Source organism: Lolium rigidum, chromosome 7 (genome assembly GCF_022539505.1).
Source record: "Lolium rigidum isolate FL_2022 chromosome 7, APGP_CSIRO_Lrig_0.1, whole genome shotgun sequence".
Lineage (NCBI taxonomy): Eukaryota > Viridiplantae > Streptophyta > Magnoliopsida > Poales > Poaceae > Lolium > Lolium rigidum.
The window spans coordinates 81,797,492-81,861,491 of NC_061514.1; the positions used below are offsets into that span (position 1 = coordinate 81,797,492).

The following is a 64,000-nucleotide window of genomic DNA, read 5'->3' on the forward strand; positions in this document are numbered from 1 at the left end:
TGGATGCGATACCTTTCCAATTATTGAGTACCCCCACAATACCTGATTATGGGTAAGGGCTTAACTAGAAGTTTATGTATCTTAGTATGAGTTCCTCCGAACACGCATCATAGGGGTTATGCCGAGGCTGCCTCCGTTGTTGAGAAATGATGTGAAGTGAATTGTACGGCCAAGCCCTGTGCAGTTCCCAGGTTGACAGTTGGTTTTCACTGGGAAGCCAAGCTCATGGGGAGAGGTGCTCATACTAGGATTAGTAAATGAAAGGTTATGGTTGATGATCCGCGTACTGTGTTACGATGATTCGGGGAAATCCCGACGGATGAAATCAAATGTTGTGGCACAAGTGTGCAACCTCTGCAGAGTGTAAACCTATTCGAATAGCCGTGTCCACGGTTACGGACGGTTGGAAAGGCCATACAGTTTCCGGTGTCAGAATTTGATCATGTTGATGATATGAATGGTGAATGGTGACTTGAGTAGGTTGAAAACACAACAGAGTTGTGGGAATGACACTAATGTTCCCACTTGAGTTAGTTAGCACATGAATAAGTCTTTAGTAAGTACTTGCAAAATAAAATTGGCTTTATGCAAATAAACTAGAACTTAGCACCCCTCTACTAGAAATGTTAGCACTTACACTAGTATTAGTTTGCGAGTACATAAAGTACTCACGGCTGTGTCCCTGGCTATTCAAATGGCCAGACTATGAAGAGGAGCAGCAGTACGAGGAGGACGGTCAGCAGGAAGTCTACAACAACTAGGAGTCTGCTAACGTCAAGCGTTGGCCTGTGGACTTTAGAGTCCTTGTATCTTACGCTTCCGCTATGAACTTGTGTTTGTCGTTGATCAGTTCGTTGATCGTTAGATCAACTATTTGTGTAATATGGATCATGTGATTCCAATTTGTAAGACTTTATGAGTTGTAATGAATGATGACTGTGATTCTTAACTATTATGCCTCGCAACAACAATATTTCTGGGATTGCGATGTATGACATAATAGGCATCCGGACTTAAAAATCCGGGTGTTGACACATAGAGCATCTCAAATTTTTTGTTGTGCGTCTCCCCGGCGGTGCGATCTTCAGTGCGAAGATTGGGAACGTCCCCGGCGGCTGTAGGTGGGCATCCCACGTGGGCACCAGGGATGGCACGTGGAGGCATGGGATGTCGCCCGACAGCGCAGGAGTGGCATCGCCGGAGGTCCTTGCCTCGCCATGGTTTCCAGTGTTTCGCCAAAATTCGCTTGGATGACGAGGGGTCGAGGCAAAGGCGTAGGTGCGGGCGCCACAATGACATGCGTCACATGCAATCAGAGGAGACGACACACAGAGTCGTGGGATGCCGCGCAGCAGCGTGGGAAAGGCACCGTGGGAGCTCCCGCCCTCGCCAGGGTTCCCCAAGAGCCCCAGGATAGCGCGGGGCCAAGCGAGTGACAGTGCGCACTACAAGAAAAGTTCTGATCTACAACGTTAAATTTTCGTCACGTAATGGCCTTTTTTTGTCGTCTATGAGTCTAACCCGACGATATGAGTTCTGTGGTGCATACTGCGTCAGGTAAGGGATTACCAAGGATTTTTCGGTGCGTCGCGTTTGGGCGCCTTTGGCCGGGAAAAATCGTACTGTTGCACAAGAGTTTTTGGAAGGCCGTCAACTGCTGACGTCATGCAAACTGACACGTGGCAGACAACGTTGACTTTCCATTAACGTCGTTAACCGGCTGAAAACCCGTGATAGATGGTAGACCCACACAAGGCCTGCCACGACTTAAGCAGGCCGGCTCATTTAGTTTGCGGGCCAGGCCAGCTGACTTGATTTGACAAATCAACTATATAACTGGGCTGATCAATTAGGTACGTGAGCCGAACCTAATTTCTCAGTTTGACACGTTAGAACTTAAATGGGCCAGCCCATTCAGCTAGTGGGCCAGACCGAATGTCTTGGTTTGACCGGTCAATCATGTATATGGGCCGGCCCACTAGGCAGTGGGCCGACCGAATGCCTTTGTTTGACCGGTCAACATGACAACTGGGCTGGCCCAATAAACATGTGAGCTTCCTTTTGAAGTGTATGGTTTATAGCAACATAAAGAATGTAATGTTCTAATCATTAAGCAGCTGAGATAGTGCAATATAAACAAGCAATCGAATTATTTTATGGTTTATATAACCAAGCATGTCAGAATAAAATACAGACTTACTATTGTCAAGTTCCATGCAGCTCACCATATTGCTACACTCATTGAAGATGTCCGGTGTTGCCCTTATTTATAAAGGTAGTTTTTTGTTGCTCTGCATCAAGACACTATCAGTCATACACATACGAGTTCCATCATGATAAACAGTATGTATGCACTCCCTCCATCCCAGTGGTATTCATGCATTAAACACCGAAATAGTGAGTGATGAGCTACATAATTACACTATATATGTTGCTGAAATCTCTCTAGAATGTGTGTTCCTGCATATACACACACAGGCCTATAGAAATACGAAAGGTACACATACTTGAACCAGAGCAACAGTTACTGGCCTAGCTTATGACAAATCAGATAGATATAATAGTTGTATCATTTGCAGTGTAGCAAAAACATACCAACATATTCAGTTACTTCCAAATTGACATGAAATAGTACATAATATAAAAGTCACTTACTTTTGTAACAAAGACCAAACCAGATAGTAGTTATAATGTCAACAACTATAGAACAGGTAATGCAAACCAACATGCTCAATTACTTAAATTGGCCATGAACCAAATAATATCAGCATTTTACTTTCATAGCTAGTAATGAACCATATAGGAATTATAATCTGAACTTCGTTATGCAGGGAATGCTAATCAATGTGTTCAGGGACTTAAAATTCATAACATGCAACACATAGAGGTGAATGAAATGATAGTAGTAGCTCACGACGAACCACATATAAATAATAATGATATTACTTGTGCATGGAATGCAGAGTAACATGTTCAATTAGTTCAATTTGGCATGAACTACATAATAGGAGGTTGTTACTTTTGTAACAAACAATGAGCCAAATTGAAGTTAAAATGGCGAAAGCTATAGAGCAGGAAATGTGAACCAACATGTGCAATTACTTAAAACTGGTCATGAACTAAATAATTGCAGGATGTTACTTTAATAGATAGGAATGAACCAGATAAAAATTATAACAGCATCACTCCTGAACTTGTAGTGAAGGGAATGCAAATCAATATGTTTCGGGATATAAATTCAAACCAATATGTTCAGCATTCCATGTGTGAGTGCCATGCAAAGTAAGAGAAGGAAGTCAATGCTGCATTTTTTGAAGAATCATATGGCACACAAAATTATTATCTAGTTGTATGATAAGTTTATTTATACTACCGGCCAGATAGCATAGTGATAGCATGCCAGACTAATAGGAGACTCTTACTTTCTTAGCTTACGACGAACTAAATAGAAATAACAATGGCATCACCTGTAGTACAGAGAATGCAAACCAACATGTTCAGTGACTACAAAATTGGCATGAACATAGTAGCAGGCTATAATTTTTGTAGCAACGACTGAGCAAGATAGAAGTTATGATGGAAACATCTACAGAGCGGAGAATATAAACCAAAATTGTTCAATCACTTAAATTAGCAACGAACTAAAAAATATCAGGGTGTCATAGCTAGGAATAAACTTCAAGAGCTTCAGATAAACAAGCATCTGAACCCAGAACATGGCGCCAAAACAAGGGACTTACATTAGGAGAAGCACTTTGTGGGAGTCACTGCAGCTCTTCCTGGGGTTGGTAGATTCGGTGATGAAGTAAACTACATCTGGTACATGGGGTTGGAGAGACGGCCATTACACTTCATGGTTACTCATCTCATCTGCAAAATGTAACGACGCCTCGTTAGCACAAACAGGTTCCTCCAAGATTAAAAAAAAAAACTTGCAGGTAGCAATAGAAAAGCAACAATATAAGAGTTTAGATAGGTGTGGATCATGCATAACGCCGGTGAAGCAGATCCGGTTCATGCACAGCGGTGTTGGTGAAGCCGATCACCTGTGGTGGAGGAGGGAGTCGGTGAGCTAGATTCGATGCGGTGGACGACGGATCCAATGAAGCAGCTCCGGTGGGGTGGGCGATACCGCAGCTGAAGTGACTGCGGTAGACTGCTGGATGAGTATATGGTTTCGAGGTTCGGCGTGGATGATCCGGTCCGGTTGATGACAGCGTCGATGAAGCGGCTCCGACAGACAGCCGGATGAGGAGGATGCGGTGTCGCGGGGCCTCATGTAGGCCAGAGAAGTGCAGCGGTAATGTTCCGGTGCGGTGGTCATGGAGGTGGGAGAGAGAGAAACTTGGGAAGTTCCGGTGGGTGGTCTTAGAGGAGAGAATGAGGGAAATGAAGTTTTTTCGAAGGGTTTCCGAGGCTGGGGAGGTGGTGAATGAAAAAAATGACGGGCAGACCCCCCCCCCCCCCCACGAACCGACTTTGCTGTCATCTCCACAAGGCTAGAATGTGAATTTGGAAGCGTGTGAAATATTTGTATTTTGTGAGCGCGAAGTTTTTCCGCTGGGATGAGACTTTGAATTTGCCTACGGTCCAAGTATAATAATAAAAAATTGTGAGACCGTACTAGTCCTTCCGTTCAAGGCCGAGTGCAACATCATATCATCATCACGTTGAAAATTTATTACCATGATCATGATCTATCTCTGAAATTGGAGCATCCGCTAAATCTTGCAAAGTATAAGGATAAAAAATTGTGAGACCGTACTAGTACTTCTATTCAAGGCCGAGTGCAACATCAAATCATCATCACGCCGAAAATTTGTTACCATGATCATGATCTATCTCTGAAATTCGCGCATCCGCTAAATCTTGCAAATTAGAATGATAAAAAATTGCGAGACCGTACTAGTACTTCTACTCAAGGCCGAGTGCAACATCAAATCATCATCATGTTGAAAATTTGTTACCATGATCATGACTGTACTAGTACATGAAATCATCATCACGTTGATTTTTTTTACCATGATCATGATCTATCTCTGAAATTGGCGCATCCGCTAAATCTTGCAAAGTATAATGATAAAAAATTGTGCGACATTTCTAATACTTCTGTTCAAGGCCGAGTGCAACATCAAATAATCATCACGTTGAAAATTTGTTACCATGATCATGATTTATCAATGAAATTCTCGCATCCGCTAAATCTTGCAAAGTATAATGAAAAAAAATTGTGAGACCGTACTAGTACTTTTTTTTAAGGCCGAGTGCAACATCAAATCATCATCACGTTAAAAATTTGTTACAATGATCATGGTCTATCTCTAAAATTGACGCATTCGCTAAATCTTGCAAAGTATAATGACAAAAAATTGTGAGACTGTACTAGTACTTCTATTCAAGGCCGAGTGCAACATCAAATCATTATCACGTTGAAAATTTGTTACCATAATCATGATCTATCTCTGAAACTCGCGCATCCGCTAAATCTAGCAAAGTATAATGATAAAAAAATTGTGAGATCGTACTAGTACTTCTGTTCAAGGCCGAGTGAACATCAAATCATCATCACGTTGAAAATTTATTACCATGATCATGATCTATCTCTAAAATTAGCGCATCCGCTAAATCTTGCAAAGTATAATGATAAAAAATGGTGAGACCGTACTAGTACTTCTATTCAAGGCCAAGTGCAACATCAAATCATCATCACGTTGAAAACTTGTTACCATGATCATGATCTATCTCTGAAATTCGTGCATCTGCTTAATCTTGCAAAGTATAATGATAAAAAATTGTGAGACCGTACTAGTACTTCTATTCAAGGCCAAGTGCAACATCAAATCATCATCACGTTGAAAACTTGTTACCATGATCATGATCTATCTCCGAAATTCGTGCATCTGCTTAATCTTGCAAAGTATAATGATAAAAAACTGTGAGACCGTACTAGTACTTCTATTCAAGACCAAGTGCAACATCAAATCATCATCACGTTGAATTTTTTTTATCATAATCATGCCCTATTTCTGAAATTGGCGCATCTACTAAATCTTGCAAAGTATAATGAAAAAAAAATGTGAGACCGTACTAGTACTTTTGTTCAAGGCCGAGTGCAACATCAAATCATCATCACGTTGATTTTTTTTACCATGATCATGATCTATCTCTAAAATTGGTGCATCCGCTAAATCTTGCAAAGTATAATGGTAAAAAAAGTGAGACTGTACTAGTACTTCTGTTCAAGGCCGAGTCCAACATCAAATCATCATCACGTTGAAAATTTGTTACACCATGATCATGATCTATCTCTGAAATTCGCGCATCCGCTAAATCTTGCAAAGTATAATGATAAAAAATTGTGAGACCGTACTAGTACTTTTGTTCAAGGCCGAGTGCAACATCCAATCATCATCACGTTGAAAATTTGTTACCGTGATCATGACCTATCTCTGAAATTGGCGCATCCGCTAAATCTTGCAAAGTATAATGATAAAAAATTATGACACCATACTAGTACTTCTATTCAAGGTCGAGTGCAACATCAAATCATCATCATGTTGAAAATTTGTTACCATGATCATAAACTATCTCTGAAATTGGCGCATCAACTAAATGTTGCAAAGTATAATTATAAAAAATTGTCAGACCGTACTAGTACTTATGTTCAAGCTCGAGTGCAACATAAAATTATCATCACTTTGAAAATTTGTTACCATGATCATGATATATGTAACATCCCAAATTTTCAAACAAAGAAAAAGAATGAGTTTCCCTTTTTCCAAAAATGAGAACCAACAAAAAACTTTTCCTGAATAAGGTGCTATGCATAATACTTGTGCTTGATAATTGTGTTATTACAATCATGCTTATGTGAACTACCTTGAAATATTCCAAAACCCTAAACCTCACCCCTCTTGTCACCTTTCAATATAAGATAAATAAAAATGAAATAAGAAAAGGGCCTATGTGCCTATGGCTATTTTTGGTAAAACTTTTACCTAGGCTTTTCTACCTTGTTTAGAGGTTTTGAAAACATCAACAAACCTAACCTAGTACTTAACAAATCAAATCTAAGGTGAAACCAAAAAGAAATAAAAATAAAATAAACATATGCATAGAAGCATATGTGGCACACAGCCATATTACCCAATTTTGACCTATGCCCTCCTACCTTACCCTAATGGTTTGAAACCTTTACCAAACTCAATCTAATACTAAATAAACCCTAAACCATGCCTAAGTGAAGCAAAGAAAAAGAAAATAAGAAAAATGCACTTCATCACATATGTGGCTATGGCCAATTTTGCAAATCTTTAATATAGACCCTTTGGGCTGCCCCATTGGTTGGAAATGGTTACTAACCACTTATTAACACATTTGGAATCAAAGAAACTCAAATCAAATCAAATATGAAACAAAAATGAGCTTACATACACTAATGGTCAAAATTGACAATTTTAATATCATACCCACTTTGAGCCCTTTTATTAAGAGATTCTCAAACCAAACTCTCTCAACTCTTTGCCCCTCATCCAGGACCTCATCAAGATGAACATTTTTCGTGTTGACCACATTGACCAAATCATTGACCATTGCTCACAATAGTCAAGCCAAAATGCCACTTTAACACAAATTCTAGATTCCCTCCACTTTTTGAATTTTCACAAACCACCTCCAAATTTCAAACCAAGACTACCAATGAGTGCCAAACATTATTTAGAACTCATCCATGAAGAAACCTAGAAAAATTTACCTACACATGAGGTTTTTACATGAGAATCCAATTTCTACATAAAGGTACACCTACTCTCAACCACTATTCACACCTCACTCCCTCTCTCTCTTTGAGCTCATCCATAGTACCATTTGTACCACTAAAGCTCCCACCATGACCTCACTTAGTAGAGCCATGCTCACCCTAGAACAAGTACACACTTGTCATGGCTTATGTCACATAAACTTTGGCAATAATCAAGTGTACAAGCTCTAGCTCTCTCTAGCCTTGCTCACCTTGTCTAGTACCATGTCATCACCTCACTCAACCCAGCCAAGCACCAGAGACAAGAAGAAAGGCACCAAACACACCAATGCCACACCATGCCACTCCAAATGATCACCACCATGTCACTACCTACCCCTGGCCCTTTTCCCTCTCTCTCACCATGTCATCTACACTTCCCTCGACCCTAGACAACTACTAGACATGACCATGAGACAAGGAAAGCAAGTGGTGGGCTAAAACACATCATTTCATTGTCCATGGTCACCAACTCGTGGACACCACCACCTCCTCGCGTGAACACTGCAAACCATCGTGTCTCCCTACGCCACCACACTCCTCTCACCTCAGAACACCTCCTAGACACGGCCGTTGACCCTCTCCCGCGCCAGGACGACGCAGTGACGCGAGGACGCCAACGTCGGTCACGTCCTCGTGCGCACTGCACACGACGCCTACGGGCCAGCCACTGTGCACGCGTTCATCCCTCCCCAGTACCTCCCTGGCTGATGCCACGGCCGTGCCAGAAACCCCTGCACACGACGCGCCCCGTGACGTCGCCACCATGCCGGCCATGTTGCGCCCCAGCTCTCTGGCGCCTATATAAACCCCGCCCCTCGCCTTGGACAGCCTCACAACACCCAGCAGCATCCCTCTCTTCCCCCTAGCACCTCCCTCTCGCCCTCCTCGCAGCTCACCGGTGCCAAAAGCTCGCCGGCGGCCACACCAAAAGCCGCCATTTTTTTGCCACCATAGCCCCCGAGCCCTACATCAAAGTTGTAGCCCTTGAAAATCCCCGTCCAACGAGCCCAACCTCACCTTCATCCGAGCTCCGGGGTGAAAGTTATGGCCCCCGCAAGCTAGCTGCGTCGGGAGGAAGACGACGGCCCAGCGCCGTCGGATCGTCATCCGACGATCTGCGCGTCCCGCGCGTTCCCGACGTGCATGCGCCATGCATGCATGGCCCAGGCCGCAGCTGGGCCGGCCCAATCTCCTTCCCGCCCCCGTTTTAAATTCAAATTTGCTCATTTCTTTTTCTGTGTAATTTCTCTCAGATGCTTTGCTAAATATTTAATAACTACAAATCTACGCGGTCAATTTTGATAAATTTTATATATTTAGAAAGCTCATGAAAGGCTCAATCCAACCACACTTGATTCAAATCAAAATCTTTTGTAGAATTTTAATAGTAAAAATAACAAGGCAGTAACTTTTCAAACTTCAAAAAATTATTAAAAATCAATCTTAAATGCTTTTTAGTTGATTCCAACTCTTGTAATTCACTTTTCAAATACTCTAATTGTTTATGTAAAAATATGATAGGGGTACCGTATATGATCATGGGATAGATTCAAATAGTGGCTATGTGGCCATTTCTAGCTCATTTAAATTATTTCAAAAATAGTATTTAAATTATATGAGGTGTAGCATCTCATTTAAATCATTTTTCCAAGTGACTCAATGTGAGGTGATGACACATGTCTTCATGACCCCATATGATTCTTCTTGAGAATATTAAATCACCTCAATAGTAGTATTTAAATTAGTCACAACTATGTATTAAATCATATGAGAGGTATTCTTCTCATTTAAATCTTGGTCTCAAGTAGTTCAACATGAGGTAGTGACCATGGTCTACATAATCTCATATTTAGTTATTTGGTGACATTAAATCACTACCATGTTAGTATTAAATTGCATGAGGTGTAGCACCTCATTTAAATCAAACTTCCCAAATAATAAGGATGAAGTGTTGACCTTGGTCAACATGAGTTCCTATATTATCATGTGAGGAAATTAAATCTTAAGAAGATTCAATGAGAGGAAATTATTTCTCCCCAAACTAAAGAGAAACCCTAATCCACATCTCAATGAGAGGAAATTATTTTCCTAACACTAAGTAAGAAAACCCTAGCATAATCTTGGGTAGCAATGTTAAGTGATGATGCTAGATCATTTGTGTGAGCCCTTAAGGCTAATTAAGTCTACTTAAGTATTGTTTGGTGATTGTATCCTCGTATTCGTTTATAGATGCTAGTACCGGAGACTATCAAGAGGAGGAGGTTTTCTACCAAGAGGAAGAAGAAGAGAACTTTGATCACAACACCAACCAAGGCAAGCTAATATTCTTGCAAAGTGCAAAGCTCTACAAGAGCAAGGCACCATCACCATTTACTTTATGTTTAATGATCCCATCCCAAGTTTTTTACTTTACAAGCTTTATTGATTTTGATTTATCAAAGTTAATTTTTGATTCATGATTCACTTGGTCTAGATATAGAATAGAACAAGAGCATCAAACTTAGCCTAGAAAGCTATAAGCTAGTTAGCACCCCTCATGACTAGTTGCTAGTGCTAACAAATAAAATTGACTACTCTAGACGGGAACATGTGAAATGAAATGACTTTGAAAATCTTGGAATGATGAGTCATTTTATTGAAAGATTTTGAAGGTGAATGTGACTTGTGAATGACATGGTGAACTTTACAAAAAACTGATGGTTGGGTTCGGATGCGATACCATTCCAATTTTACAAGTACCCCCACAATACCTGATATGGGTAGGGCTTAACTGGAAGTTTATGTGTCTTAGTATGGGTTCCCTCTAAACAAGCGTCATCGGGGTTATGCCGAAAGCTGCCTCTACAACAAAAGAAATGATGAGAAATGAGGTGAATGTCCGACCCAAGCCCTGTGCAGTTCCCAGGCTGACTGTCTGTCTTCACTGGGAGCCCAAGCTCATGGGGAGAGGTGCCTATACTAGGATATGTAAGTGAAGGGTTATGGTTGGTAGTCCGCACACGGAGTGTGATAAATCAGGGCCAGTTAACCCTGACGGATTATTGCAAATGTTGTGGCACAAGTGTACGACCTCTGCAGAGTGTAGAACTATTCGAATAGCCGCGTCCACGGTTATGGACGGTTGGAAAGGCCATACTGTTTCCTTCATCAGATCCTTTTCAAAAATATGATATGTGACTGGTGACTTGAATTTGAAAGATGAATGGTGACTTTGACTTGAATCACAACAGAGTTGTGGGAATGACACTAATGTTCCCACTTGAGATAGTTAGCAAATGAAGAGGCTTTTACTAAATGTTTGTGAACTAAAATTGGCTTTATGCAAATAAACTTAAAGCTTAGCACCCCCTTACTATAGTTGATAGTACTTACACTAGTATTAGTTTGCGAGTACTTTAAAGTACTCATGGCTTTGTCCTTGGCTATTCAAATGGCTAGACTATGAAGGAGAACAACAGTACGAGGAAGATGGACAGCAGGACGTCTACGACAACTAGGACTACTCCTGACGTCAACAGTTGCATGTGGAACAGATGGACCGCGACCGTTACTTTGCTTCCGCTATGTGTTTTGTAATATGATCTCTAGATCCACTATGTTGTGTTATGACTGGATCATATGATCCCTCTATGTAAGACGATTATGTGTTGTAATGAATGATGTTCTGTGATATCAATATGTTATGTCTCGCAAAAATAATATTCCTGGGATTGCGATGTACGGCATAATAGGCATCTGGACTTAAAAATCCGGGTGTTGACAATATATCTCTTAAAATGGCGCACCCGCTAAATCTTGTAAACTATAATGATAAAAAAATTGTGAGACCATACTAGTATTTATGTTCAAGGCTGAGTGGAACATCAAATCATCATTACGTTGAAAATTTGTGAACATGATCATGATTTATCTCTAAAATTGGCGCATCCGCTAAATCTTACAAAGTATAATGATAAAAAAATGTGAGACCGTACTAGACTTCCGTTCAAGGCTGAGTGCAACATCAAATCATAATCACGTTGAAAATTTGTTACCATGATCATGATCTATCTCTGAAATTGACGCATCCGCTAAATCTCGATTTCATAGCCTTCTTAGAGGGCCCTTGCTTGTGAATTCTTTCACTCCACCAATCTTTGACGTTACGCATAGTGTGCCAACTAGTTGGATCAACATCATGGAGAGCTAACCAACCCTTCACCTTTGACCATATCCTAGTTGAGAAAGAACACTTGAAGAGAAGGTGAGAGGCGGTCTCATTAGCACGATTACAAAGCTTGCATGTACCGCAATTTTGCCATCCTCTTCTTTCGAGTCTATCCGTCGTTCATACTCTATTTTGAATAATCAACCATGCGAAGATCTTGCATTTAGGAGGGGCCCAAGGCTTCCAAACTAGAGAAGGCATGGATGATTTGGGATGTCCCAAAAATTGCATGGAGTAGGCCGACTTTGAAGAGTAGCATCCATCATTTGTGAGTTTCCAAAGAATTGAATCCGGCGTGTTGGGTTCTAAATGGATGGGTTGGAGCATTTTCCAAAGGTTGGCAAATTGCACAATATGATCCATGGAGAGACCATCTTGAGTGTTAACTTGTGTTACCCAAAAACCATGGTTCAAGGCTTTGCAAAGTGTACCTACATGATATTCTATTCGTGATAATTTTATTAAGTTAGAACACACGTGTGCTTTTGTTGTTCCAGAAGTTTGGTTTGAGTGGCATGACGCTTACAACTTCCTGCTCCTGTACAGATTACGGTTTGAGTGTTCAAGGCCTTGACCATTTTCTCACTACAGGAAAATTCATCACTGCCGTGCGTTGCACCTTTGCCGTGCGCTGCTTCACGGCAAAGAATCTTTTGCCGTGCAAGGTTGCACGGCAAAGAAGGCAAGCACGGCAAAACAAATTAGAGCACACGGCAAAGAAGCACTGCACGGCAAAAGCCCAGAGACAACGCACGGCAAAGAAAGATGGCACGGCAAAGACTATACAAAACGCACGGCAAAGAAATACTCACGGCAAAGCCCAGAAAAGGCCCACGGCAAAGAAAATACACGGCATACCGCCAGGCAGGGCCCACCTCTACCGCCCAGTTGACGGAGCCGTGGTGACGGCAGGGCTTTGCCGTGTGCCTTACTGTCAAGCACAGCAAAGATTTGAACCCCCAAATTCTATTTCACCGCGAAAATTTCACGCCATTATATTTTATAACCCGCGAAAATGGCCTGCCCTACGAGTCAATGCGGGAAGCTTCTTTGCCGTGTAATCATGCACGGCAAAGGCACGGCAAAGGCTTCTTTGCCGTGTAACCATGCACGGCAAAGAGCTTTTTTCACCCCTTCTTTCCCTCCGTTTCCTTTTAGCACATTTTATATGTTTAGGTTATAGGTAAATTACACCTTCCACAACACTTACTAGGCGGACGCACCCGGGGGTTCAACATTGGATACAACACCACACTAGTATACACACCATGTGGGCATTCCCACCCTCCGAAGGTAGATTTTCGGACAAACCCTAATTCGGCTGACCACGGTGTGTACATTATTGACTGGGCACCGGCGTCGCCTCCCTGGTGGACTTATGCCTCCATTTGAGCTTGGCTAGGTCATAGGAGCATGTGGTGACAAGGACCACCCCATATGCTCTCGGGATTAGCCCCTCTCTGGAGTTCCTCACATACGTCCCAAACATGGCTAAGTGTCGTCAGCGCATGTGCGTGTAGCCGGACGCACCCAGGAGTTCAACACTGGATACAAGAACACTCCACCACACTAGTGTACACACACCATGTGGACACACACAAGTTTAGGGTTACGGTTACGGTTTAGGGTTAGGCTTACGGTTAGGGTTAGGGTCACACCGAGTTGACATGTGTTGCGCAATTTGGTGAAGTATACCTTCAACGACACTTACTAGGCCCACATGCAAGATTTGTTGAGATTTCGGTGCTCCGGCGGTCATTCTCCAGCTAAAACACCCCATAGGCCCTTAGGGTTAGCGCCTCCCGTGAGTTCCTCTCATACGTCCAGAACATGGCTAAGTGTCGTCAGCGCATGTGCGTGTAGCCGGACGCACCCGGGGGTTCAACATTGGATACAACAACACTTCAGCACACTAGTGTACACACCATGTGGGTATCCCACCCTCCAAAGGTAGATTTTCAGAAAAACCCTGATTCTGTTGATCACGCGATCTACATCATTGTCTGGGCACCGGCGTCGCCTCCCTGGTGGAGTTCCTCACATACGAACATGGCTAAGTGTCGTCAGCGCATGTGCGTGTAACCGGACGCACCCGGGGGTTCAACATTGGATACAACAACACTCCACCACACTAGTGTACACACACCATGTGGACACACACAAGTTTTGGGTTAGGGTTTAGGGTTAGGGTTACGGTTTAGGGTTAGGCTTACGGTTAGGGTTAGGCCTAGGCTTAGGGTCACACCGGGGGAGACATGTCTTGCACCATCTGGTGAATTATACCTTCCACGGCACTTACTAGGCCCACATGCAAGATTTTTTAGGATTCCAGTGCTCCGGCGGTCATTCTCCAGCTAAAACACCCCATACGCTCTCAGGGTTAGCGTCTCCCAGAAGTTCCTCTCATACGTCTAGAACATGGCTAAGTGCCGTCGGCGCATGTGCATGTAGCTAGACGCAACCGGGGGTTCAACATTGGATACAATAACACTCCACCATACTATTGTACACATGGTGTGGGTATTCCCACCCTTCGAAGGTAGATTTTTGGAGAAACCCTGATTATGTTGATCGCGCGGTCTACATCATTGACTGAGCACCGACGTCGCCTCCCCGGTGGACTTATGCTTCCATTTGAGCTTGGTTAGCTCACAGGGGCATGTGGTGACAAGGACCACCCCATATGCTCTCAGGGTTAGCCCCTCCCGGGAGTTCCACATACGTCCAGAACATGGCTAAGTACCGTCAGCGCATGTGCGTGTAGCCGGACGCATCCGGGGTTCAACATTGGATACAACAACACCCCACCACACTAGTGTACACACACCATGTGGACACACACAAGTATTGGGTTAGGGTTACGATTTATGGTTAGGGTCACACCGGGGAGACATGTGTTGCATCATTTGGTGTATTATACCTTCCACGACACTTCCACACATATGATAGGCTCACATGCAAGATGTATATCTACATTTTTTATTTGACAGAACAAGTGTATTTGACCACCTTAACCACCATTCCAACGTTTGCGACAACATTGACCACCTTAACCACCGTTTCACCTTTTCATTTATTAGTAATGTTTTAAAAGTAGAAGAAAATAAGATATAAAGAAATTGTGGCTTTGCCGTGCGCCTTTACACGGCGAAGGTTGCGTTGCCGTGACATCATACACGGCAAAGAGTACTTTGCCGTGCGCCTTCGCACGGCAGAGAAAGACGTAGAAAATTAATATAAAGGATTAATCTTTGCTGTGTGGGTGTGCACGGCAAAGTTCGATCTAGGTTTTGCAACAAATGGGTTCGGCCGGCCTCTCCAACTACGCCCCCATCCACTCACACACAGCACGTACGCCCCCATCTCCACTTTGCAAAAAATAGCCTCAGCACAGCCGCCGTCGGCCCCGTTGCGCCGCCCGCAGCCGCCGCTCCCGTCATAGGCCCGCGCCGCCGCCCCCGTCAAGCCCGCCGCCCCACCCCGTCCGACCTCCCCTCCCGAGCCCCCGTCGAGCCTGCAGCGGCCGCCCCGGTCGCAGGCCCGCGCCGCCGCCCCCGTCGAGCCTGCAGCAGCCGCCCCGGCGCAGGCCCGCGCCGCCGCCCCCGTCGAGCCTGCAGCAGCCGCCCCGGCGCAGGCCCGCGCCGCCGCCCCCGTCGAGCCTGCTGCAGCCGCCACCGTCGCAGGCCCGCGCCGCCGCCCCCATCGCGCCCGCAGCCCCACCTCGTCCCGCGAGTTCTCCGGCCGGCACCCTCGAAGGCTGGTGCGTTGATCTCTGCCTTTTTCCTGTGCCACTTTTTCTCCCGTTTCAAGCCCGGAAACCATGTCAATGTTTGGCTCTTTTTGTGCCGGACGGCATCAGGGAAAAGCGCAGGGTGTTCTCATCTGGTGTTGTTGCATTTGAGGGTTAAATTGGTGTGAAAGTACCGGTGCCACTTGCATTTGTGTGGGCGAGGCCTTGTTTTAGATCTTGCTGATTGCTTCTTTTTTGGCCTTGAAAGTGCTTTGTTTTTCCATGGCATCTTTCAGAGAAATGTCAGTGAAATTCTAGACATCTGAAACTACAACTAGTTTCCAATCAATTATACTAGTGTACTGTATATATTGCAAATTTATCGCCTACTGAATTAAGTGGAGGTTTTACTTTTACCATAGCATATGTAGTACCGGCAGGAGCAACATATTTTTTTTACCATATATAAGAAGTGTCCAATATTACTAGCTAGCTGGTAGCTATGAGCAAAACGGAAGACAGTAATCAGATTGTTCGATGCTTTACCGTACTGTATGCTGTGTTGTGCTAGCAAGTTTCGTGCATGTTGACTTCAGTTAGATTGGTATAGTGGAAATTATGTTAAGCTGTCAATGACAGCGATTACAACACTATGTTGACAGATTAGTCATTTTCGTGTTTCTAAAACAAAATTTGTATAATAATTTGTATCATTTGCATGGGCAGGCTATGCTTCGAGGTGGACACCGGGGCCGGCGTCGTAGAGCTGGTTGAAGGAGTGTCCCAGATCTTCTTCGACGATTCGCTCACGTTTCTAGGGTATAAATCTCGCACCTATCATTACATGTACCTAGGTTTTATTTTTGTGTCTAGATCACCAAGTCAGTCGCGTTACCTAGGCGTCTCCCGTTCGGAAGGGTTACGCGAATATATATATATGCATTAAATTGCATATATATATGGCCGTAACTGTTTCGGATTGTCCACGTATTTTGGACAGCCGGAGGATGTGCAGATTGGGTACATTCTCCATGCTCTACCTCGCCACGAGACAGAATTTCGGCGGCACCTCCCCGTTGTTCTCCGGATGCACACCCTCTCGGCTTTTGGCTGAGACGTGTATCGGGAGAACAGCGGGGAGGTGCTGCCGAAATTCTGTCTCGCGGCGGGGTAGAGCATGGAGAATGTACCCAATCTGCACATCCTCGGGTGGGATTAGGACATATCTTTACCTATTAGAGAGATAGGTGTGGGTGCAACGCGTAAAACCTGTATTTCTTGAAATTAATCGAACTAATACTGGATTTATCAACATGTTAAGTTGAAAAACATTCTATGTCTGTTTCTGTACTAGTCAAGAGGATGGATCCAGAACGTTTGTGGATGTACGAGGGCTGGACCGGTCATGGGAAGTTTACTGATGAGTGGCAAGAGAAGGCCGAGCAGTTTGTGGACAGTGTGTTTGCCGACCCTATAAGACCCGCAAAAGTGTTGTGCCCTCGCGCGCAATGTTGTAATGTTAAACGGAAGTCGAAGGATGAAATGACTATACACCTGATAAAATTCGGGTTCACACCGGGATACAGTCGGTGGATTTGCCATGGCGAGACACCTGCAAAAGCACCAAAACGTGCTAGAAAGCAGTCGCAGCCGAGTCAGCTAGCGGGAGGATTTGATGCTCGGGTTTGACAAGTGCTTAGATGACTTCCTTGATGCAAATGTGCTCGAAAACCGTAATGCGAGAGGAGGCGGAGACACCACAGGTGACGGAGACAAACGAGGAGCCCGAGGAGAGCACAAAGAAGTTCTACGAGGCTATGTTTGCCGCGCGAAACCCCTTCATCCACATACGAGAGGTTACCCGGTTGGATGCTCGTGGCTCGCCTAATGTCCTTCAAGTGCCGGAGTAACTTATCTAGAGATCGGTTCGATGATCTTCTGGTAATCATTGGCAGCATCCTGCCGACAGGGCACCTCTTGACAAAGAGCTTTTATGAGTCGACGAAAATCCTCCGTTCACTAAAGATGACATATAAGAAGTTAGACGCTTGTCCAAAGGGATGCATGCTATTTAGAAATGAACATGCTGAAGGAAACTATTGCATCCATTGCAAGTCCTCTAGGTACTTCGAGGTTGAGACCGGTGATGGACAGAAGAGGCAGACAGGGATTCCCCAAAAGATTCTCCGTTATCTTCCGTTCTTGCCGAGGCTCCAACGGCTTTTCATGACGGAGGAATCTGCCCAACAGATGCGGTGGCCCGTTGAGGGGAACCGGTACACAGACAAGATGATACATCCGTCGGATGGTCAAGCATGGCAGAACTTCGCGAAGAAATATCCAAAAAAAGCGGGCGACTCAAGGAGCGTAGCAGTTGCGATATCAACCGATGGGTTCAATCCATATGGTATGTCAGCTGCAACGTACAGTTGTTGGCTTCGTGTTTGTTATTCCCCTCAACCTCCCTCCCGGCGTCGTCATGAGATCCGAGAACATGTTTGTGTCGATGATAATACCAGGGCCGAAATACCCAGGGAAGAACATGAATGTGTACCTGGAGCCGCTAGTGGATGACTTGCTTGTCGGGTGGAACGACCGTGGGGTGCGAACTTACGACGCCACAACAAAGCAACACTTCGATATGTATGTCTGGTACCACACATCACTGCATGACCTACCAGCACGTGCGTTGTTCTGCGGCTGGTGTACACATGGGAAGTGGCCGTGCCCGCTGTGTAGGCAGGCTATGACTTTCTTCTGGCTGAAGAATGGAGGCAAGTATTCCTGCTTTGATGAACACCGAAAGTACCTTGAAGCGAAGCATAAATATAGGAGTGACAAAAAGAACTTCAAGAAAGGCGTTGTTGTCCATACTCCACGTCCACATCTGCCAACCGGCAAGGATACTAAGGCTGAGTTAGAGGCTCTCGTGCCGAACCCCGATGGTAATGGTTTCGTGGGATACGGGGAGACACACCAGTGGACCCACATTCCATGCTTATGGAAGCTGTGTGGTGCCATATTTTTTTCATACCCGATAGCAATTGGCATGAGGGCTTCGTTTGGTTGCTGGGGCTAAAACAACCAGGGAATCACTTCCTCTAGGGGTTGTTTATGCAAGACACCCGTGTTGATTAATGGATGCAGTCAAAGTTTTATGGGCTGGAACCAGGGTCCCTACAAGGATTACAGAGTACTGTCCAAGTAGCCCCTCTTGTACTCGCCATGGCATCATGGGCTATCTGGGCAAATCTTCTTATGGCAGCGGCTCTTGTAAGAAATGTTAACCAACACATTCAGAAAAAAAACCATACTCACTGGAGTGCCTCTGAATCCTGGAATTTTCTGATTATAATTTGCATAAATTTGCTAAAAGTACCATAGAACACATTTTTTTAAAGGAAAATTAATGTCATAAGAGCATCATGCATGTGATATATCTACCTACAGAAGACTTAAGGCAACATTCTCAGATCTTGTCAATTCAATTATTTGAGTAACATTATTGTTTTTTAGCAATTAAAATCAACTCTGTGAGGTGTCAACAGAGCTATAATGTTGAATTCCTCGTAATTTTCTTTGTCTAAAATTCAAACAGCCTTCAAGCAGGTTGAGCAGTTGTCAGATTCTTTTGTTTAAATTTCAAAACAGCTTTGAAACAATTCAAGATTTGACAGACTGGCTTCTTACAGTAGTATATAGCTCTCCCGCTATCATATATTCCTTTCTCTTAAATGCCTCAGCAGCTTTTAATTTCAGTTCAGCTCTTTTCCTCTGGCCTATCGGGAGACTAATAACAATATATAATGCACCTTGTGTTTTGCTATAACTGCCACGGGCTCAGAAATCTCTGCTTCAAATATATGTCCACTGAAAATATCAAGTTTATACTAGATGCAATTCCCACTGTCTACCCCTAATTTAATGCTTTCAAAGAAGTTAAGTGATTGCATACTTACAATTCCCACTGTCCGCCCACTTTTTTGCTAGATATACATACATATATATTGGTACATGAATCTCATGTCTTTGAGTTCTATTTTGTAGGACGTGCATGAAGGAAGGAGCTATTCGACATTTTGGTTACATGTGATGAGCTCTATGCACGGTTGTACTCTATTTGTGGTTTGGACTCTATGTGTGAACTTGTATTTTATTTGTGATTTGGACTATGTGTGAACTTGTATGATCTTATTATGGACATATGCACTCTATTTGTGGCTTTGGTTCTTGTATGCACTTATTATGGACATATGTTGTGGTGTTTGATCTTGTATGTGATCTATTTGTGGCAATAGATCATTATGTTGTGCATTACATGTTATATGAATTGAATTATGTCGATTTTGTGCCACAGATGTTGGTCTTTATATATATTTGTGTATATTTGAATTCGAATTGCTGTTAAAAATGGAAAAAGGGTGGAAAAAAAATACACATAGGAGTCTTTGCTGTGTTGAGACGCACGGCAAAGAAACCAAAGTCTCTTTGCCGTGTGAGGGCACACGGCAAATATGACATGCGGCGCCATACTGCGCTCCAGGGATATCGCACGGCAGAGAGGGGCTCACGGCAAAGGGAAGAGTCTTTGCCGTGTGAGGGTTCACGGCAAAGGGAAGAGTCTTTGCCGTGTGAGGATGCACGGCAAAGGGAGGAGTCTTTGCCGTGTGTGGGTGCACGGCAAAGGGCAGAGTCTTTGCCGTGTGCTGGTGCACGGCAAAGTGTCCTACTGGGACCCACCAACGGCGCCGTCTCGACCGGGACGGCGTCAAGTGCTTTTCTGTGCCGTGAAAGGTAGCAAGGCGCACGGCAAAGTCTTTGCCGTGCATTTTCGTCCATGCGCACGGCAAAGATACGTTTGCCGTCCTGATTGTTGCCGTGCGATCTTTGCCGTGTATTGTTACATGGCAAAGGCTTTGCCGTGCACTTTTAAGGCTTTGCCGTGCACTTATAGCTACACGGCAAAGAATCAATTTCCTGTAGTGTCTTGAGTCATGGGTCGATGCAGAATTATCTCCGCACCTTGAATTTCTTCCAGCCAGGCCATGTTGTACATCGGCTGCTCCTAAGTTCAAATTATAGCCACCCCAATTCGCACACAGAGTATTGAATCCTGTGGAGCATCTGATGCCACAAGTGTATCAAATCTTGGATTACTCAAGGAGCGTACCATTACTTTTGCAGTGATATATGACTGCTCTTCTATTTGATATAGTCTCAGGTGAAAAGGCTATAGAAACAAGACGTTGTTGTAGATGATGTATGATTGATTTGCTTACCACTTTTGTTTATCGGTGACCTCAGAGACGCCGGAGAACTGTGTGCTTGATGTTACGTGCTGTTATTAACACCCGCAACAGTGTTGGAGAGCTGAGCTCGAAGAGTGCCGGAGACCTATGGTAGCGGAAACGCCGGCGACAACGTCAGAAAACTTTGCTCGAAGAGTGCCGGACAAATATGCTCCAAGATTGATGGAGAACCAGGAGGGGAGAGGTGATGCAACTGGTGTGTTGTTGCGAAGAGCAGCACCACGATGGGCAGCTCTATAGGAGCAGTGGCTAGGAGGAGCGGCCGGAATTTTTGTTAAGCCGAGATAAGATTTGTTATTTGTTAGACAGATAGTGTGACATTGCATGTTTCACTTTAATAGAAAGATAGATAGTATTTTGTCTTATACCTGTATTTTTATTAGGTTTTGACCCAACAGGTACGTGTGTCATGGGTATGCATTGTCATCTCTAAACCTGACTGGTTTTAGGTTGCGCAAAGCGGCAGTTCAACGTTCCAGGTGCATACTTTGTTTTTTTGCATTATATAATCTCTACTACTTAAAAAAACTAAAGAGGTTCCTTATTCTGCCATCACAATACGTTTCGTAGTCGTCGTCGCCGCTCCGTCCCGCGAATGGACGCACATATATGGGCCAAGCCCAGCAAGGAAACGCTGGACGTCAACTCACGATATGTTCCTCTTCCCTCACCTCAATCGAACAGAATCTAAACCTAGGGTTCCTCGTCCCCGCTACCGAACCGCCGCAGGCCCGCAGGTTGATCTCCCGTGGCGCCGCCTCCCTCCTCCGGTATGAGGAACGAAACCCCCGGCTACCGAATCCCCACCCTCGAATTGCAGCCCTACTGTGCGTCACCTCCTGCTACATGTAGACCTGCTTTGCCCCTGACTTCAATGCCTCTGGACGTGACTGTTTGTCGGAGCCGTCTCACCGTCGTGGACGGCCACGACAGTGTCCTTAGCCCGCACAAGGAGGACCACAGCGAGCGCCGCATCCTTGAGCAGCGTGGAGATGAGGAGGAGGTGGCGTGCGACTGCGTGGCCGCCACCCTGGAGGACAATCTGGAGCGCTGAGTGCGGCGTACCACGGGGCGGAAGACAAGATTGGTCTCGAGCCGGTGGTTGACCCATATTCATAACGGATCAACTGATATTTTCTCTTATGCCTCTTCTTGTGCTGGAATCTGGATCCAAAGGTATTCATGCTACAGATTTGATCAAGAATATTAGGTTATGTGTGTCGGGCTGTAGCTTTGTTTTTCTTCTACCTAGATCTGAAATGACTCGATTTGACAACTGTGAAATCTGTATCAAACATATGCTCATTGTAATGTTTTTTGGTGTTGTCTAGTTGATGCGAATTTGATGATTTTGCTTATTGATAGACAGTGATTGGCAAGAGGATGGGGATACCCTCGCTACCTTCTCATATCAACTTTCCCAAGTCGACGCTCAGTGATATCATTATCTAGAAGATTAGTGAGATCAAAGCCAAGGGCGCCACCATCTCAATAGGTGAGCATCCATGTTCATATACTCAGTTGAATTCAATGCGAAAATATATGTTCATATATTTTGTTCAATTGTTACTTACAAATTTAGAATTTTTTGATTTGATCACTTGTTGAGAAAGAGAACAATAAAATAAGTTTATGTTGTTATATATATTGTCGTATGGTACAACATTTATATTCTATCTGTTCAAGAATCATCTGTACCTTCACTGTAGCACACATATTAGCAAATGTCAACCAGGAGGGTTATCTATATGGGATCACTGTCTCAGGTGTTAGGCAGAAACTAATTTTCGTTATGCAGCACATACACTATTCAATAGGGAAATAGCAGGCTCGCTTCATTCTAGAATCTTGTGAAATTCAGATTTCCCTGAAGTTGCGCCAGAGGTTATTCATTTCCCCACACCACCTTAGGCTCGAAGGTGGAGAACATAGCAGATATGTAGTTTACCCTTTGTTAGAGATTCGGAAACTTACCGGAACATTGTTAGCAAGATCAATATGGGAATGTAAATACCACTTCAGGCACTGATTGTCTTTCATTGTATAATCGAGGTTACGGCTTGCCCTTTTGGTACTTCATTCATGAAATTTTGCGAAAAGGTACATGGACCACCTGGTGCGGGAGAAGTGGATCCAGATCGAGACGGCCTAGATCGTCCGTGAACGCCTCTGCGTGCTACCGCGCCGAGGGCATCAGACAACCACCATCAGAAGCTGGGGCAAGGACCGCCGCCCGACCGACATGCATGGTACTATTTTCTTCCGAATCCTCTAGGCTATACTCTATAGTTCCATCTATCACTGTTTCTACCAACTGTGGACCATCCGACCGGTCTATGAACAGGAGATGTTGCACTATTGCTGCAAAGTAGTCAAAGGACCCAGACAAAAAGTATACATTTGAAAGGAGATTAAACCTGAATTTACTAGATTTATTTTCAGAGTTCTGATTTCCAACTCTGACATTAGCCCCATTTTCATCTTTGTGTAATGGTTTGCTTCCTGCAACCATTTCTTTGCCTTTATCTGCATCTTCCAAGGTTTTGCCTTTCTCCGAATTTATCATTTCGGTATTTTCTTTGTCTGCCATTAAGTATTAACAAAGATAATTATTAGTTCAAAATTGTACTACAAAACCAGCATGGCCATCTCAGTAATCAGTGCATTCCAAAAACACAAAATATCAAGGTCACATAAATAGTATCTTATGTCATACATTGCAGGTTGTTGAAAATTATAAAGAAAGAATAAAGACAAAAACAGCAACAGATATTATCGAACTTGAAGCGTTATGCTACAATCTTTCTACTTATGATTCTCATATATGCAATAGCATGCAAAGGCCTCTCAAATAAATTTTTAAATCAAGAGATATCCCGTGAATAGTGATGAAAGACACAAACACAAAAATGTTGGCCAATAAAACATATTTTCCATTCCATTGATGCTTATCTTTAATTATTACTACAAGTATGTTGAACCAAATAAAACGCAAGAAGGTCATGCCCAGGAATTTGCAAGCGAAAGTACAAATACGGATTGCCTTTGGGATCACAGAAAAGTAACTCAAAATAGTTAACAGAACAGAAAAAAAACAGCTAAATTTAAGCAGCACCCGGCATACCAGGGCATGTTGATAGAAAATGGTGAACACAAATAGAAAACTGAATGAGATTTCTCCTACCTTTCTTCAATGAGTGCTTGGTATGGCGGCTTGCACTTTCATTGTCAGAACTACTGCTTGAGCTTTTTGAATCATCACTTGAGCTCCCATAGCTCCTAAAAACAGCACCAAAAGGCAATCATTCAGTTAGTATTAATTCTGAGCAAACATAATTGTACAGGTTATATAGGTCAAGATTTACCTCTTGGATTTTCTTTTTGTTCCTCTACTCTTGCTCTTACTCTTCTTATGGCTGCTCTTCCTCTTTGTAGACTTTCGTTTAACCTTCTTAGAACCTTTTCTTCTCTTGTGCCTATGATCACTAGATGAGCTGGTATCCAATGATGCTGACGAGTACGATTCTGACTCCGGACTATCTGAGGAATAGGACCCTGAGTCAGAAGTTTCTGAGCTATATGAGTCAGAGGAGTAGTGCTTTCTCTTTTTTCTTTCATTTATCCTCGCTGGGTTTTTTTTTTTTGGTTCTGGCCTTCCCTTCAGAATTAGAGCTATCTTCTACTGCCTTTTTAAGCTTCTTTTCTCCAAAAAGAAGTGCTGAGAAAGCTTAGCAAAAGATAACTCATGAACTGTTTGGAGATCTCCATAGGCCATATTAACCGCTACTTGCCTTTCTCTCCATGTAACTGATTCTGAGTATCTATGTTAGAGGCTTCACCACAATCAACGATTTTAACTGGGCTTGTAGGCTTTCCGGAACCAGAACCCATCGCTTCAAGCTTCTTAAGCAAAGCTTTTCCATCGAGCACCTTCCCAAAGACCACATGTTTGCTACAAAAAGTTATAATGTAGGCTCATTAAATGTTGATAGACCATGGGGGTCAGTGAAAAAATATCTTCTTCTCCACAGAGGGGCATGAAATAGACATTAATTTGCTGTGGATAATATACCACCAGTGATGGGTCTTTCACAAACTCTCAATCATTACTTGTCACAATTTCATCACGATTTTAATTATGGAAAGGAACAAAAAGTACAGCTCCAAAATTATAAGTGCAAAATGACTAAAGGAAAGAAGTAATACCCATCAAGATGTGGTGTAGCCTTCAATGTTATAAAAAGTTGGGACCCTTGCTGTTTTCTCCAGAGTTTGCCATAGACAGAATACAGGCTGATATGCTTTCGCTTGAAGTTTTCATCTATAGAACACAAGACAGTAGTACATTTTTTAACAGAAGTTATAATATGATAGTAGCACACTCATCATGGGACTTTAACCTTAAGTGGCTAACAGAAAAATTCTATAATTTCCAGAAAAAATGATATAGCCATACCTGGAAATTTTCCACCATATATGCTCTCCCCACCACGTCCTGGAAATAGCATGCAATGTTGAGCTTATATAGTCTACATCAATAAGTCAGTTGAAAGAAGAAGCCTGGGCTAATGAAGCAATACCATCTCCTGTGGAAAAATCACCACCCTGCAGTTAAGAAATCTGATCAGACGACTTTAATTTGAAAAAAAAGGTGGTAAAATAAAATAGAGAGCACAATTCCAGTCATATTTATAATCTATGAAGCTCATTTTTGCAATCCACATGAACAACAACCATACCGTCACTAGCTACAATAAAAATATGCAGCAATCACATATTTTGGTACCTGAGCCATAAATCCTGGGATAATGTGATGGATGTGTGTTCCCTTAAAATAAAGTGGCTTCTTTGTAGATTCTCCGAGGCCTCTCTCACCTACATGTTGACCAGAAGTAAGGCCTTAGACAATAAATGGTAATACATAAAGCCAACAAGTACATGCTAACATATCATTTATATTGCAACTTTCATATGAAGAACCCTAGAGTCTTACAATAAACTTGAGAAAATGAAACACCAACTCCTTTTTATAGTGAAAATGAAACACCAATTAGTTGTGAAGAAGGAAAAGTGAGATATCTTATATTTATACTAGGACGTATCATGTAAAAGCAATGCTTCCACTATTCTACTGTTACATATATAATAATCTACCATGACAAGAAAGGTGCGGACAGAACAGAAAAACAGATTTACGAAAATCTTTCCAAGAGATAACAGTCATAAGATTTAGTTAAACCAGATTCTACGAAACTATAAGTCTATAACTGAAAGACAGAAACACAACAATATAGCACCTATACAGTTGAAAGTAGAAAATCATGCATGCTCATAAGTGGTAATAACTCCGCCATGCCATTACAAACAGGGGACGTGACAGGATGACAACAAGTTTTAGTCCTACTTTTAGTACACCAAGTTACTTTTAGCCCAGTCACTTCTCATTCGACTCAAAACCAGCTTACGGAAAATTAAGAGAATGAAGGATGCTACATCATGTTTATGATAGAGGCATATAGTTATCTCTACTGCATTCTTAAGAAGCTTCTTCCTTGCTGCTTATATTGATGTATCTAACACTTCCCTGTAGGGCATCATATCAGGGGGGACAAGCTGGAGTTAGATGAGAATTGATGGATGAGGTTGAATTTCTTGATGTTGCACTGTTTATGTGGAGCTGGAGGCGTATAATCTCTCTCTCCATAATGATTTTTTTCAGGGAGAGAACAAGTGTATGTAGTATGTACCACTCTGTTTGCACCTTCTTCACCTATAAAATATATTGATTATTCATTTTGCTTCAATTGGTTTTTATTGTGTTACGTGAACAAGAAAAGGGGTGCTCCGCATGCTATGCAGGAAGGCAGAGGAGGGGCCGGGGAAACCGGAGAGGGCATAAGAAAGACAACGCGGTCATTGGTGGCGGCGGCCGGACTGAGGCATGGTGGTGGTGGTGCTTGAGGGTGGGCGGCTCCTCCGGAAGGAGATGGCGGCTTGTGATTATATCATAGAGGATGGGGTAACTGGTCAGGCACGGGCTGGAGGATGATATCTCGACTCGGTCGCGGAGCACCACAATGGAAGAAAACCACCATGGCGCCGATTCAGATCAACCCGTCTTCTGTGTTAAAATGATGGCTCACAAGAGTGATCTAATATGCTTTGGAAGACCTTATGTTTTTGTAAGGACCTGATGGCAAATTGCTTTGCCTAATATAATGTAAGTTGCTTGTATTGGTCTCCAAAAAAATGAGGATTTGTTGGAGGGTTATTTGTGCAAAAACTTATTTAAGAGTAACTTGTGTCTGGTTATTCTTTTTTTCTGGGTTAGTTCAATCCAGAGTAATGTGCGGTTGAAAGGAAAAGAAAATTGTGAAGGAGAAGAAATCCGACATGTATCATTTACATCTTGACGCATTTTGGAGTTCGTACAATGTTGCATTATATCTAGATCCTTTCATACATATATTAAGTAAGGAGTTTGTAATGAGTTGATGGCTCAACTGTAATGCTATGCTTAAAATAAAGAAATAGAGGAAACATAGTTCCCTTTAAGGCTTCACAGTTGTGAGGTTATTTTAATTTTTTTTAGATATTCACAATTGAAAGGCCGGATGCAGCCGAGGCCTCTCTACTCCACCTCCACCTCTTCTACCTCCTCTCCCTCCTCTTTAGCCTATGGTTCGCACTCATCGTCGAAGGGGGGTCGTTGAGATGTCTCGACATCGACGGCGTTGGACTCCAGTATGTGAACGAACGAACTATAGATGCGACGCAGCGGAGGTTTAAATAACAAAAATTGCGGGCATAAAAACCAAGACGGGGAGAAAACTGCGTACATAGATTCATCAAGCGTGGCCGCCGCCGTCAAAGAGGGTAACAATGCAGGCGGGGAGTTGGATGAATGGTACGGTGGAGGGTGGTCGCAGGGGATGGTTGCCTTCCGCCTCTGCTTTGCCGCGGCGGTAGGCCTCCTGCCTTCAATTTCTGCCGCACCCGGGCAGTTGCCTTGGCCGGTCACGGTTTAAGTTGATGCATTATTTGTTTGTCTAAAAGAAATAAATTAAAAAAGTTAGCTTTCAATAACCGATCACGGTGAATGTCAAAATTTTAATATTTCACTAAATTTTAAATAATAAAAAATAAAAAGGTCGCGTGCTAAAAGTTGCTCGCTCGTAACAAAAGTAAATCGTGCATTAGAAAAAAATGTTAATGTTGTCCAACAATTGTTCACGCACATTCAAAAAAAAAATTATTATTTTACAAAAATATTTTATTTTCGAAATAGATTCACCAATTCTAAAAATAAATCATGCATTTCGAGAAAGTGAATTATATATGTGCATTGAGAAATAAAACTAAAAGACCCGTGGCAACGCACGGACATTTGTACTAGTTCTCTTGTAGAAGCTTCTGGTTTGTTGTGGTCATTGTATGTCTCAATCCCACTAGAAATCTTAAATTTCCCATACCAGAGTTTATTTGTACTTTCAAAAGTTCCCAGTATAGGTATAGCGTTGAATTGTTGCTTGGGCACTTTTGATTTTGTTCCGGTGCTCGTTTCAAAAAGAAAAGAAAAAATCGTTTCAATTTTTTTTTGTTCTGCACATGTTTCGTGGGCCTGCTTGCCACCACCAGGCTGCTACGGGTTGACAGCGTCCTTCCTGGGCCGTTTTCTCCTCACCGCCTCGTGCGCCACGCCGTCTAGGTGCAACTTCTTCCATGCCGCCGCCGCGCCGCCCCTAGCGCCATGGACGATGCGCTGTTACTTCTTCTTCACCTCGAAAGCGAAAGGGTAAATCTGGCGACCTACTGCTCGGCCGATATAGGTAGCTCCGGGGAGTGAGGAGCAGTTCCAACGGAGCTTCCTTTCACCGCCATGAATGCCGCCGCCGCGAGCCCCGTTCCGCGAGCCCCGTCCGCCTCACCGCACCGTCACGAACCCTTAGCCCCTTCTCGACCTCAAAGCGATGTGTGCAAGAATCTCTAACTCCGTCGACAACTTCGAGACGCGGTTCTTTATTACTCTGACCGATCCTCCTCGCATGAATTATTGGGTCGAGAATCTTCGGCTGTAATTGGATGACATCGATATCCATCCTTTTGGTTCGTTGCCGGCCCGTACTGACCTCTTTCCCAGCCGACGGATCGACGCAGAAAGACGACGGGAGGAGGAGGAAAGGACTACGTAGTACGTACACGGTGATGTACCATCTCCATGCGTCCAAGGACTGCGCGCCTTGTATAATGGATACTGTTTATTTTAGTAGTATCTTCTGTGTTTGCTCTGGCCATATATTGCGTGGTCAACATGCGCGAGCTATCAAGCCGATCGCTGTCATTGCGCCAGGCTGCAAGGCACACACATTTGACCAGAATTGCGATCGATCGTAGCAGAATTTGGGAGCTAGCACTGCTTCGATTATCCATAGAAAGGTAGGCAGGATACTCGTGTCTCATGCTCGACACTCGTGAGCAGCTCGGAATCGACTCGTTTTTTAGCTTCACTCGAGATTGGCTCGAAAAGAAATGAGCCGTTTATGTGTATCTTTTATAGTTTGGACCGAAATTTAGCTATCTTGAGTCAGCACTAGCTTGCTCGACTAAGGACGATCGCTCACATCATAATTATGTTATATACTACCTTCGTTCTAAATAATAGGCCTTTAGCTTTCTAAAAAGGTTTATATTTCGAAACATATGCAATTGTATACAAAAAAGAAAATAGTACAGTATGATAATTTGTTACCCTATATGATGTGCATTGAACTTATTCCTTCTAATTATGGATGAAATTTATTTAAGCAAATCTAAAATTTTAACTTATTCCTTCTATATGTTGCGGATGTTCTTTCTTTCTTTCTTTCTTTCTTTTACATATGCAAATAATATTAAAAATTTATTGTTTTCCATAGCTCAAAACTAGTTTGAGATCGACTCGCCATTGTGAGTATGAGTAAATTTTATAGCTTGATCTTTCACTCCACACAGTATGAGCTCACTTTGAAGTTCAGTATGAGCTGAGCTTGGCCTAGTTTTTACTCGCTCGAACTCGACTCGTTTGCGCACTAAGAGCATCTCCACCGGCGCCTCCTAAATAGGCGCCGGCACCTCCGCTTGGGGGGCGCCGGCACAGCATCCTCCATTTGGGGGAGCTGCTCCCACACCGGCGCCCCCAAACAGGCGGCCCCGATAGATAATTTGAATTTAAAATCTCAAACACAAGCATAGAAATTCGAATAAGTCTACGAATAAGAAGTTTGGGCCAACACACGGCCACCAAATACGAATAGGTTTTAGAATGAGAAGTTTGGGCCAACACACGGCCATCAGATCGCCGTTTCCGACGCGAAAAAAAGGCTTCCAAGCCACATGATCACATGATCAAATGAAGGAGGTCACCGGCGGCGCAACCTCGACGACTTCATCATCAGCGGCCGGCGGCAGCTCCATCGCTGCAACAGGATCCAGGGTCGCCGGGGGAGGCAAGAACGTCGACGGTGCCGGGGCAGACATGAACGGGGGCGGCGCCGAGGGAGACATGAACGGGGACGGTGCTAGGGTAGACATGAACGCGGACGGTGCCGGGGGAGACGTCGATGCAGCTCGCGCCGCCATCACCTCTTGGCCGATGCGCTCGCGGTACATCTCGTGCCACGCCCGCGCCAAGGGGTCCATCTTCTCCATGTCGGCCATCAAGATCTTCGATTCTTGAGACATTTTGGCCAACGATAGTTGCGTCGCTTCGTTGGTGGCCTTCATGGCAGCGGCGTGAGCTTCCATCTTCGCAGCCTCCACCCTCACCCTCTCCCTCTCCAACTCGATATTGGCGTCTTGCTTGTCGAGGATGGCCTGCCACACGACGGCGGCTCTATCGGCGGCTTCCATGTTCTCCACCGAGAAGTTGGTGATCATCTTCTCGAGGGAGGCGTCCATGGCTGCCAAAATCGGCGCCGCATTCTTGTCGGTCTTGGCCTTCTTGTTGCCAATGAGGCGCCCCATGGAGGCGCCGGCTGGATCAACCGGCCCACCTTCCCCGTCCTTCAAGAGAGTGGAGAGGAGGTCGTCCCATTTCTTGCAACCTTGGAGCTTGTTGTAGCAATGCATAAACGGTAAGTCCTTGTCCTCGTTTTGGTGCTTGTACATGTCGAGAGCGTCGCGCATCTAACAGCATATGATGCAACACAATGAAACAACATTTGATCATCAATTCATATGCATCATCAATTCATATGCACCAATATTGATCATCAATTCATATGCATCATAAATTCATATGCAAATAAGATAGGCGTAGATCATACCCAATCGACCATCGTCTTGCCACTCTCCTTCCCTGCCTTGATCTTCTCATAGTAGCCGTGGAACTTGCTACACGCCCCCTTGATCAAGTTCCAACGGTGAGAGAGGGCGCCCTCGTTCCGGTTCATCTCCATGGTGGCGTAATCACCGTAGTTCTTCTTCTCGTTGAAACAATCGAGAATGTGCTTGTAGTACTTGCCCCCGGTTTGGTTTGCGCCGGTGATGGCGCAAAAACTCACTTGCTTCCACGCCTCGTTGAGGCATTCATCCTCCAAGTACCTCCACCTCGGACCACGAGTGTCGGCGTTATGCCTGCGCGTCCTCCTCACGTTGGCGCCGGTCTCGGTGTCGGTCAGCTCCTCCTGGACTTCCTCCTCACCTTCGTCTTCGTCGGCCTCTTCTTCGTAGTCGTCGACCGGGGGTTCGTAGGCAGGGCCACGTATGATGCCGTTCAGGATCTCCTCCCCGCCGGCAATCTACGCATAAAGTTACAAACTTTTAGTCGTCGCCGGTGTCTACGATGGACACAACACGTGGAAAGAAAGGAAACGAACCTCGTCCTGCCCCATGGACACGCCAGACGTGCTGCTGAACACCTGCTGGGTGCGCGTGCCGTCGTCGGGGAAGAGGTGGCGGGGAAGGCCGGTGCCGTCCTTCACGTGGCCCTCGGTGCAGCACAGATCCGGCGAATCGTTTAGGTCGGGGAAGCGGAAGGCGCCGCTGCCCTGAGCCGTTGATTCCGGCGAGAACGGTCCGTTGTTGTCGACGGTCATGTCGCTGTCGCCGAACTCGGGGGAGTAGCGGGCGCGGCTGTCCATCTGCGACAGCCGCATCTGCGAGATCGACGGCGCGTCCGCGGTGTACCCCCTGTAGTAACCGGGCGATGACGGGGAGCTCGAGATGTTGTTCAGGCCGCCGGCCAAGCTCAGGCACGCTCAGAGGCCACCGCTTTCGCCTGCGTCATGGTCGCCGGCTTCTCCTTCGGCGCGATGGTGCGCGTCTTCGGCGGCGCCTTCGTCGGCGCCTTCGCTGCCTTCACCGGAGCCCTTCTCTTCGGTGGCATGGCACGGCGGCGAGGGTTTTTCGGGCTGGAGGTTGGATGGGAGATGGAGCGGCTGGCGGGAGAAATGAGCGGCGGAGGGGACGGGGTTTTGGGCGAGAAGATGTATATTTTGTTGTTGTGTGGCTGACAGGCGGCTCCCACGCCCAAAATTTTCAGCTCCGCAAGGCGCCGGCGCGCCCGATTCGTGCTCTTGGCGAAGGGGCCGGCACGGGGTTGCCGGCGCATCTTTGGGCTCCAAAAATCGCCGGCGCCGTTTGGGGCGCGCCGGTGCGAGCTCATTTTGGCTCCCGGCCCCAAATTGCTATCGGGACCACTGTCGGAGGTGCCGGTGGAGATGCTCTAAATATAGCGAATTTTGAGGCAAATCCAGGTAATTTTCAGCAATATCGCTCGCAGGGTTACCATGCAAGTAGAGTTGCCCCATAAACGACGCGTGACATAACGTGGAATCCCCATGTCTGTTGAGACAACCACTTTCAAAGCTGCCGTCTAGACATGCGTATACCATTCCGTTCAGACGTAGTACTAGTACTGATGTACAATCGATCTTTGTTTCTCTTTGCATATACGTACATCGAAACGTCACCTCCTTCAACCGTCTATTTTGCACAGCACATGCCTTGAGGCTGAAACCATTAATATCGACCAATCCACAAGGCACAGGCCCAGTTGCATCCCTGCCTGTATATATACGCGCGCATCATCTAGCCACCACACAGAAACACACACGTACGCACGGGACGTTCAAGCAGCAGCATGAAGGGAGCACGGCGCTCATCCAGCAGCAACAGGAGGCTCCTCGCGTCCTTCCTGAACGCGTGCAGGAAGCTCGGCGCCGCCCCGACGGCGGGCGAGTGGGCGCAGCTCCGCGCCGGCGACGACGAGGCCGCCATCCCGGTGGACGTGCCGAGGGGCCACACGGTGGTGTACGTAGGGGCGGAGCTGCGGCGTCACGTCGTCCGGGTGTCCTCCCTCGGCCACCCGCTGTTCCGGGAGCTGCTCGACGACCGCGCGCGGGAGGAGCACGCCTTCGCCGCCGACGACAGGCTCTGCCTGCCCTGCGACGAGGACATCTTCCTCGCAGTGCTCTGCCACGTCGACTCCAAGCACGACTACTGCCGGAGGCTGGTACTATGCAGCTGATACGTAGGATCGGGAGCGGTTCATATATTTGCTCCGAGATAACGAGATTGTTGGGTACATGATTTCCTAGGCCTCAGATGTATAGGGTCGATCTCTGTGTGAGACGTGTAGAGAGGTAGGGTTTTGGGGAATACCGCACACGGCTCTAGGCACACGGGGCTCCTGTATATATATTGGCTCAAGGCCCAAAGTTACAGATATACAAGCCCATATGGGCCTAGGGTTAGGGTTTCCTAGATTAATTCTAACACCCCCCGCAGTCACAACGGGAGGTTTACAGACGCTGAGACTGGAACGAAACTCTAAAAACAAAGGACTAGCTAAACCTTTAGTCATAATGTCAGCAAACTGATGACTAGAGGGAACATGAAGAACCCTGACTTCGCCGAGAGCAACCCTCTCACGGACGAAGTGAATATCTATCTCAATATGCTTGGTGCGTCGATGCTGGACGGGGTTGGAGGACATATACACAGCAGAAATGTTGTCGCAGTAGACAACTGTCGCGGAAGAGAGGGGTCGATGGAGTTCACCGAGTAGTTGCCGAGTCCAACAGCACTCGGCGACAGCATGTGCGACGGCACGATACTCAGCTTCAGCACTGGAGCGGGAGACCGTAGTTTGTCGTTTAGACGACCAAGAGATCAGGTTGTCACCATAGTAGACGCAGTATCCGGAGGTGGAGCGCCGAGAGTCAGGACAACCCGCCCAGTCCGCATCAGAATAAGCGGTAAGACTGGATGAAGAGGAAGCACCAAGATGGAGACCCATGTCCAATGTACCCTTGACATACCGAAGGATCCGCTTGATCAACGCCAGATGTGGATCCCGAGGATCATGCATATGCAAGCAGACTTGCTGAACAGCATACGCTAGGTCAGGACGTGTGAGCGTGAGGTACTGCAAGGCACCAGCAAGGCTGCGGTAGTCGGACGGATCAGCAACAGGAGAGCCCTCGGTGGAGGAGAGCTTGGCGCTGGTGTCGATGGGAGTGGTAGTAGCATGACACTCAGACATGCCGGCGCGCTGAAGAAGATCAACTGCATACTGTCGCTGAGAGAGAAACAGAGCTGTAGGAGTGCGCTGAACGGAGATCCCTAGGAAGAAGGACAGATCACCCAGATCGGTCATAGAGAACTCGGCGTGAAGAAGCGCAGTCAAGCGTTGCAGAAGATCCGAAGACGAGGCCGTAATGATGATGTCGTCCACATATAAGAGCACATAAGCAAGTGCATCACCCTCTTTTAGCACGAACAAGGAGGTGTCCGAGAGTGAAGCCGTGAAGTGAAGCTGACGAAGAAAAGAGGCAAACCGCTGGTACCACGCACGCGGAGCCTGCTTCAAACCATAGAGGGAGCGATGGAGCTGGCAGACATGGTCCGGACGCTGAGGATCGACAAAACCGGACGGCTGCTGGCAGTAGACCACTTCATCAAGGTGACCATTGAGGAACGCATTTTTCACATCAAGCTGCCGAATAGGCCATCCAGACGAGATGGCTATGCTGAGGACAAGGCGAATGGTCGCCGGTTTGACGACAGGACTGAAAGTCTCATCGTAGTCCACACCGGCCTGTTGCGAGAACCCACAGACAACCCATCGAGCCTTGTAACGAGCGAGAGAACCATCAGAGTGGAACTTGTGGCGGAAGATCCACTTGCCGGAGACGATGTTGGCACCCGGGGGACGAGGCACGAGAGACCATGTGCCATTGTCCAATAGAGCTCGGAACTCATCAGACATGGCAGCACGCCATAGAGGATCCTGGAGAGCGCCGCGGTAGGTCTTCGGGACCGGTGATATGGCAGTAGTGGTGGCTGACAGATTGAGACGCTCGCGAGGAGGAACCACGATACCGTCCTTCGAACGAGTCCGCATAGAGGTCGGAGCACGTGGGGCAGGAGCATCCCGTGGCGGCGATGATGGTGGTGTCGAGCCAGATGAGGGGACAGTGAAGTCCTCATCATCGGAGGATGAGGCCACAGCATGTGACGAGGCGGTCGGAGACGAGAAGGTCGGCGACGGCGGGGCACCAGGAGATTGGGCGTCGTCTGCCGCGGTCCTCTGCCGCGGCAGAGAAAACGCTGCCGAGGGCCCGCGGGGGCCTGCCGGCGAGGTGCGGCAGAAAAGGGGTCTGCCGCGGCAGCGGGTGCAGCAGCGGGCGCGCGACGGAGGGGCGTCGTGGGTACAGCGGGGCGAACACGAGTTGGTGATGTAGACGTGTCGCGGGCTGTAGCTTGGAGAAAATCCAAGTTGGTGCGCAATGGAGAGCCTGGCGCAGGAGCATAGGGAAAGACGTCCTCGTCGAAGACAACGTGTCGCGAGATGATTACTCGACGCGTGGCCGGGTCGTAGCAGCGAAACCCCTTATGCGAGGAGGGGTAGCCGAGGAAGACGCACGCCTGTGAGCGGGGCTGCAGCTTGTGCTTGGCGACGGCTGCCATATTGGGGTAGCAAAGGCAGCCGAAGACGCGGAGGTTGTCGTAGAGCGCAGGCTTGTCGTGCAGTTTCTCGAACGGGACAGCCATAGCGATGGATTTGCACGGCCGGCGGTTCAGCAGGTACACAGCTGTAGAGAGGGCCTCTGCCCAAAACACGGGCGCCAAGTGTGCCTGAAACATAAGAGTACGCATAGTGTCGTTGACCGTGCGAATAGCACGTTCTGCCTTGCCGTTTTGTGGAGAGGTGTATGGGCAAGATAGACGAACATGAACACCATTAGTGAGAAGGAGAGACTCGAGACGGGAGTTGAGGAATTCAGTGCCGTTGTCACATTGTATAGCGCGGATGGTGGTGCGAAATTGCGTGTGGACATAGGAGAAAAAGTGCTTCAGCGTGTCGTAAGTACTAGATTTTTGTCGAAGAGGAAACGCCCAGTAAAAGTGAGAAAAATCATCAACAATTATGAGATAGTACTTAAAACCAGAATTACTTAACACCGGAGATGTCCACAAATCGCAATGCACTAGCTCAAAAGGAGCGCTAGAAACCGACAACGATCGTGCAAACGGTAATCGCACATGCTTGCCGAGTTGACACGCATGGCAAAGACCGCGCTGAGATTTATTACATAAAATCACTGATTTATTCCTAAGGGACGCCAAGGCGTCATGACTCGGGTGGCCCAACCGACGATGCCAAATCTCCGGGGACGCGACTGTCGACACCAACGCCTGAGGAGGGGATGCCGACGGTGTGATGGTGTAAAGATCACCATCACTATTGCATCGAATTATCTCTGTCCTGGTGAGGTGGTCCTTCACAGAAAAACCGAAAGCGTCAAACTCAATTGTGCAGGAATTATCACGAGTAAATTTGCGCACGGACAGAAGATTCCGAATAAGAGAGGGAACAAGAAGCACATCGCGGAGAATGAAAGAAGTGCCATTGGAGTAAAGAGATGAAGTGCCCACACTCGTAATTGGAATAGAAGAGCCATTACCAACGGTGACAAAGTGTGGATGAGAAAGGGGTTGAGAAGATGAGACTTTACCATCCTCAGACGTCATGTGCGAGGACGCACCGGTGTCCATCACCCAGCCGCCGTTCTGAAGCGCGAGGTTGTTCATGGCAGCGAGAAAGCCGGCGCTGTCCCAGCTAGGGGTCGAAGTAGACTGCTGGGAGGGCGCCGACATGGTGACGTAGGCCTGCTGAGGGCGGGGGCCGAGAACCCCCTGTCCACCGAAGTTGCCGCTGGCAGGGCCGCGGGCGTTGGCGCCGGCGGGCAGCTGGCTGCAGGGGCGGAGGGAGGGGGGGGGCGAGCAGGGGTCAGACCCCCCCTAATGGTTCGCCCCCCTCAACAAATCTTGGCAGGTATTAGCGCTAGTTTCTTTGAAATGGTAGCAGATAATTATGCGATTTGTTCTAAGTCGCTGTAGCTTTCCTCATGTGTACCACGACTATGAAGCCCAACCAGACAAATGGCCCATTTACCTATACCAAGCGTGAGTCTGGCCGCCGCCTGGTATTCTGATTAGATCGATCCAATTTTACATCTCCCTAGTAGGCGTCTGCGACTTCCGCTAGCGATTTGTTGATGAAGCCTTCTCGTTGGCGGTTGTGCGATTGCGTCCTTGAGAGTTGAGACCATCTTGCCATCGGAGATCCCCCTCATCCCCGTCTGTATGTGTTTCTGAATTCTGATTACTCGATTCAGCACTAAGTTTTAAAGCCATTTCAGTATACATGTGTTACCGCTGCTAGTTAGCTAGTATCAGCTTGCTTTGTCTGATCGATCACAGCGTTATTAAAAAATGCTAGTATTCTGGTTGCTTTACTAAATGAATGTAATGTTTCTTTATTTTAATCATTTTATGTCGAAGGATGAAGAGGAAACATCACGACAGCTATAATTTTCTTTACTAATAATTTGATGTACTGTATTTATTACCCGCCAAAAAAAGTGATGTATCTTGGTCGTTTTAGGCGCTTGCCTGTGCGTGTGTGAGACCTATTGAATTTTTGTTTCTTCCTTGTTGGTCATTGTTTTCTTCTATCTAATATATTTCACATGCAGTCCCTGTGCATGGTTCAATTTTTTAAATTATTTTATGCCTAAGGATAAAGAGTAAATCACCAATAACAATTATAAAATTCTTTGATAAATCGCTAACGGTGTCATGGAATTTAATTTTCCGACATATAGTGCTATTTTTTTTTCTCTTGCATGACAAAAAAAAGTTTCTGCCCCCCCTATTGTCAAATCCTGGCTCCGCCCCTGGCTGGCTGGGGCTGAAGCAGAACCACGGGCCGGCAGGGGTAGGCGCGAAGCGCGGGCCAGAGTTGTTGTTGGGGCCACGGCGGTTGCCCTTCCCCTTGCCGTAGTTGCGGTTGCCCTTGCCCGAAGGGGCTGGATCGCCGCGGCAGCCCGCACCGGTGCAGGGGGCAGGCTGGGGTGGAGCGGCAGCGACAAGGGCGGTGGCCTGGACGTTCTTGGCGGAGTTGGAGAGGCGCATCTCCTCGAGCTGGAGCATGGAGCGGGCGATGACGAACGTGGGGAACGGCTTGGCCAGATTGATGGCGCTGGCAGCCCCATTGAGGCGATCGTCGAGGCCGCGGATGACGTTGAGGACGAGCGCCTTGTCCTCGACCTTGCAGTCGACGTCGCGGAGGGCGTCGGCCAGGCGCTTCTGGTGCTGGCAGTAGGCAGTGACGGAGAGAGATCCCTGCAGCAGATTGTGAAACTCACCAAGGAGGTAGACGGCGCGGCTCTCTTTGTTGTCGTTGAAGAGCGTAGAGAGCGCCGTCCAGAGCTGGCACGCCGTCTGCGAGGGCTCCATGACGAGGTCGAGGACATCCTCCGAGATGGAGCTGTGGAGGGCGGAGAGGACGGTGTAGTCGTTGATGGCCCAGGTGGCGTCGTTGGGCGTGGCGGCCTTGGTGGAGTCAACGTGGTCGAGGAGGCCGTTCTTGCCGAGATGCGTGAGGAAGAACATAGTCCACTTGGAGTAGTTGGAGGCGTCGAGGACGATCGGGATCGGGCCACGGGTGGAGGAGACGGCCGGCACAAGAGCGGAGGAGGAGGAGGCCATGGTGGCTAGGGTGAGGCTGGAGGAGGTCATGGCGGCGGCGGCTAGAGAGGCGGCGGCGCAGGGGCTGGATCGAGGTTTTAGTCTGATACCATGTGAGACGTGTAGAGAGGTAGGGTTTTGGGGAATACCGCACACGGCTCTAGGCACGCGGGGCTCCTGTATATATATTGGCTCAAGGCCCAAAGTTACAGATATACAAGCCCATATGGGCCTAGGGTTAGGGTTTCCTAGATTAATTCTAACACTCTGTAGAAATTTGGTTCCGGTGCTCCATGCTCTGTATTCCATTCTTCAAGGATGTAACGCAAGGTGCCGCGGTGCAGAATGTCACTCGTTCCAACTTAGTTTTGTTTAAACGGAGGCAAAATTTGCCTCATTCATTAATTAAGAAAAGAGCGTTTAGGTTTTAGAAAAGAAATCATGCCAAAAAAATTGCAACAACCAGAGCCAAGCTCAGGCATACGACCCACTCCCTTCGGCACTCCTCTTGCTTGTGAGTTCCTAGAAAACATTGATCATCGATGGTACAATGTCCATTTTCAAACGAGTTTTTGTGGAGATTCAGTCAGGGAAGGGGCTTCGCTGCTCTCATGCCGAGTGGAGTCGATTCAGTTAAAATATGGTGGGTGTCTAGATGTCCGAAAATAAGATGGAAAGAAGCAAAGATGGGCAATCACAGGGATGCGTACACTCTGGCTTGAGCGCAACAATAGAACTTTCGATTGATTTAGTCCATCCTTGCAGTTAAGTGATACAAAGAGCAGAAGATGAGCTAGTCCTTTAGCAGGCTAGCAAGCAGGTAGCAGAACTTGCCTGAGTACTCCATCCGTTCTTAATTAATTGACTTTGATTAGAACCACAGAGGTAGTACTCCGTAGAGTTTGTGTGGGTGGTGGTGACTGTTGTACTCTTGTAAAAACCTTCTTCAAATCTTAATGGAATGACAAGCAACTATGGTTGCCTATTCTCGAAAAAATTGGCCGACACAAGCTCTAAGATGCTAGACTGCTAGTACAAAGAATATTACCATATGACCTTGACGTGTTACAGATGATACATTCAAAGTTCAAACGGAGCAGCTTGACGTACATATTGCACACATATAGGCTACCATGTTGGAAATGCAGTTCATATGGGGCACAAGTGACGCTAGAAATACCGATGCAGGACGGATCTGCTGTGCTGAGAACAGCCACATAGAGGAACTGTCAAAATATTAAAAAAAAAACATTGTCGTCTATCCATTATATATATTCTTTCGGTATGCGTGTCTATCTAGTTGAAGTCGGGCTTCTCTGGGTAAGTGCAGCCAGAATGCTGGATGATGACGTTTGCAGCGTAACAAGCAGCTCTCACACACTCGTCAATGCTCTTTTCTTGAACCAGCTGGGAGAGAAACCCTCCAACAAAGGCATCACCTACAGGAAAAAAAAATGATGTAAATCACAAACATCGTATGTGGCCTTCTGCTATCACCATCAATTGTACAGCTACATGGCGCATATATAAGAAGTTGATGCTAAGAGAAAGAATAGCTTGGGGAAAGCACAATTCAATGAATTTTTAACGTCACTATGCAGAAGTAACAAGTACCTGCGCCGTTAGTATCAACAAGCTTCTCCTTGGGCAAAAGGATCACAGGAAAAGTTTTGACCTACACGCAAAAGAACAAAAGACAGTTATGCCGATTATCCAGGCTATTTGCACAGTATAAATGCTTCAATATGTGTAATCTCATTTGTAGTTCCAAAGGTGGTGTGGTTCTTGCTAAGCTCATGGTAATTCAAATCGTGAAAAAATGCTTTGAATCACCAGATCAATCCTTCAAAGCAAACCACCACTTGGACTTCAACTTGAAGAAAAAGAACCAGTGTTTCTGACATCAACCAACACAATACATGCATACAAAGAGCATAGAGTGGACTTTGCAATATGCGCTAAAGAAGACATCATGATTTCTGCTAAAATGAGACACACATTCCTAGTATTATCAGAGAATCAGGTTTTTGTGTGACACTACTCCAGCACATAATACCATATAATTTATTTAGGATGGTTCTGTGCAGTCAGGGATTCACGTATGGATGGTGCTCTGTTGCAAACATTCTGTACAGTTTGAACGGAATACAATTATCACAATCTTGTAAAGCCTGTCCATGAAACCAGCAGGAACATATATAGCAGGATATTTACCTTTCCATCATCAGCCACAACTACCGGATCACAACCTTGAGTAATAACAGTAATCCTCTTGTGTGTTCCTGAAGCCTTAGGCAATTGTGAGATTTTCAAAGCAATCTCCTCAACTTTCTCGGTCTACAATTTTTTATGCGAATTTTGTCAAAGACTTACAGATTTACTAATGTACTAATGAAAATATTAGGTGATAAATGAATACCTCCCAACCACGAACTTTAGCAAATGTCCTTGCCTCTGTTTCATTTCCAAATATGTAGTCGACATACCTAAGTTTTGGAAACAAGAAAGCCTTCAGTCAGATTATAAATAGTATTGCGAATATTGGAACAAAGTAACTTGGAAAAAACATATCTTTACACCATAAACGGAAGGTGTTCTATAATGCTATCACAAAATTAAATAACAAGAATCACATGCTGGGGTCGATTACTCACGGAAAAGCTTTCTCTTGGGCATCACGGAAAAACTCACAGATAAAGGGGGCAGAAAGGTTCATCATAAACACCTGCAAATAGTAAAATCAATTGTGCTCCAACAAATAACACTAGAATTGGACACCTTTTAGTGGTTAGTATTAACCTTGTTAGCGGCAGCAGCATGCTCAGCAACAAGTTGAATACTATCAGGAGACACGGTAAGAAAAAAACCAGCAATATAAACGTATTTTGCCTTCTCGACTGTAATTAATGACGGTATAAATGTTAGAAATGAATTCTATCAAACAAAAATACAGTGCAAAGTGCAAACGGAGTATTGGATAGAGTAAAAACAGATTGACTTGTATTACGTTTGTTTTTAAGACAACTCCGAACAAGAACATATCACAAAATCTATATCAGATCTGATATAGAAGGTACAATGATCCCAAACAACATATAAAGCTTTCAGTATCAAGCGATCATATAGCTGGAAATTCAGAGAGGAGTTCAAGCGATAATTTTCATTACCAAGCGTCCAGTTCTCTGGTCTCTTTAGATGTTCAGATTTGTAGCAGTTTGCTGCGGACAAATTTGCAACAAGTGACCTGGTTGTATATAGAAGGAAATAGTTTAAACTGAAGTCACATCCCTTTGAGTGTGGACAAGCTGGACAGACACAGAAGTAATGGAGCAGTTAAAGAACAGGACATGGGCATAGGAAAGAAATGGTACAAAAGACCATTTGTTTGGAATGAAATAGGCTAATTTTTATAATGAACCACAATCATTGATAATGTATGGCTGCAGTAATTTAAGTCCCGAATACTTATCATGCTTTGAGTATTACTTAGTCTAAGCTTAATTGATATTGTCCATTTATTTTGTTACTTTTTCTATCTCTGTTAACCAAATATTAAGGCAAATGGTTAAAGCACAGGTAGAACAAATAAATGGAAATGCCTTGTAGAATGGCATATATACTAGAAACAACTTTACAGGCCTTGCAACCTATTGATTACGCATTGAAATCCCAAATAAAAGAGGCACAATTGCCTGACAGGTATAGTTATTCTGGAAAGGAAAAAACATAGTATGAGGGAACAACAGTCTGGTACAAGAAAATACATTTTTTTTTATCATTGGCACACTTTTAGTAAACACAAATAAACATTTGCACGATAAATTACTAGTATATAGACTTCACAAGACAAACTTAACAGAAAAGTAGATGTTCGTAACTGCCAAACCATTTCATATTCCTTCACACCAGGATCATGATTACAGCTTTAGGGAAGCTTAATGCCAAGTTAGGAGCAGCAATAGGTAAATACCACTCAGGTGACATACCTTTCACCACCAACAACACAGACAGCACATGTGCCGGTTGGAGCATTGGCATCCTCATAATAGTGAGCCTACATAAACAGATGGCAAGGTTAAAGTAGTTGATTGTGCAACAGAGTGGACCATGGAGTGGCATAGCATGTAAAGCAGGCCAAAATAAGTTATAGTTTACATTGACACCAGCAGTTTGTGCATTGTTCTTCATCTCCTCGCCAAACTTGTCCTTCCCGATGCAGCCCATGAAACTTGTTGCACCAGGAATTTGAAGCATCCACTGCAAAAACGTAAAAAGGATGATATCGAGTTCTGAGCATATGATTAACAATAATCAGGATTGGTAATAGGATAATAGCTCTTGACTGTTGTTACTTAGTTTGCTGTCAGCTTACTTGGGCAACCCTAATAGAGTTCTGAGTGGCTCCTGAAGGAATTGAACGCAACGAACACGAATAGTGAGAAAGTAAACCATATAACAGAAATTATTGCACTCAATTTATCAGTTAGCAGAAACGTGCAGAAATAATACCTCCAGCAATGTATTCGGTGCTGCCCTTGCTACCCAATTCATCGTACCTAGTGGCACCAAACACAGATCCACAATATTAGTAACTCTAGCCTTTACCCTTTAGTGGTGCATCCATATGAACACATCTTCAATTGTGACATGTGAAGTTGTGAACTATGAAATTTGCATACAGATTTCAAAACGAGTACCTTATCCGATTACTCAAATTAAAACAATAGCATGCTTTGAGTTATTTAGGTAGCCAGTGCGCAGTTTATTGCCGTTCTTTTCTATTCGTGATTAATACCAATCTGGCAACAGCGGCATCGGGGTAATGCAAGAGAAAGTTGACAGGAGAAAGAAATTTACATCGGCAAGTGCTTTTCCTCTGCAAGAATGGAATTGCCCGGTTTGAGGTCATACCTAAAACACAAGCGACGAGAAAAACATGTCCATTAGCTCGTGATAACAAGAATAGCAGATCAGATGATAGGAACATAGAAATGATTGGCACGAAACGCATATCTCACAGCACAAGGAATACATGAGATGGAAGGAGGAGCAAATTACTTTGCGAGGAAGGCTTCGTCGACAACGGCGGAGATGTCGAGGAGGGGGTTGCCCATCCCAAGGAGTACGCCGTCGTAGCTTCTGCTCGCCATCTTTCCCCCTCTATAGCGGTCGTGCCTCAGTCGAGCACAAGCTAGGCGGCGGCGGCGGCGGCGGGAGAGAGAGAGCAACGTTTTTACCTGGGAGAATTTGCTTTTTTAGATGGTTTTTTACCTGGGAGAATTGGGAAAGCGAAGGATGGATGGATCGATCCCGGATAGAGCATCTCTAGGCCACGGTAAACGGGATTTATTCGGTGCCCGACGCGAGACCGTAAAAAAATCTGTGCAACTCATAGGCCAGCACACGAATCTTAAACCAAATTTTTTCTTGATTTAGAGCATCTCCAACGGAGGCTGTAAACTAGCGCTGCGCTAAAAAAACCGTCAATATACAGCGCTGCGCGCGTTTTTTGCCCTCCAACAGACGCTGTAAAATAGATCGCGCTGTAAATAGTTTAGTGCGCGCTGCAGTTTGCGTTATCCAAAGCGGTATATTTGGTGCGCCGGCTACCGCGCGCTGTAACCTTTCAGCGCGATCCTTCCCACCGCGCGAAGAAAAACGACTCCGTCTCTCCCCTTCCCCTGCTCCACCCTCGACCCGATTTGCGCTCGCGGCCACCGGCGGGAAGAAGCAGCTGAAATTGAGGAGAGGGACGGCCGCGCCAGGTGGCGGGGAATGGACGGCCACGGGCCCGGACCCGGCGCCGGCAAGCTGATGCAGACACCGTCCTCACTCCTCCGCTCCCCGACCATATCGAACTGCTCCTCCTTCCAGACCCGGAGCCCGACCACAAGAAGGCGCAGGCCATCGCAGCGCAGCAGGCCAAGGACCTCCACCACCCGCACGGCCTCCGCCCCGCCGCGACCCACCCGGCCCTCGTCCTGCTCGCCCTCCCGCTCGCGCTACTCCTGCTCCTCGTCCTCGTCCTCCGCGACCACCGGCGCCGGCATCTACAACTTCTTCTGCAAGGGGAAATATGAGGGCGAGTGCTAGGCGGGGGAGTGGTCGGGCGGGCAGAGCCACGGCGTCGGGGCCAGACGTGCTCCGACAGTCCGACGGGAGCTCCTACGTCGGGGAGTTCAAGTGCGGAGTCAAGCACGGACTCGTCAGCTACTACAGCACCGAAATTTTCTGCACTGATTCATCGCACTGCTCACTGTTCCATTCCAATGTTCATAATAGACTACTCCGAACTGAAATTTGTTTTAGGAATGTACTAGTTTCGAAATTTAGTTGATTTTTTCAGATTTATTTGTGGTATGTTTGATCTTGTTTGTTGTATGTACGTTGAAAAAACTTGTTTGTGGAGCTCTATTTTACAGCCTCTGGCGAAGGGTTGTTTTTGGCTCCTTAGTTACGCTGTAAAATAGAGCCTCTGCTAAGCTCGCGCCAACACCGCGTGCTCTATCCGGATCGAGCGCGCTGCAAACGACTTTTACAGCGCCAAATTTTAGAGCCTCTGTTGGAGATGCTCTTAGTCGATTTTTTCTAAGTTTTAAGGGCATGTCAGCAGGTGAGTTAGACTTAGCTAAATTTCAGTCACGTGACATCATCAATTCTCAACTATAACCCAGCTACAGCTCATGTGCAACTCATAGGCTAGCACGAATCTTAAACCAAATTTAATGGTGTCAATATTTTTTCTCAGTTGCAAACCACTTGTAACTCCAGCCAATTTGCAACTAGAAAAATTTCAGTTGTAACCTACTGTCAACTAGGGAAATCTCAGTTGCAACCTATTTGCAACTAGAGAAATCAACTTGCAATTGTCATATCAGCACAAAGCACGATCCAAAATCCAATGGCTAAGGAGTCGACTCAGATATAATAAAAAGCATGCGCCTGATTTCTAGCAAATCCGAAGTTTTAAATAAAAAAATGATAATACAAAACAATAATAATCATTTTAAATAGCCAAAAAGTTCGATAATGTGCACAATAATGCGCAACCAACAACTAGCATGTCACATTAGTTCATGTGTCAAAATATATCCATGACACGCCGAAGGATGCAAGATCAAGCGTCACTATTGTCACCAATCACGTTGGAGGCATCCCCACCGCCACCAATACTCGTAGGAGCACCACTAGCCGGAGCACCAGCACCAGCTTGCGTTTGCTTTCTTTGTTGCAAGCACTTCATCCTTATCAAATCCCACCACTCTTTTGTGTAGGCGTTCATGGCAGTTGGGTCCATCATCATTGTCTTGTTCTCCCGGCAATGAGGTCCGCCATGGCCTTATTCTCCTCCAGGATGGCCTTCTTCTCCTCGGCTCGGGCTCTCCTCTCGTCCAAGGCGGCCTTGTGCATCTCATCTCTTTGCAGCGCTTGCCACCTTGCTTGCTTCTCTTGAATCTTCTTCTCCGCCATGAGCATCTTTGCTTCTAGTGTATTGGTCATCAACATTTCCTTTGGTTTCACCATCTCATCAGTTTTGTCCTTCCATTGCAATTTTATCCTACATACAAAATAATGCACATGTATTTCAAATGCAACACTAGCACAAGTATTTCAAATGAATGGAAGAATGCACAAAATAAATGGAACAATGCACAGAAAACTCACATAGTGATCAATGTTGACACCACTTGGAAGTGCATTCCTCAATTGTTCCAAACATCCACTCCAACAGATACAAGCCAATTTGTTCACATCCCAATGTCCTTGCAGTGATCTATATATAGGTGTGTGGCGGTGAGGAAGCAAACTTATGCATGCGTTGAAAATATATGTTCTCAAACCTTCGCTAATACCTCTCCCGGTTGGGTCGTTGTTGGATGATACCTTCGATCCAGATATCTGATTGTAAGTATTGTCACCTTTTTTCTCTAGAGACCTAAGTTCATTGAATCCTTGGAAAGAAGGATTTTGGTGTAAGACCACTTGACAAGACTTTGAGACTTTGTTTACATGACCAAGTGTTATTTGTTGTTTTTTGTATTTGATGGAAGGAGATAGGCTAGAGCTTTGGCTTCACCTGCAGTTGTGCAGTACTGAAAATGGAATACAAGAATAAGATAAAGCACACATGTGTTGTATACAGTAATATAGATACACAAACTAATTGTGGCGATGCGTCCAATAACACCATATACATCATTCGACATACTCTATGGATCAGTTGCACAACTACGAGCTCTTATGACTCACATAGAATCGTAGTTATTAACATAAATCAAACAAAGCATTAGGATCAATGATGTCATCGTTACTCCTAGAATAGAAAACACACTCCTGACCATATCCACACTTCACTTGAAATAAGGGTTGATCATGCAACTTGTTACCACTTTCACCTTAATACCTTTATAATCTTTACCGACTAGGTACCTAGTAAGTCCTATGATTGAAGCAAAAACTACTACATACAAAAGAAGGATCTTGATTAACATACTTCAGAATATCCCATGGATGAAATAGTTGCGTGTTTTGCTTTGTGGGTAGGCCTCAGCCCTCAGCCCATGAGAACTACTCACACATGATTAGATCAACAATCATAAATATTGTATTGTACATCTAGAATAGATGAATAGAAAATAGTCTTACAATATCGAGAATCGCAATGGAATCAATAATACAAGTATGGGGATGAAAGGGAATGGTTATGGCGATGATGGATGATGAGAAAGTTGATTTTGCGGTGGAGCTTCGTTGTAGATGGAGATCTGGCTTGTGGCGGTGGACTGGTGTGTTTCTCGGTGTTGCTTCTCTTTGAAGACCTAGGTGCCTTCACGTTTTATATTGGGTTTGACGAGGCGAACCATCGACACGTTGTACATATATCCTGTATGAGCGGGGATGACCGTACTATTGGTCGTTAAAGTTTTTGTTGCTTGTCTTTGAAGTCTAGTTAACTTGGTGATATTCTTTATTCACTGGCCTTGATTTGCTCCTTAAAATTCACATTTCTTTATAAAAATATCAAATAAATAACCAAAGAGATTTACATATCTATGCAATAATTAGTGATTATTAGCAAATGTGGAGAGATATTTTCATCATAATGATGAACAATACTTGGTTTAAACATCGATAAAGATGAGTGTTTTTACCAGTCATCAGCATCCCACGCTTAACCTTGATCGTCCTCGAGCAAGAAACAATGATCATAAGAAACCCAGGTTTAAACCGAAATAATGAAAAGGAAAGTTCACTACAATTAGTAGTCATAGCCCACACTTATTCGCTGAAAGTTTAGCATAGATAGAGTGATAATAAAACATTTTACAAGTTTATTCACACCAAGACAATTACATCAATTTTTTTATTAAAAAGGATGATTAGAGAAGTCTTCAATTTTTCTCTAGATAACACTTGCTTGCCAAGGACTGATTGGTGTGTTTCAAATTTCAACAGTTAAGAGTAAAAGATTATGTCAAAAGAAGCATAACATCATAGTGTCTCATTAAACATCCACATACTTAACTCATGGCTAGCTAACACTTCTTTCCTTCATTGTTTTCATGTATTTTAACTCTTTAGTAACGAGATCATGCCAAGCGATGTAACACGTTTTAACCGGACTGAATATACTTAATTAGAAGGATTAATCATAATCTTAACCGAGGGGGTTAACCTTCTCGGATTAGTGATCTCTCACATTAACAGAGTACACCCAACTTCGTTTCCAACACATACCCATTAGAAAGCCAAAATATTAACCATTATAACATTGCAGTTACACATGTTGGCCAACTCAATAGCCAAAATATGAGATTTCTCTCGTGGTAGATCATTTGTAGGCCAGAGTTGTCACCATACCCATGAATCGCGTTAGTGTCGCATAAAGTAATATCTCACTTTGGTGTAAACAAGACGGTTCTTGGCATGTATCTCATTTACCACTAAACATTGCTTTCTTCTAACAACTCTCTTTTAAAGTACTATGAAGTCAATCATTAATTTTTATGGTGTTGAGTATCTCAAATATTATACTCTTAAGATAATTACTACAACATCCAAGCCATCATAAAGAGACATTCTCTTATTCTATTTAGTTCCATAGTTATTCCAAGGAAAGTCTTGGTTCCGTAAAAGAAAACTAAGAGAGTAACAACGAATTAACTAACCATTCAAGTTAACAAAAGCTTTACTCTAATTATTAAGACATGCTCCCACTTAATATAGTATTTTAATCATCACTATCGACCAGCATAAGCTTTTCAATTTCAGAAGTGGGAGTCATAAGAAATATATACCTCTTGATCATAAGATCGCTCTTTTCTTTCATATGGCGCGTTCCTTAAAAACTCGCGAGGATCACTCACTTGCAAAAAATTAGATAGAAACAAAACCGGAACACCGATAAAAACACCAAATGATAAAAGGAGAAGGTTAATAAAACAAAACAAAAATAAGAAAGAGAAGTATTGGGATAAATCGAGCACGAGTGTTTCAAAGAGCTCTCATGAGCTACCTTCTGACCTCAAAATAAACGAAAGAAAGAAAAAATGAAAGAAGAAATATAAAAAAGCCACCTCTTGATATAGAAGTGTCAGCAACATCTCCAAGCTTAAGATTTTGAAAACCATCTTGTTAGATCATTACGTGGTGGCGTATAGTCAGTAGGATTCCAAATCTAACTTCGGAGATTGAAGTGTTGGGCCAAGTTGCTCTAAAGAAAGAAAATAAAATCGAAACCGCTCTTCTCCCCACCCCGGCACCCCCAAACGCCGACATCCCATTGCCGCCGCACCATACCCATGAATCGCGTTAGTGTCGCATAAAGTAATATCTCACTTTGGTGTAAACAAGACGGTTCTTGGCATGTATCTCATTTACCACTAAACATTGCTTTCTTCTAACAACTCTCTTTTAAAGTACTATGAAGTCAATCATTAATTTTTATGGTGTTGAGTATCTCAAATATTATACTCTTAAGATAATTACTACAACATCCAAGCCATCATAAAGAGACATTCTCTTATTCTATTTAGTTCCATAGTTATTCCAAGGAAAGTCTTGGTTCTGTAAAAGAAAACTAAGAGAGTAACAACGAATTAACTAACCATTCAAGTTAACAAAAGCTTTACTCTAATTATTAAGACATGCTCCCACTTAATATAGTATTTTAATCATCACTATCGACCAGCATAAGCTTTTCAATTTCAGAAGTGGGAGTCATAAGAAATATATACCTCTTGATCATAAGATCGCTCTTTTCTTTCATATGGCGCGTTCCTTAAAAACTCGCGAGGATCACTCACTTGCAAAAAATTAGATAGAAACAAAACCGGAACACCGATAAAAACACCAAATGATAAAAGGAGAAGGTTAATAAAACAGAACAAAAATAAGAAAGAGAAGTATTGGGATAAATCGAGCACGAGTGTTTCAAAGAGCTCTCATGAGCTACCTTCTGACCTCAAAATAAACGAAAGAAAGAAAAAATGAAAGAAGAAATATAAAAAAGCCACCTCTTGATATAGAAGTGTCAGCAACATCTCCAAGCTTAAGATTTTGAAAACCATCTTGTTAGATCATTACGTGGTGGCGTATAGTCAGTAGGATTCCAAATCTAACTTCAGAGATTGAAGTGTTGGGCCAAGTTGCTCTAAAGAAAGAAAATAAAATCGAAACCGCTCTTCTCCCCACCCCGGCACCCCCAAACGCCGACATCCCATTGCCGCCGCACCATACCCATGAATCGCGTTAGTGTCGCATAAAGTAATATCTCACTTTGGTGTAAACAAGACGGTTCTTGGCATGTATCTCATTTACCACTAAACATTGCTTTCTTCTAACAACTCTCTTTTAAAGTACTATGAAGTCAATCATTAATTTTTATGGTGTTGAGTATCTCAAATATTATACTCTTAAGATAATTACTACAACATCCAAGCCATCATAAAGAGACATTCTCTTATTCTATTTAGTTCCATAGTTATTCCAAGGAAAGTCTTGGTTCTGTAAAAGAAAACTAAGAGAGTAACAACGAATTAACTAACCATTCAAGTTAACAAAAGCTTTACTCTAATTATTAAGACATGCTCCCACTTAATATAGTATTTTAATCATCACTATCGACCAGCATAAGCTTTTCAATTTCAGAAGTGGGAGTCATAAGAAATATATACCTCTTGATCATAAGATCGCTCTTTTCTTTCATATGGCGCGTTCCTTCAAAACTCGCGAGGATCACTCACTTGCAAAAATTGGAGGATAGAAACAAACCGGAACACCGATAAAACCACCGAATGATAAAAGGAGAAGGCTAATAAAATAAAACAAAAATAAGAAATAGAAGTATTGGGATAAATCCAGCACGAGTGTTTCAAAGAGCTCTCATGAGCTACCTTCTGACCTCAAAATAAACGAAAGAAAGAAAAAATGAAAGAAGAAATATAAAAAAGCCACCTCTTGATATAGAAGTGTCAACATCTCCAAGCTTAAGATTTTGCAAACCATCTTGTTAGATCATTACGTGGTGGCGTATAGTCAGTAGGATTCCAAATCTAACTTCAGAGATTGAAGTGTTGGGCCAAGTTGCTCTAAAGAAAGAAAATAAAATCGAAACCGCTCTTCTCCCCACCCCGGCACCCCCCAAACGCCGGCATCCCATTGCCGCCGCACCGCCCCCGCGCACGCCGACGCTCCGTTTGCCCCGCGCCGACCTGCCCTCGCTCTTCAACTGGCCTGGCCGCCCTCGCTCTGCCCGACGCGATTTGAGCCGCCCCCATGCCTTGCCTTCGCACGGTACGCCTGGACTCTGCCCGAGCGACCGCGCCGCCGCACTGCCCTACCCGCCCTCGCCCTGCCAATACGCACCGCCGACGACGCGGCAATGCACTGGTCGCCGAGTGCGCCGCGAACGATACACCGTCGACGCTGCACCTGTCGTCCGTGTGCACCCCAACCCGGCCGCGTCCTGCTCCCCCAAGACCAAATACTCTAAGTAGGTACTCCCTCCGGTCGGATTTAATCGACGCGGAGGGAGACCTGTCGATGCATGTCATTAGGGAGTGGGGCGCGTCAATTAATTAAGTCCAGAGGTAGTACTTCTTCTCTCTTAACCGAGAAAATTCCCTATAACCCCCCTAGTTGAAGCCACTTCCCTCATATGCCCCCCTTTGTGTCACTGACATGTGGGGTCCGGACCCACATGTCAGTGACACAAGGGGGGCATATGAGGGAACCTCTTAACCCCATGGATGTGCTGATGTTTCCTGTTTTAGTACTCGTAGTAGATTTTGGCCATTTTCCAATATTACGAACACATGTGTCTAGCCTGACGGGTAGCATTTGTTTCAGCCTTTCAGGTCTGGCAAATTAAGGATTTTGGTGGAGGGGTATCATAACTTGCTTCGAGTTGTTAGCATTTTAGAGTTAGCCTCAAATCTTTGAGGAAGCCTATGCGAGATGAAAGGGAGCATGATGGTGCTTTGCCTTGTTAGAAGATGTCACGTCGCCCTTTCAGGGCTATACATATGTTTTTATCTGATCAATTGCTCCTGCCATTTTATGGGCTATGGAAACCACTCTTTCTTAGTAGGATGTTTAATCGGTACACTTCCAGGCTTAAGCTGGAATACACACGTTTATGTAGAATGAGTGTACATAATATCTCTATATGTATTTCCATAACAGTAAAGCATATTGGTTAATCTGAATCCTGCACTTTTTTGCTAACACCTTCTTGCTTGGTCTAAACATTCCTACATAGAATTTGTGCTACTTTAGTTAATTTACATTCTCATTTATGACAAAATGGACTCTTGTCTGCCTGAACAACAGGTTTGATGACACAGATGCAGATGCTGAAAAGAACTAATGTACATAGACCACATTTAGGAGGTAGTACAGCGCATAGGGTGGTAGGTGGTAGCTCTTCAAAGATACATATACAGGTGATTATTTCCAAGCTTTATATGACCATGCAGTTGAGTTAATACAGAAAGGCTTGCCTATTTTGATCATGGTCAGCTATTTCCCTTTTATGTCATATGCAGGCATCGAGGCAACTATAGCAGATGTGGACTTCTAGGTTCGTTTATCATTTTTGGAGCACATGTCAATTGCATGAACTTTTTTAGACCTCTGATTATCTGACGTGAGCACATCTCTGAAGGTAATCTTCTATATGAATCGCATAACCTCATTGGCTGTGATATTTTGATATTCACATCCTGCGCTAAAAATCTGCAATAACAGTAGCGCTAGCTTCTCTTTTTATAAAGACACCACTACTTCATTTAGTGTCTTTAATTAATGATGTTTGCTTCTTTCTGTACTTCTGATTATTATGGTTGATATATTTCCAGTAATACACAGCTCAAACCTCTACCAGATATTATTAAACATTCCCATTTATCATGTTCATGGTGATGAGATTTAAATAATTTTCTATTGTGATATACACATCTCGGCGAATTGGCACTGAGAAGAAATAGGGTATTGCAAGTTCATTAAGTAAATTGCAAAAAAAAATAGTTTTTGTTGTAGACTTTGCTCAAAGTTGCAATGCATGACCAAGTCAGCTTATGTGACTGTTTCCTGATGATCTGTTTGCTTGGTTAATTAAATGATATGCACGTGTGAACTATTGTTGGTAGTGGGTTATGTTTGATTGAACAATAGCAGAAGCTTAGAATTTGTATTCTTGTGGTCTAGTTTTTCCATATTTATTTTCGAAGTTCGTTTGGTTCAGAGTAAGCTTACATATTTGTATCACATTCTGGCCCGGACCATCGCTGAGACTCCTCACCTGCCAACGCTGACCTTTTAACCGTTGCCTGACATTTTCCTCAATATTCCTTAACGTCTCCATCTTGCAACACATTATTTAGCAAATCTGTTATCCTGGACAATTTGTATTAGGATCATAGGGTCCCCAAGATTTGCGTTTACAAGTAAAGAGAAATAGTAAGCAATGAGCACACAGAAAAACAAGAAGTGCCATGCACATAGTGATTGATTGAGGTTATAACAATGTATTCAAATTTTGAATCTCACCTTAATGTTGTTGCAGTAATTTGTAGAATTTGGCTTAATGATTATGTATATACATCAATATTTATTTAAATCAAAGTAATTTTGGTATATTTATTAGTTGACACTAGTTCCAGAAAGAATTGAGCAAGCGTGGTACTACCTCTGTCCCTAATTATAAGACGTTTTGGTGATACTGTAGAACTAGGGAATTAGATGCAAAATTGAGAGTTCAGCGAAGCCCTTCTAGCTTGTAACATGTCGATAAAGCTACAACGCTGAAGATTCCGCTGACTGCACAAGCAAAACTTTTCCATTCTGAACCTTTGGCAAGTCATGCTCACGCACTTACGCACAAAATGGCATGCCAGTACTAGATTCTTTGAATCCTCCAAAGTTGCCTCAGGAGACAAAACATTGATATAAAAATAAAGGACTAGTGCAATAATTATATATACTAGATGATTCCCCGCGCGTTGCTGCGGGAACATCCGCATAAAGTTTGTAAATATTAATTTTATTATAAGATAATTTATCCTTGATGTTGGCAATTTCCTTATTTCAAGGTAGTTTCATGAGTTGAATTCTAAATACCTACTTAGAAAGATGAACCCAACCAACACCGACTGGGATAGATATATTGTATTTATCAAAGTGAACACCGATGGAAAATTGTAAGCAAAATCGTCTTCATATTTGACCTTTCCAAGTAAAGCGAAGTCATTCATTAATCATCAATTTTACAACCATACGGAGTATAATGGAAGACATGGCACTAATTCACCATTGGCTCATCAATTTATCCTTCAAGAGGAAACATCATTGAAAGGAGGGAAAAGCGAGGCACGGCCAGGCAGTAACTTGTCGAGCTCAACTGACGACAAAGATGGGTAGTTCTAAGAGCCAATGCAAACTGCATTCATCCGTCCTCAATGTTAGATTTTAACCAAGGCTGAAAATTGTTATTTAATTGGCTATCACAACGATCAGGCCTTGAAAGCTCGGCCAATCTGCATTCAAAGGTATAAGTAATGTTCCAATAGTATATTGTGTAGAACCATATGATTATTTTTTAAATCTAGACCAAACAAAATGTGCAGAGGTTAGTGTGGTGTACAAAGTGCTTGTGTAAACCCCATTTAATTCATGATAACAAAAATACATTCTGGTCATAAGAGCGCTTGCAAAACATCAACTTTGGACCCCAAAAAAATAAGCTACTAATGAGAATATATCTTAGAATGTTCAAATACTCGTTTCATGCTTGTTTGAGTAATAGCAAGGAGATTTCCCAAAATCATGCGAAGAATAGCTAGGATTTTCAGAAGAAGATGCCATTCATTTGATGAGAAATAAAAAGTAACATCGAGAATTCGCTGTACCAGTGGTATAAGTAGCAGACCGAGTCACCATTCTGATTGCCTTGAAAATTATGTGTAAGATTTGAGAAATACAGTATAAATTATTGGTGACTGCTACCAGTAAGTCACCCACTGTTTGTACGACCGCCATTAAATTAGAAGCTAAGAATTGCACTATGACGAAAACCATGATCTGATCAGGATAACAATTAATCGATTTCGCCAGCAGAATGCACGCCAAGAAAAAAACATGCTTCCACTCGCAAGTTGCACTAAGTTCTCTTAATTATACAATTCAAGTTGTATAGTAAAACTTAGACGTTAAGAAAATTGTATCTCACCTGATGGACTTCTGAACCCTGATAGTAAACCCAATAATTAAGAAAACAGTCAGACCCAGCTTGATGTTCTGCCAAACTGAATAAAAAGTAGGCTGGTTCAATATAGCTGTAGAGGAGGCGGTTATGTAGGACAACAATGGCGCTGCGGACAGTCAATTCCAGAAAACGGCACTTCGATAAGAGGGTCGAGCGGATGGCGGCGGAACTTCAAGATTATGGATTACCATGAAATGCAGAAGGATGTTCTGATAAATTTATGTGTGTCGTATGAAGGCAACCCATCAGGAAAATAAGCATAGCGATTAGATTGATAGCTTCAGTAAAATAAGATGGAGCACAGATGTGGATCCAGTTTGCATCCTCCAAGATAAACATAAGCCTGAAGATGAGTTAAAATCAATCAGACTACATTAAAGATTTTTCATCGAGTAAATCTGAAATAAAATTAAATAAAATAGAACAATCGAGCAGGGATCAAAGCAACATCTAGCTGTATTGCAAACAGATACACATACAAATTCAATAGATTGGAAAGAATTGTAAGAAAAATAGGTAGAGTCTCAAGCAGATCTGAGGGGGCAAAACCTGTTTTTTCCTATGTTGGATCAGATGCTTTCATAGCCAATCGATTACCAAAATTGATCCAAACTGCAAGGAGAGAGAGCTACCAGGAACATGATGGGTCAAATCCACCCAGTCACCCAAACGAAGATCAACTCACGCGACTGGACTCGCACATGCCACTGGCGACGGACCCTTTGGCTATGCGGCAACGTGAGTTCGGCGGCGAGATCGGTAGGACTACATGACGGTGAAAACTCCATGACCCAAGGAAGGGAGAACCAAGGGAAGGTGGACTAAGAACGACGGGGTACATATGAGGCGGAGGTGGTGGGCACAGGAGAATAAAAAGGCAACTGACCAGGGGCGGCTCGCTTGCCTCCCTCTCCGTCGCCGGTTACATGCTTAAACGATTCGTGTCAACCATTACTGCCGGGAGGAGTCAATGATTGCTGCAGAGATCGTGGGGGGAGAGGAAGAGGAAGAGGGCTTCTGGTCCCTTCGCTGTTTTTTTTTCTTTGAGGGGGACTTCGCTGTTGATTGGAAGGAGACGAACAATAATGGGCTGATATGCGCTTTAGTTGTATGGGCTCCTTTTCTTATTTGTGATTAGCTTCTGGCCGAAATACAAACTGTGTTTACTCCCTGGACAAAAGGCCAGTGGCAAGCACGAGCCCACGAACGGACATCCACCAGCCCACGTACGACTATGCCAGGAGAGACGCGCTCGGCGCTAGCATGCGGGCAAGTAGAGGAATTAAGAGTGACGTGGAGGCATGAGAAGCCAGCAAAATCAAGTAGTGGGGGATTACTATTTAGAGATAAAAGATTTATCACAAAGTGTACCCTTTTACTAACTAACATCATAGAAGTTTTCTAGGCTAAACACCACTACCAAGCCATGCTATTATCTTTTCCAACTGGCACTGCAGGCTCTGGAGGAACGTTGCAAACATGGATATCCAGAAATACAATTAACAAACAGTACACGCTAGACGCCATCTGAATTCTCAAGCACTCTATTGTTGAGTTCCTTGAACCATTCTTCAGCAGATAGGCAGGGGCTCACCGTTCCACTCCTTGAGGCACTCAAGCAGCGCATCGATGTGCTTACCCTGGTTCATAGCAACAAACACCTTGTCCACCTCTTCACCAGGAGACCTCGTCTTCTCTCCGGTCAAGTACTCAGTCCCGAGCTCCTTGCGCACGAAGCGATAGAGTGGGTACGACCGGCATTCGCCGATGCGGTTCTCGCCGTGCGGCGGTGCCGTTCTCCACGGAACACCGGGCGTACTCGACCTCCTTGGGAAGAACCGCACGTAGCTCCTGCTCGAATGTGGCAAGCTTGGCGAACACCGACGTCCGCACGTCCCTGCTCGGCTTCACCATTGGCCAAGGCATGCTCCACGAGAACCGCACGCATCTTCTCGCATCGCCGGGTAGTTGGAGCCGCAAGGGTCATCCGCGTAGGCGAACACCGCCTCACGGTCGATCGTCGGGAGCAGGTCCTTCTCGCGGAAGCGTGCACCGTGGGGATGCCCACCGTCATTGGTGCTCGTGGTCTTCCTAGCCACCGTCTTCACACGCTTCTTGATGGCATTCTTGACATTCTCCTCGATGTGGCGGAGGTCGATAGCTTGGCACAAGGCGACCATGAATGTCGAGGACATGAGCTTCAAAATGTCAATCGCCTCGGCCGGTCTTCCCGGAAGAGATGAGGCCGAGAGAGTTGACGTCTTGATTGTGCTGCTCGGCGCTCCGCACATGGTTAGTCACAGGGTTGCCCAAGAACCGGAGCTCGGAGCAGTACGAGGCCATGGCAATCTCAGCACCCTTGAAGCCATAGTCCAAGCTCGGGTTGCGCCCACCAGAGAGATTGGAAGGCAAACCGTTGTTGTAGAAATCGTTCACAAGCTCGGAGAACTGGGCAAACATGAGCTTGCCGATGGCCGCAATGGCAAGCCTGGTGTTGTCCATGGACACACCGATGGGCGTGCCTTGGAAGTTGCCACCGTGGATAGCCTTGCCGCGTGAGACGTCGATGAGTGGGTTGTCGTTGACGGAGTTGATCTCACGCTCGATGGACTTGGTAGCAGCACGGATGACCTCAATCTGAGGGCCGAGCCATTGTGGTGATGTGCGGAGTGCATACCTATCTTGTTTCGGCTTCATCGATGGGTCGAGCTCACCGAGCTTCTTCGCGAGCATCATGTAGGAGCTGCCTTCAAGGATGTGCTCCATGATGGCCGCGGCCTCGATCTGGCCCGGTGGTGCTTCAGCTTGTGTGTTAGGTGGTCGGTGTACTCCGGCTTGCCATTCATCACCTCGCAGAACACGGCTGACAGAACCTCAGCAAGGACGCCAAGGATGTTAGCTTCGAAAAGCACCATAGACGCGAGCCCGGAGCCCACGGCGGTGCCGTTGACCATGGCAAGGCCTTCCTTGGGCTGCAGCTCAAAGAAGCCATGCTGGATGCCGGCAATCTCGAAAGCCTCTGCTGCGTTAACCTTTCTGCCATCTGGAGCTGTCGCCACAGAGTTTGGGCGGCCAGTCACAAGGCCGGCGATGTAGGATAACGGGACGAGGTCGCCGGACGCCGTGATTGTGCCCCGGAGCGGTAGGCACGGCGTCACATTGGCATTGAGAAGCATGGCGATCGTCTCGAGAATTTCGAAGCGGATGCCAGAGTACCCCTGGAGCAGAGTGTTGACGCGGACGAGCATGGCCGCCCTGGTTGTTGCAGCGGGCAAAACGTGGCCATCGCTGCCGGTGCCAAATGCTCCCGCGTTAAGGAACCTGCCCAGACAAATAAGAAACAGATAAGGCATTCTGTACTCACACAGAAAGATGCTTAATCAGAAGTTCAGAAGTAGAATGGTTTAATTTGTACCTGATGAGCTCTCTCTGCAGAGCGCCACCCTCCTTGGTCCTCCGGTGCGAGGTGGCGCCGAAGCCGGTGGTGACACCATAGCTGTCGGTACCGTTCGCCATGCTGTTCATGACCCAGTCGCTGCTCTCCTTGACGCGTCCGCGGGCGGACTCGTCGAGCTCCACCCTGGTGTCGGCACCGGCGGCCACCGCGGCAACCATGGCAATAGTCAAGCTGGCGCCCTCCATGGTCACGACTGGCCTGCGGTACTCTTCTACCATCTGCTTCACGGCATCCAAATGGCTCCCAGACAGCTCCTCTGCCGCCTTCCCCCAGTTGAGAGGGTCGGCCCGGGCTGGCTGCGCCACGCAGAGGTCATTGCCGTTGGCGGCAATGTGCCCGTTCTCGCACTCCATGGAGATATGCAAAGAACTAGGAAAGCAAGTAAGGTTTAGACACCGGTATGTGTGTGTATGTATTCTGGAAGTGGTGCTGGATTGTTGTCTGGCACTCTGGTGGAAGTACTTGTGCTGAAGAGGAGCTCGAATTACAGAGGAGTGCGCGGCTCTTCTTGGAGGGGAATGGAGGCAGGGGAGAGATTAAATAGGCAGAGAAGCTGAGCAGGGTTGGTGCGGGTGATGGTTGGTGTGGACCTGGAAGGCGAGGTTGACCACTGAATTGGTGGGCGCAGAGCAGGAGGACTCACCTGCCCTGGGTTGGTGCGCGTGGAGGTAGAAGAGGCAGAACACGCAGTCCATACCAATGTTGACAGTAGCAGGTTATATTATTCATTACGCACAGCAGTTCATCTCCCTGCATATGACGACAAGCGTCTTCACCAGTTTAATGTCATGCATAATATGTTCAACAACTTATGTTAGTGATAATGGATCCCATGACAAGTTGTTCACCACAGCAATTGCATGAAATGCACTAGTGTATGCTGCGTGCTAACTGGTACCACCTGTTGCTGAAAGCGGCTTTACCTAACTGATGCCAGAAACGCTGCACTTGGAGGTATGAACGTGCAAATCATACTAATGTAACCATATGCTTTAAGGAGCATTTTAAACAAGGGGGCCGGCTGCTTGCGCCGTGGATACAAATCTACAAGAAAAGAAATCTTCATAAAACGAGAGGGGCTTAGGTTTTCTGTTTAGCTAAAGCAGTGTGGGGTTCTGCTATGGACAACCGGAGTCGTTATCTGCTAGCTAGTGCTCCATAGGTTCTCACTGGTACTCTTTTGGGGGTCTGAAGAACCCCACATTATCGATTTTAGACTATAATCTAGCACAAATGGCCATGTGGGGCTTGAAGTTGATCGAGACCTTGAGTATTTCCTATTGCAGTATGACTCTTTCCTACTGGCTCTCTTTTTCCTGTGTCACTTGCAGTTCTGTTTAAAACGAGGCAGACCAGCGGTCAGTCCTAACAAGGTTAGTCCAGTCATGAGTCTTGGGACAGAAGCTGCGTGGTGATCGGAAATTCGGAATCTCATGTAGGAGTATATTTTTTCAGTAAGCTCTACTTTTTTTCAAAACAGGTTACCCCTTTCCATTACTCACATAACTGAAATACAAAGTATCCAAGCGAACAACACAAACACAGAGAAGGGGATGGGAAAGAGGCCGCCCTTGCATCACCAGAAAACCAGCTGACAGGTGCTCAATATCGAAGCACCCCACTATGGGGCAAAAAACCTGGTGATACTCAAGCAAACTACAGAAGTTCAACTACACAGATGACAAGCAACAAATATTGTCCAACAAACACAACATCGAATAGACATAAAACAAGCTCACGGCCCTTCAATCATTAAGATCCTTGCTGGGGCTGCTATCACCTTGGGATCTTCTCGCCATTGCCACCGCTTTGTCAATCAGCTTCAGCTCTAATCTTCTCAGCATCACCTTCAGCATATAAACCTGCCCAATATTTTAGAAAGGAAAAGACTGTGAAGATCAGTACCAACAGGAGATTTTAACACATAATTGTCAAAAGTGTTCTTTTCCTGGTGGTCCAAATTGACCAACAGACTGCAGCAGTTAACAGGGTGTAAAACTTTGTCATTAGGGATAAAAGCATAATACCAAGCTAAACTTCGCCATAAGCTTTTGGGATAAGAGTTTGTTCCTAAACAGGAACCCAAAGCTCCCCACACTACCTTGGCCACAGTACATGAGAAGAAAAGATGATTAGCAATCTAAATACTATCACAAAAGGAACATTTAGGAAACCCGGTCCATTTTCTTTTCTTCATACTTTCTCTTGTCAACACAACATCCTGTTGAAGTTGTCAGAGAATTTTTTTAACTTTCAATGGAGTTTTCAGTAAGCTCTACTGATCTACTGAACCTTCGTCTAGGAAAAAAACGGGGACTCGCTTTTGTTCGTGAGTTGGTCGTCTGTATTTTTCCCTCTGCAGATACTGGGATAGTAATTTCGTTCTCATGTATTTTCTTCCTTAGAGCTCGATCCAATGAAACTGGGAGGTGAGCGGAATCACACGTATCTTCTTCATTCTGTAAGGCTCGATCCAGCGATCTACCGAAGCTTCATCTCAAGAAATGGAACCTGCTTTTGTTCGTGTCTTGGTCGTCTATGCCATTTCCTCTACAAAACAATAAATGACAAGGCACATTCGGGCCTGAATGTAAAGGACCGTCAAAGTGGAAATCGTATCAACCGCTCTTTGGAATGGAGTGGGCCCGCAGGATACGCCCCCCCTTTCTTTTTTGAATTAGAAAGAAGGGGATGGTATCTTTTTATTAAAGGAGCTTATCCGTAATATGAATTGGTTGGGCTTTTCTTTCTCTTTCCCTTGCTTTGACAAGATGATAATAGTTTTTGTTTTCCTCTCGCTCAATCCACTGATGCACTGCCGCTTCATCTCATGAAATGGAAATCCGCTTTTGTTCGTGTCTCGGTCGTCTATGCTATTCCCTCTGCGAAGCCCTAAATTATGAGGCAAATTGCGGCCTGAATATCAACTTCCAGTTGGTCAGTCCAGCCAGTCCTCGGGTGTGAAGTCCTGTTCCCAGTGCACACTTGACCTAAAAGACTTGACTGTGTTGAGCAGACATATATTATTACTCCTTCCATCTATAAAAGAATGTCTAAATTTAGATGTATCTATACACTAAATAGTGTCTGCATAATCTAACTTTAGATGAATCAAAGACATCTTTTTTATGAACGGATGGAGTACATGGCAACTGCAAATAATTTCAGCTGTTACTGCAACGAAGCAGCAATCGAGAGCAGGGCTGCAGCATCTGTTTTTGTTTTTCTTCTTCAGTGACCACTCAGGTCACTTAATTTTCTTAGCCTCGGCACGCGCTGGCAAACCTTCGACTTGGACATTCCCACCAGCCCACCAGGAGGAACGGAAATGGAAGGAGCAAGGGAATTCTCTGGTCTTTTGTCTGGTCAGTCATCTGTGTGTACACTATGACCACGCACGAGAGAGAAGTTGCCTACTTGCGACTACTAAAGGCGTGCGATTTGTTTTAGCTCCGACCTTTTAGTGCCTTCGCAAGGGAAAAATGCCTTTTGGCTAGGGTTGCAAGTGGCGCCCGCTTTCCGTCCCATTAGAGGAAAGCGATTTGTAGAATACATTGGAATTGTAGCTAGCTTAGTGAAAATATTTATCCGCAACCCGCGCCGCACAAGCCTACTTTTGGCCCCTGCTCCATGCTTGTATGCTGATCATGGTGGGAATGCACATGGGACATTCTTGAGTGAAGAAAATGCATGCAAAATTGGTTTGGTCATGCTCATGCGGGGATATTTATCGACTGATAGCGTGAAAATCACTGTCGACTTTGGTCTACACATGGTCTTCCTTTTCCGCACGCAGTTTGTTAGCTTTAGAAAAAAAGACAGTCAAGATGTATATGCAGTTTCTTTTGAATGCCAATCAAGGATATAAGTAGAACTCTATGCTAATTAAGGAAACATTCGGTTGTTGGTATGTCTGTCCGTAAGGTTTCTGTAGCATATGCACGTCTGTCCTCGCGGCCTGGGAGCAAAAACAGTTTTGCACACACATGCGCATGCATGCATAATTTTGAATTGATCTGCGTTGATATTTGACTTGACCAGTGATTACCAGGAACTCCCTTTACCAAATCACCAGCGATCAATTGATTGACCGTGGACTCAGTTGGTCAAAAGATTGAAGCATCGTGGTATTATAGACTGATTTTACTATTTATTGTACAATATTTTTCATGTATGAAATAGGGTGCCGAGTGCCGACAACTTTGTCAACCACACGAGCCTGAACAAAGATCATCTTTGATTGATGGCACTCGTACTCAAGTGTCATCTCTTTGTTGTTCGGGTTATATCACCGGAGATGAACGACATCACATTTGTTGTTCATCCTCATATTTATCTGCGGGGACCCTTTAAGTCTGAGCACAGTGAAGGCTATTCATTATCTGCTGGTCAATCATAAACCTCAAGTGCATACACCAAATAAACTGTTGGGGATGTCACCCCTGTGGCATCAACTGGTATGAAGCATAAGGGAGGCCCTTGAATTAATTGAAGCAAGTTCGAGCCGGAGCTGTCGTCGGACAAACGAACCCTTTTTGACTCTCTTGGCCATCTAGGATCTGTTATGTGCAACCTAGAACTGTTGGCTCTTGCTCTTTTTTTATCTTTGTAATCTTGTACTCTGATGGTTAATGGTTAATATATCGTTTATGTGAAATAATCAAAACAAAGCCTAAGAGAATGAAAGAAATCGCAAAAAATCACCACTATTTG

The 64,000-nt window shown here is 44.9% G+C and overlaps 2 protein-coding genes, 1 long non-coding RNA gene and 2 pseudogenes across 3 annotated transcripts; 2 read left to right on the forward strand and 3 right to left on the reverse strand.

Annotated features, from left to right (window-relative positions):
* Positions 1-15,707: 15,707 nt before the first annotated feature.
* LOC124669700 lies at positions 15,708-19,806 on the forward strand. Its single transcript, XR_006992299.1, has 3 exons — positions 15,708-15,768; positions 16,465-16,557; positions 19,786-19,806. It is a non-coding gene; the product is annotated as an uncharacterized LOC124669700 (long non-coding RNA).
* A 3,417-nt stretch (positions 19,807-23,223) lies between these two features.
* On the reverse strand, positions 23,224-25,917 carry LOC124671592 (annotated as a pseudogene).
* Positions 25,918-33,168: 7,251 nt separating this feature from the next.
* On the forward strand, positions 33,169-33,555 carry LOC124671593 (auxin-responsive protein SAUR50-like). Its single transcript, XM_047207948.1, has one exon. The coding sequence runs from the start codon at positions 33,169-33,171 to the stop codon at positions 33,553-33,555; it is 387 nt and encodes a 128-aa protein (XP_047063904.1).
* Positions 33,556-40,316: 6,761 nt separating this feature from the next.
* On the reverse strand, positions 40,317-44,345 carry LOC124675501 (adenosine kinase 2-like). The gene is made up of 13 exons (XM_047211580.1): positions 44,124-44,345; positions 43,923-43,976; positions 43,575-43,621; positions 43,438-43,469; positions 43,221-43,322; positions 43,052-43,119; positions 42,233-42,309; positions 41,865-41,962; positions 41,720-41,790; positions 41,485-41,551; positions 41,280-41,402; positions 40,680-40,740; positions 40,317-40,504 (listed from the first exon to the last, which is right to left on the reverse strand). Exons 1-13 carry the CDS (start codon positions 44,213-44,215, stop codon positions 40,362-40,364), a joined length of 1,035 nt encoding a protein of 344 aa, XP_047067536.1. The 5' UTR covers positions 44,216-44,345; the 3' UTR covers positions 40,317-40,361.
* A 12,848-nt stretch (positions 44,346-57,193) lies between these two features.
* Positions 57,194-59,780, reverse strand: LOC124674745 (annotated as a pseudogene).
* Between the last annotated feature and the right edge of the window lie 4,220 nt (positions 59,781-64,000).

What these genes read in the sequence shown, in the direction of transcription:
- LOC124671593 (XM_047207948.1), top strand. Translation starts at nt 33,169, where the DNA reads ATGAAGGGAGCACGGCGCTCATCCAGCAGCAACAGGAGGCTCCTCGCG.
- LOC124675501 (XM_047211580.1), bottom strand. Translation starts at nt 44,215, where the DNA reads ATGGCGAGCAGAAGCTACGACGGCGTACTCCTTGGGATGGGCAACCCC. An exon ending in GAGGAAAAGCACTTGCCGAT is followed by an intron (nt 43,622 to 43,922) that starts GTAAATTTCTTT and finishes TGGTGCCACTAG; the next exon opens with GTACGATGAATTGGGTAGCA. An exon ending in CACAAACTGCTGGTGTCAAT is followed by an intron (nt 43,120 to 43,220) that starts GTAAACTATAAC and finishes CTGTTTATGTAG; the next exon opens with GCTCACTATTATGAGGATGC.